Source organism: Heloderma suspectum, chromosome 1 (assembly GCF_057233095.1).
Source record: "Heloderma suspectum isolate Gila_16-S chromosome 1, 16-S_ref, whole genome shotgun sequence".
Taxonomy (NCBI): domain Eukaryota; kingdom Metazoa; phylum Chordata; class Lepidosauria; order Squamata; family Helodermatidae; genus Heloderma; species Heloderma suspectum.
In genome coordinates, this window is record NC_139458.1 from 341,466,615 (window position 1) to 341,538,703 (window position 72,089).

At 45.7% G+C, this 72,089-nt stretch overlaps 1 long non-coding RNA gene across 1 annotated transcript; it reads left to right on the top strand.

Moving 5' to 3' along the window:
* Positions 1 to 16,259: 16,259 nt before the first annotated feature.
* Positions 16,260 to 37,286, top strand: LOC146359598 (uncharacterized). The gene is made up of 3 exons (XR_014787288.1): positions 16,260 to 16,366; positions 29,955 to 30,049; positions 35,307 to 37,286. It is a non-coding gene; the product is annotated as an uncharacterized LOC146359598 (long non-coding RNA).
* The last annotated feature ends 34,803 nt before the right edge of the window (positions 37,287 to 72,089 follow it).

Here is a 72,089-nt window from a genome sequence, read left to right on the forward strand (position 1 = left end):
TGTGTGTGGGGGGAATCCTCTCGCAACCCCTTGTCTCTGCCTCTTGCGTCCCCTTGGCTCCATCCTCTGCCCCACCACCCACAGTGTCCACCAGCCACCATTGCATAGAACATTGCCTTCTGCCTCACCCAGTATAAGCCCAAAGCCTCGTCCTCCTGCAGGATCTGAATGCTCCTAATCAACTCTGCTTCTAATCCTCCCCAAAGACACCTTTTTAACACGCTAAGAAATCCCCCTCTACTGCTATATCTCCTTCAATTGCCTGAACACTCTAATATGACTGATGCAGATCTAGAATTGGATTTCTAGACCTGCATAGAAGTGGGCACCAAAGGATAACCCTGAAACCACTATTCCCTACATGCAAAATTAAAGGGACTTGAAAGTCATTTGGTGCACTTTCAGCTTTTCATGTCTCTGACCTGCTGCCTCAACATACTTGGCTTCTCCCCTGGTAATGCTGAAATCCCCACTAACTCAAAACCAGGGAATTAAGCTTAGTGACTGGGCTCTTCTTCTTGTACATCTCAGCCAACCCCTAAAGTGTGGCTAACACAGCCTGACACACTAAAATCCAGTCGTTACCAGCAATCTAAAATTGAACTAAACTGTTCAAAAGCTGAACCTGACAGACCACTCGACAAGGAAGAATCACGTCACAATAAAATGTTGCTTCTCACGCAAAGCCCACAGTCATCACAAAGCAAAATCTTTCGCAACATAGTTCCAGGTCCCCATAGCCATTCCTCACCAAGGCTGTAGCCACAACGTGCATACTTAATTCCACCACAAACAAATGGTCCTTTCAGATCAGATAGCTAATAGGTAAGTCAGTACTCACTTGTGACTACCAACTTTATCTTTCCTGATTCTTTCTCTCACTGTTCCCTTTACCATGTCAGGATTTGGGGCATCATGTAATGCTGACACCTTCATACGGGATCCTAAATCCAAAGAAAAATCCATTTGCAAATACTCAGTATCATCTGTATGATGGCCACTTTTGCATTGCCCCAAGCAAGCAAGCAAGCAAGCAAGCAAGCAAGCAAACAAACGAACAAACAACATGGCAAAAGAGGACACAGATTTTCATAAAATGTCCATGTGCTAACCTGCTGGTATAGATGCAAATTCTGAACAAATTTCTAGAATTTAAATAAAAAATACAATATATCTGATCTCACCATAGTTGTGAAGACTGTGTCCCTGCGGCTAACTGTTGATGGGCAATTTCAAGGCCCCCTGTCTCCCATCTTATGGTTTGTTTATCAGACTTAGGCTGGGCAGCCCTTCAAATAGAAACCTCCAAATAGAAGATGGCCCTCTGTAAAGTAGGACACATGGCTACCCTAATCATTCCTCATGCAATAACAGGCAAGACACTCAGTTAGAACTACCAGCTTAACCAGAATTGGTGCCCTTTTCTTCCATGCAAAAGATGCCCACCCCCTCCTTCCTGAATCTTCTGACGACCTTGCCCCTTACTACTTTTCTTACCTTGCAATTCTCTAGGTCAGAAGTGGTCAAGATCTGTGGCCCTGCAGATCTTGGATAACAATGCCCATTATTCCTGAGCGCTGTCCATGCTGGCCATGGCTGATGGGTCCAACAACATTTGGAGAGTCACAGGTTCCCCATCCCTGCTCTAGGACAAGCTGCGCTATAGTGAGCCCACCACCCCTCCCCTACTGCTGCTCCTCCTAGGCCCAAGTCAGGCTCCACCCAGTCTCCAACAACCAGTTAAATTTCACATTGTTACAGCTGCTGCAAACCGTGCCTCCATGGGAGCAAGAGCCACCTTAAAAAGGCAAACCCACCCTCTCCTCCCATTGGCAAGCTGTACGAGGCCCCCCAAATCCTCATGCTTTCTCCTTTCTAGAGTGTGGATCCATGCTCACTCCACCAATATTCAAAGATTTAGGGAATATCACTACCCTACTGATAAGAAATAGAATGAGCAACACTTGGAATGATTAGATAAAACTGATAGGATATTCTCTCCTGGTTCCAGTAGTGAATTCCGAATTCATTTCATTTTATTCATTCATTACACTTCTATACCACCCAGTAGCCAAAGCTCTCTGGGCAGTTTACAAAGATTAAAACCCTCAAATGCATAATATAAAACCAACGTAGAAAAATATAACAATTCTAAAACAATCAACAGTAAATCCCAGGACCATAAAAAACAATAAGAGATTAAATTCTAATGAGATTATATCTACCGCTGTTTTATAATTGCTGTTTTTACCCCATCATAATAGCAACCAGTTGTTTTATTCCCAGAAGTGCTGAAAAAAGTGGTGTTGATATAGTGGTTTATGGCTAAAAGGATATTATCGTGTGTTATACTGGGGAAAAAAAACACCCTCATTTTATCTACATGTATTACTTATTAAATAGTTATTAAATCTAAAGCCATTTGATTTCCATGTGAGCCTGACACTGTGCTTAAATGAGAAACTATGACTACAGAGGTAGACCGGAGCCACTATGATGATTACCCCATCTAAGATGCAGAGCAGTGATAAGGTCTTTCATGGGAACTGAAAGGAAATGAAAAGTGCCAAACTCTATATACGCACACAGTTTTGAGTTTCAGCGCTCCAAAGGTGAGATGCAATTGTTGTAAAGAAGGGCACTTTTAAATATGAATGTGTCATTGCCCTTCTGTTATTTGATGTTCAAGGCATGACTGCATTTTGAAGGATGTTTTTACAGGACATGTAAGACTTCTGGAAATATTAAGGAAAATTGTCAAAAGGGGACAGATCGGTTTTATGCCTTTATATCCTGCCTTGAAAGAACCAAAATAATGTGGGAAAGCATAGTTATTCTTTCTGGTAACGTTCCATCAGGTTCCTGACAGAGTCTTTATTGGTCTGTCCATCTTCCATTACTTGTATTGTCAAATGCTAGACACCCCATCCAGGTAAAGAATAACACAGACACGGAGGAAAACGGTTTTTGCTCCTGACAAATGGCTCAAAAGTAACATCGTGGTAACAATTGGGATAGGAAGTTCAAAGGTGTTTTCTTTTATTATGAGCAAGTAGAGACCTGTGGGGCATTTGTTTTGTGCAGAAATAATCAACACTCCCACCCTCTAAAGTTCTGGGTTAAAAAAAAACAAAAAAAAACTTTTTTAAAAAAAATCAGTACAGCAGATACATCATTTTCTTTTTAGAAGATGAGGAAAGGTGCTACATCGGAGGGAGAAAGTGACCACACCCCAGCTAATGCAATATCTGTATAAATAGGTATAATTTATATTTAAAATTAAATAACTGCATAAATACATGCCTTTTATATGCTGATCATAGGTTTGGAATTTTGCAAGGCAGAGAACCTAGGTTTCGTATTTGCCCAGCCAACCAAGAGAGAATTACTTCTGTGCATCCCTTATTCAGTCATGGTTTTCATATGCAAACCTCACTGAAATGAAAGGAGCTTGTAGATTGTACATTCAGTCTAAACTTTGGAAAGTTATGGTCTATCACTAAAATGCATGGTGAAGTGCCTTGCATAATACAGTCATTTCCAAATACCTAGTGTTCCTCTGGCCATTTTGACTAACTATGTAGGTAATTACCCAATTTTAAAATAACTTCAGTGATTCCCTTCCAGAATGGGGTGGTTGGGTGGGTAGCAGGATGGGACAGAACAATTATTAAAGGGCAAAACAAATCCACAAGGACCAATTATAGTGGTCCTAGACTGATTTTAATTAGAGGAAAATGCACTTTAGATCACTTTGTTGATCTTGTCAATATCAAAACTGGCTCTTAGAGCCTGTTTGTCTAAAATTCTTGTTAAAGCACAGTTTTTAATTGGCTTACAAAATGCTTTTCTGAAAGGCCTTCAAATGGCTCTTTGGCTTAACAGTGAATTACTGCTTCAAAATAAACAGTTCCAATTACAGTTGGCTGTTGATATAGTCGTCAGTAACCAGAAATGTTACACTGTATTAAAACTGAATGGCACAATCCTTTGTGAAGGTCCACTGTGAAAGCCCCACCGGAACGAAGGGAAGTAACGTAAGAGTCCCACAGGGTGTTTTTGCTGCTCCTGTCTTTCACATGAACTTGTGTAAGAAACTATCCCACAGGATTTTGCCATAACACTTTTGGTGAAGGCCTTCTATTAAAACGGAAGAAACAAATTATACAACGTTGAAAAGCTGTATAGCCTGAAGAGTTTGCAGATAGGATGAGTTGAGGCTGATATTTCTTATTTCTTATTACATTTATATCTTGCCTTTTGTCCTCTTTCAAGGAACACAAGGTGGCTTATATGGTCCTCCTCTTGTCCATTTTATCCTCACAACAATCCTGGGAGGTAGGTTAGGCTGAGGGTCATTGACTGGCCCAAAGACACCCAGTGAGTTTCATGGCCAAGTGGGGACTGGAACTTGGATCTCCAGAGTCCCAACCACTACACCACACTGGCTCTCCTTTCAGTAAGGCCATATGCCTAGGACCTCTCCCTACCCTCCTGTTTCAGTGCTGTACTGCAAAAGTTGGAATGTAGAAAGTTGTTCCAGGAAAATGGCAGATTTCCTATGCTGAAAGCAGAAAATCAGTCACAAACACTGCACAGCATGTGTAGATCATGTATAGGCATTCCCATCAGTCATACACATATGGGAATCTGACATGCTAGGACAACATACCTGATTTCCCTAAATAAGAGCTATGCATGTGGGCAGGTGGTGCAGGCAACATCTCACTGAAATCAATGGCAAAAGTGCTACTGACATAAGTGGATTTTGACTGCACCATAAACACAGGAAACTACTGGGCAGATTATTATTAGTCATTTTAGACACCCAGGGGAATCAGACTTCTGGACCTCAGGCCAAATCCTGCCTGCCTGGGATCCCAATCTGGCCTTCTGGGGTTCCCCAGATGGCCACACACCCTCCCCCTTGTCCCATCCCCTTTCGGTTTCGAAACTGATCCAAACCGACCATTGAAACTGACCATCAATAAACTGATTGATTGATGGTTTCTTGGCTTTTCCACTTTTTCAATTCTAAAAGTCTTTTGTGTGGTTTCCTCCTCATTCTAAAAGATCGCAGTGCCTCTCCTAAGTTATTGGCAGTGAGAGCTTTCAGCTAAAATATGCTGTTATTTTTGGTATTTTGTCTCCCCTTTTCCTTTGGCCCCACCCTGTTTTGCCTTTGGCTCCACCTAGCCCTGGAATGCCCCCCCCCCCGAAAGCTTCCCTGAAATTGAACTTAGCCCTTTGTCTGAAAGAGGTTCAACATCCCTGATTTATGCAGACTAGCTTTTCAACTGGGCATAGTTAACTTGGCCAAGCAAACAGAAGCTCTGGTTTAATTTAGGGCTATGCTTGGACACCCTGTTTTGCTTCAGATGCCACTTCAGACCCTCCAAATCAGCCCTGCTTTGACTCAGACTGATTTGGACCCCCTCTGCTTTGACTCAGTTCTGAATCCAAAGCGGGATTTGGATATCTGGATCACTCGATTTGGGCATTCTCCCATTGACTTGCATGGGAAAACACAAATGGCAATAATTTTTTCAGTTTCCATGATAAATACATGAAACTTGGGGGCTTCTCTGTCGACAGGGTGTGGATCCCACCTGCCAGATTTCAGACAGTTTGGCCCAGTATCCTTTGTGCTAGGTGCAGCTGAAATTTAATTCTTTCCACAAAAACTCTCAAAGCTAAAAGCTCTACCTCTCCACCCCACGCCACCTCCTCCTCCTGCCTGCTTGGCTGTCTATGGCTGTGTTTCCATGACATCAGAAGGCGAAACTAATGGAGGAGTACTGGAAAAATTGCTTCACAGAACATACTTCCAGGTGGGGCTGGGGGCTGGAGTGAACGTCATCTGACTGGCAGGGGCTGCTCAACCAATAAGGGAGGCTTCCCCCCTCTCCCCTGCCCTTTCTCCTTTCCCCTGAAGGTCCAGACGCACCTGCATTTCAGGAGCACGCCTCATTGAGCACAATGGGAGTTACTTCTGAGGAGACACACATTGGCTTGTGCTGGGAAAGAGAGCATTAAATACAAAAACAGAAACCAGCCCCCATTTTAACCTGCAGAATCCCTATAAGGCAGGGTCGAAGTTTCTTCCTAAGGCAATAAAGCAAACAAAGGTGGATAGGAGCCTCGAGATGATGCTGTGCCTTGTCAATTGAGGGTATTCTCTGTAAATTCTGTGGGCATTAAGAGGGCAAGCCTCATTGACCACAATGGGAGTTACTTCTGAGGCGACACTAATGGGTTTGTTGTGGGAAAGAGAGAAGTAAACACAAAGATGGAAACCAGTACCCATTTTAACCTGCAGGATCTCTATAACGAAGGGTTGAAGTTTCTTCCTAAGGCAATAAACCATACAAAGGAGAATCGGAGCCTCGAGATCACACTGTGCCTTGTCAACTGATTGGGTGAATTGCTGGTGGAAACACCCCTAAGGACAGCTAGCAGTCTCCTGCTCATGAGGGGGAAACCGCTGGCGAGTGGCAGGGGCGTGCGCAGCGCCTCCTCCTCCTCCTGCCTGGGCAATTCACAGTGCTTTTTGCACACATAGACATATACGTAAAAAGTGCTGTGAATCGCCCATATACTCAAGATTCACAGCGCTTTTTGCATATAAGCCTATGTGCACATAAACTTCCAGTTGCCATGTTTTTTAAAAACATGGTAATCATCGTGGAGGGACCAGTGAGTGAAGCAGGTGGTGTGTGTGTGTCTGTGATTGTGGGTGTATGCAGAACTCAGATGGAGTGCATTCTCACACCCCTAGGTAACACCACCAGAATGATCTCTGTCTCTCAAACACACCCATTTTTCTCCAGTTATTCAGTCTCCCCCCCCCCTCCACTACTGCCACTGATTGGAGATTGCTGGGTTACCTTCAGCCCTGATTTGGCAACTAGAGTTTCCATTCGCCAAAGCTCCCCCCCCACTTCCCTCCTCCTCAACCCTTCACTGAACTTTCTCAAGTTGATACTTTTGGCACCAGGCTGTCTGGGTTGCTCAGAACAAATCACCGAGTTGGACAAGGCACTTTGTATACAAGCTACTTCACTTCGGGGTGCTTCATTGCTCTTCTGCTCTGCCTTGTATCACACCAAGGCACCTCCAAACCAGCCCGCTTTGACTCGTTATTCTTGACTCTTGACTCTTGTCAAGCTGCTGCCCCTGCGTAGCTGGCCTGAAATGGGAAGGGGAGACTGGAACGATCTATGGACACATAGACTTATACGCAAGATTCATGGCTCTATTTTGTGTATAAGTCTATGGGCACATCCTGCTGATTGCCATTTTTTAAAGAAAAATGGCATTTGGCGCAGAGGCGAAGGGGTCCAGATAAGCCTCCCATAAGCTGGGCAGCTCTGTGGAATTCTCACGGAGTGGAGCCGCTCCGGAGGATTCGGGGGGGGAGGAATGGACCGCCCCCCCAGGTGGATTCCCCACAGGAACGGAAGGTGGGGAATCCATACATCCCTACCTCTGGGGTAGTCGCTCCCCCTCTCGGCATGAACTTTTCCATTTCAACTTCCTTGCCTCCCCTTTTCACTTCTGCTCTGATCCCTACCTCGCTTTCTTCTGAGTAAAGGTGACCACTGTGGGCAAAACAATAGGACTTCCTCCGGAGTAAGCCCGTTGAACTCAGCGAGTGAACAGGTGCTAAGACTACCCTGCAGTGTCCTGGCTATCTGGACGGAAAGCGCGTTGAATTCAATGGCATGTCCTTCCCTGCCACCATGGCACCACCTATTTGCCCAGAAACCAGACTTGACTGGATCAGTGAGGGCTGCAGCTCCCCTCCACCCCACGTGTGCAAGTCAGTATTGCCCTTGTAAAAGCAAGCAGCAGCACCACTTTCATCATCTGAGTATACAGTGGGAGAGGGGACTGAGTGGAAAGGGTTGCATGTGCTCACATTCACCTGAATCATGTAGGGGCCACTGCAACACCCCCTCCCCACTGCTGCCCAACTGCTTAGGCATCCCTGAGCTGGGGAGCTGGGGACGGTTTGGCTTCATTTCGCTCCTGCCCCTCACACACTGCCGATTTGCTCACTTGCTGCTTCCTGCCTGTCTTCCACCTCCTCAGCCCATTTGCCTGGGAACCTGGAAGCAAGAACTGCAGAGCGGAGCGAAGCACTGGCTCCAACCCCCTTGTAAAGTTCCACTGCCTCTCCCCCCGCCCCACTGGAAATTGGTGGTGGGGCTGGGCGTAGGCAAGAAGGGGAAATGGAGGAGGACAAGGCGGCCGCTGCAGCCAACGTGCCAGATGGGGGAGGAGGAGGGGTCGTGCCGCTCTACCATGCTTGCGGGCTCCCACCGTGTTGTGCTCTGCAGGCGGCCAGGAGTGGGGTGTCACTCCCACCCACAGCTTGTTGTGCCTGGCAGAAGTACACAGGCAGGCAGTGGCAGTTTGATGGTGTGAGGTGGAAAAAATATTGCATTTCCCCCCTACATAAATATCACAGAATTTCATGGTGAAAATGAAGGGAAGGCACGGGACAACCACTGGAGGACAGTGAGATTGTGTACTGCACACAGGAAATACTGTGAATGAAGGATGACAACTGCACGAAAAACGCGCAGGTGGAGAAGCCCTTGGTGACAAACAAGCCCACTCCTGTCTTACGGTGTTGTAGCCAGTGAGGGCTATCATTGCTAGCATTGCCATGTAACTGGGAAGAAGTAATATCCGTTGAGACAGAAAAAGCTTAGAAACACAACTCAATTGTCTGGAGATAGAAACTCCTGGTTCCTGCTGAGGCTTCCCCCACCAGGACCGAAGTGAGACCTGCAACTGCTCAGTAGCAAAGACAGAAGGTTGTTGTTGTTATATTTATTTGTATCCCGCTTTTTCCCCAATACTGGGACTTAAGGCAGCTTTACAACATTAAAAACTTGTACAGTTAAAACATATAAATAGAAATATACAGAAGTTAAAAATATAATTAAGGACACAATCCTAAGTAGATAGGCGGCTGCCTCCGACCTTGGAGGCAACCACCTATCCAAAGCAAGGCAGGAGAGGCACGGGGGGGGGGGGCGGGGTCGTTCCCTCTGTGCCTCTCCTGCCTTGCTATTTTTTTGCTAGGCAGCTGTTTTCAGCTGTCTAGTGGCGGGGGGGCTGACCGGGAGAGGAAGCTGCCATACGACACACTGGATGTGTCATACACACAGCTCTGCTCTCACCGTCCCGGAATGCCTCCCTGGAACGCCCCTTTTCGGTCGCTCCATGCTCATCTTCCGAGCGCAGAGGACAGGGCTTCTCTGCACTGCCTCGAAGGCAGCGCGGACAAGGGGGGAGGTCAGTTCTCTGGGACCCGACCTTGGAGCACGGGCTCCAAGGTTGGTTCCTGGAATAGACCGTATCCTCTGGCTGCTACACAGTGCCTAGTGGGCCATAGGATTGCTCTCTAAATCATCAGTAATATTAAAGTTGTATAACATTTTAGAATTTTAAAAAGCCAAAAACAATATCGACAATAGCATCAATCCATCATATTCTCACAGGTCCAGACTATCCATCCCCAAAGGCCTGCCGGAACACAAAAAAGTTTTTGCCTGCCTGTGAAAATCATTCCAAGGAGGGTGCCACTCTTGCCTCCCTGGAGAGGGAGTTCAAGAGCCTTGGGGCAGCCACCGAGAAGGACCTCTCCCACATTCCTACCAGGCGAGCCTGTGATGGTGGTGGGACCATCAAGTGCCTCCCCTGAAGATCTCAGGGCATGAGCAGGCTCATAGGGGAGAATATGGTCTTTCAGATTTAAGTCTGAAAAAAATGTTGTAAATTTTTACTTTTTAAACATATAAAAATTGCTCTGCTAATGCCAGTACAGCACCATTTGCAGGTTGGGGCAGGGCAGAGAGCACTATGCCTGAGGAAATCTTTCTTATGACATACCTGCAATATTGTGCAATGTTAATATTGCAGGTAAGAAGTGGGACTGAGGCTGGTTTGGATTTCCAGACAAAAAATTATCTTCATACCCCTCAGGTTGCGCCACAAATCTCAACCTAGCTCAATTTTCCCCTCTGACCCACTCCCAAATCCAGTGCACAATTCCATGCAAATGCCTTGCCCTCCAATGACTTGTGTGAAGACGTGTTGCATTTTAAAATGTTTAAAATCTCAATTTTTACCCAAAACACTGTTACATTTTATATAATTAGCAAATCACTTGCATGATATGCAAGTTGGGGTAACCAGATTTGAGGCAACAGTAGAAGTAGAATATAGCAACCTTACCAGTCCACACAGTCTCTGGATGGGAAGAATTAAAAACACATTTCTTTCAAGAACTGTTCGACTTGCAACAATATTTCAGACAAATAAAGATTTTGAAAAATTAAAAAGAAAGAAATAACAGACTTGGCAATGTTATTCAGGCATGAGGCCTCTTGAGCAAAATGATTTACTGGTACTACTTTAAGTGCTTTTATATTATTATCATATGTTAAGTGATTAGAACAAGTGCAGCTGCCCCATAGGTATGAGCAAACTTTTCCCCTGCTTTAATAGGTGTAATATTGCTATACTGTATAACCACCTCCACCTGTTTTCAATAGCGAGATGGGGTCAGTGGGGTTAAGCATTCCGTAACCATTTTCTTACATCCTACTTCCTGACATTCCGTGCCAACACAAGGTAAGTTTGTCATTACGTGTACAATGTTGTATCATAATTATCTTTTCTCTAAACAGATACCTTTTGAAAGCTTTTCCCGTATAGAATATATTGATCTTCGGCGTCACAGTTCCTCCCCCAGCACTGTTTTTCTGCATTGTTTTTTCGCTGTCTCTTTTTTTAGCTTGTCATGCCGCAGCTGCATTCTGTCGTGTTGATAATAGGAAATGAAACACAGTATCATAGCAGTGCCCAGTAGGGCATAATCTATCAATTGTTAATAAGATTACTTACCTAATATATGGAGGAAACATCTCTCATAATATCGTACTACATAACAAATAGGGTTATCTGAGGCAGTTTTATATTGGCTCTCTAGTGTATACTGTATGAAGACATCTGAGTGAATACAGGGAAGCAACATAATGTAAGAAAACTTGCATTTTAACATTTTGTTCACTAAAATTATTGCAGTAATAGTAATAAATAAACACTCTCCTGGTAAATATTCTTCAGGACTGTAACAACTCGTAAGTATTCACTTTTCTAAATCGAGTCTTATAAAAAATATTATTAGAGAAGTTGCACAATCTGACAGTCTCTGAGTAAATTATATAATCATTTTGATTTAAGGGCCAGTTCAGAGAAGCAGGGGAGCTGTTGTGTTGTAAAAATCCCCAAATACCAGAGACAAGTACTTGAAGCTTCTTTACTCTAGGCACTCACAAAAAATGAAAGTAGAGCTGACATAGACACTCTTTGACCACCCTGACTCCATCCTCCATTTTGTCTCAACTCCTTTTCATGTCTCCACAACTCCCAGCATGCCGTTCATCTATTACAATACCTCAGAAGCATGAAGTAAGCCATGTTTCTTTCTCCTCTTCCAGGATTGTGTTTGTGAGGTGTCAGATTTGTGGAATGCAACTGCAGGAAGAACCTTGACAATATTCCAGATCTCCTGGATCTTTTGGCAGCAGGTGAGATCTGTGAATCCCATTTTCCAAGTTACAGAAGAAATGTAGAAAGAAAATGCATGCACATGGCTCATTCCAATAACTGTTCACAAAACCATTAATATTAATAATAATAAACACAATCACAATCATCATAATAAAAAAGTTTTAAAAAGAAAAAAGTTCTACACTTCTGTTTCAAATGTATACATTCATATAAGCACACCAAATATCTAAATAAGCATCAACATGACATTGGTGACTGTAGGATATATGTTCAAATATAGAGAGAGCAGGAAGACCACTGAATGTTCGGTGGTGGTGCTTAGCTTTCCAGGCATTCCCAATCAGTAACCTCAAGATGTTGAGCATCTCTACACCACCCTAAAATCCTGCATTTAAAATGGGGCTTTCTGCTTTCATTTTAAATGCAGGATCACAACGGACTCCCTTTACACACGCTTCTTCCTCCCCCTTTCCCCTCCTTTTCCCCCTTAATCTGAGTCTTCCATATGTTTCATTATAAAGCCACTAGATGACACAGTGGTTTAGCTCCTCTTATTGCAGGTTTTCCTTTTTCACGAGGTAATTCAAGCCGATCTCCAGCGCTGTAATTTGATAGCTCATTATTTCCGATCTTTTAAAAAACGGAATAAAGGTAATTTAGTGCGGGAGACACCCTGGAGGTTAACAACGTCATCTAAAGGACCCGCAAACTTCCATGAGTAACCAGTCTCATAATAAAAGCTCCGTGTGAAGAATATTTGCAGGGATGCTGCGTTGAGCTCTTCATCAGGCAAAATGAGTTTTCAAGTAAGTTCTGCCATTTTTACTTCAGTGTGGGCTGTCTCTGGAAATAAAGGCAGGCTTAGCTACTAAGATTTCTTCTTTGCCACGAGTGGGTACTCTCAGACTACTTACTGAATTGTTGGCTTGTCTATTCCCTTGTAAAGTTACCAGATCTTTTTGAGGGCACACCCGGCATACCAGTTACAACAGAAGAAAGACACGGTGGCAATAAACTCAAACACACCGGTGTTTTGACTTAGGTTGGACTGTGTAATAATTCAATGCATGCTCATAAAGAAGTTCAAGTGAGTTCAGTTGCCTGTGATTTGCTTTTTGCCTTATGTGTAAGCCCGGAGTCAGCACCCAGTGTGATGGGGCAAATGCCGGGGCCTGCTACAGCTGATGCCAGCATACCTTTGTGTGTGAGTGTGTTTAAATTTTTTTTTTAAAAAACCTTTTCCCCCTTTACCATTCAGGACCAAGCACACTGACATGAAAAGTGCTGGGTGAAGTGTCTACAGCCACTACCATTGTAATTTCCCCAGAATGCCTCTGGACCCTGACTTGGGGCCCTGAGGCATTTTGGGAAAATTAAGATGGCAGTGGCTACTACAACAGTCACGTTACCTGGTGCTTTTCTTAGCAGTGGGCAGTGGAGCTGCTGGCTAAGTGGTGGACAGCACCCACTGCTCTCTTCCGCTAGAGGAAGAAGCGGAAGACAACTTGTCAAAGGCCCCTCAGACGTGACACTGCCCAGATCTTGCCTGCCCATCTTGTTTGTCTTGGATCTGATCCCATCCTGCTTACACTCTGGAACTGATGCCACTGGACCTGGACCTGATTCTACTGTAGATATGATCCTGTTCCATATTTTTTTTTAAGACTCCTATATGCCGTCTAAAACCTAGTCTTGCATATTCTGGATGTTGCTGCTCAGGACACAACCTCATGTGAGAGTGGGAGGTCTGAGATCAGATATCCCATGTTTGGTTTTGTATTATTGAATAGGGGTGAATCTGATTGGAATTACGGCACTAGAAAAAGAGGGTTACATTTGCCCGAGTGAAAATCATCCTTCCCAAAGCTGCTAATTGCCCCACTGGTATTTTTTTTTTTTTGTAAATTCATAGATACGCCATCTGTAATCTGATCATTCTCAAGCACTGGGGGCTATAAAACTATGTACAGACTGTAGATCGGCATTATGAATATTGGGCTTTGCGTCAACAAGGAATCATCCATACATGATGGTGGTTCATGTCTGTTCTGTGGCATGCAGGCATGTAGCCATTTATGGTAACCTATTTCATTCAAAGTTGTGCTCCTATCAGTTTGGGATATATATATATATATATATATATATATATATATATATTTAACTGACAAGTGGTATAGAAATGTTATGAAATAAAATAAATAAAATACGGCAACTCCATCCCCAGGGAGGTTAGCCTAGACTCCTCCCTAGTGTCCTTTAGACAGCCAGTGAAGATGATATTGTCTGGCCAAGCTTTTAATATTTTATTTTTATCATTAATTCCCAGTTTTAAAATACATTTTAGGATCTTTATGGGCAGTATACATTGATGTAATTCCACAAAGACAAATTACGTTGCGTTAGCACAAGGGACCTCTAGCATTAGCATTACCAACACCAATAGCATTAGCTGGTGTGACAGGATTCTCTGGAAAACCTGTTGTGCAAGTGGATGCTATTAGCATTGCTCTAGACATCACTTTCACTAGCACAATGTCATTTGTCATTTGTGCTGGTAGAATGACATTGGTGGATACTCCTGTGTATTTTAATATTTTAATATTTTAATATTAAATATATATTAATATTGGGGGTTGGACTCGATGGCCTTGTAGGCCCCTTCCAACCCTACTATTCTATGAATTTCTATTGTACATTGTCTTGAGCACTCATTGAATGGAGGGATGATCCCAAAATATTCCAAATAATAAATAGTAATAATTATTAAATAACTGTAGTGCTAAGATCCCCATGATACAGCATGACTCTGTATGGGACATTAGCAGCTTGGATACAGAATTGTTCTTCCGCCAGCAGGCGGATACTGATGGCAGAATGGGACTTACATAGAGCTTCGGCTATGGGGTGGTATAGAAATGAAATGAAATAAATAAATTTTATTTATGGAGGCGTTCAAGACGAGGCTGGGCAGCCATCTGTCAGGGATGCTCTGACTTGGATTCCTGCATTCAGCAGGGGGTTGGACTCGATGGCCTTGTAGGCCCCTTCCAACCCTACTATTCTATGATTCTATGAAAAAAAAAACAAAAAAACATTTCCTCTCCTCTCCTATGCAGCCCCCTGTGCCCCCCCCCACTTCTTCTCTGGAGGGTCCCCCAACACTCTGGAGCAGATTTGGAGGATGCGCAGAGGGCTACAGAGGGAAGGAGAGGACATGAAAGTCCCATTCTGCAAGCAGTATTCTTCTGCTGGCAGAAGGATTCTGGATCCAATCCAGAATACTGGAATTCCTGGGCCTTCTCACAGCCCGAGGTCTGTGTGATACAAGTTGGACCCTCCTTGCCAATTACCATTCCCACCTGTTAAGGCCCATCTAGCAGCAGCATGGCGTAGATGAGGAGAGGGAGACCCACACTAAGTGTGCTGAGTGCCTAGAAAGGCCTCAAGCTGTCATTCCAAGGCTTCTCATTTCGGTCCCAACTTCCCATAAGCAGCCCTTCTTGCATTTCTACCTGTCAAGAACCTGTCAAAGGCTCTTTGTGACAGATTCTGTCAGCAAAAAAGGGGTCAGGCAGCAACTGTGGACGTCAGTTATCCTTCCTGCCCCAGTTCCTTTTGGAGAATCATAACCTTTAACTTTTCTGTGAAAATATAGTTTTCGTGTCCTTGTTTTGCATTGTTATTTTAATCTCACAATCCCAATGTGTTTTTTTTCTGTACTGTTTGTCTTCTCAGGAAATATTTAACTTGCTTGGTTAAAATTAGCCTTGTGATGTAGAAAGAGTGCTAAGTTACTGGAATTTTTTCCCCATGAAGCTAACCCGATCTTTATCTTGATTGCTCTAAATGTGAGACACACAAAAATATGCTGTTTGGGGCTCAGCCCAGCCCAAAGCAGCAAGTTTCCTTCGAGAAACAGCATATATAATAACCCAGTCTTTCCTTCTTATTAACCATTTCTCTAAATTTCTTTGTATGTGACCTACTAGGTACCCCTTTCATAGTTTCAGCATTAAAGATGTAATTGTAAGAACCTGGTGTATTTTTCACCAGCATATAATTTACAGGTCTGAGGGGGACATTTTAAAAATCTAGTTGTAATTTGCATCAAGGTTCAGAAACTGGATGGCAATCTCTCTCTCTCTCTCTCTCTCTCACACACACACACACACACACACGTTTTAGAGTAAACACCCTCAAACCTGGATCAGACCTTGGATCAGCTGAAAATGGTCCTTTCTGATCCTCTCTAACCATGAAAGCCAGTGGGGTGTGGTCATTAGAGCACTGGGCTGAGATTCGGGAGACCTGGGTTCTAGTTCTTACTTGGCCATGAAGCTCACTGGGTGACTTAGGGGCAGTCACTGGCCCTGTTCAGACATCACGCTAACCCATGATGGTTAGGTGTTTTTTGCTAACCACAGTGGTTTAGTGTGTCATGTGGGGGGAGAAAACCACATTCTTCAAGATTAGTAAGCCCCCCTGGCTAACCATCCTCCTGCAACAGGGTTAAGGGCTTCCAGGGTGGCTTACTATGTCACCTGATGGGCTCCCTGGTGGTTAAAACAGGCTCCAGAGGACTTCCAGGCCATGATCATAGAGTCGGCCAGCTAGAGCATCTGTCACTGCCGGTGACACTCTAGCTGCTGTGGACTTTCTCTATGGCCATGCAGGCATTTCCGATGCTGGAGCACCCACCAGGAGCCTTTTTGTGCCATGGAGGATGACAGGATGTGTGCTAACTACGTGGGACTAACTACGTAGTTACTGCCAGGTAACTACGGAGGGGGGTGATTAGCAGAGCCACATGGTGCTGCATGGTTCCACTATCGTCTGGCGGGCTCGCATGTCATGGTTTTTCTACCCCCCCATAGTTACCCTAACCATCCTCTCCCCAAGTGCATCTGAACAAGTCCATGGACTCTCAACCTAACCTACCTCACAGGATTGTTGTGAGGATAAAATGGAGAGGAGGAAGACTATGTAAGCCATCTTTAGTTCCTTGCAAGAGGAAAAAGGTGGGATATAAATATAATAATAAATAAATGTTCAGAGGAACTAGGGCTGCAGTCCTGTGCCTACTTACCTCAGAGTAAGCCCTGTTGATCTCGATAGGGCTTACCTCTGACAAGAAGAGGATTGCAGTCTAATTGTTCTTTATGCATGGGAATAGTTGTTTGTTGTGTTGTGTTGTTGCTTTCTAAAAGTTCAGTATTTTATATCATTCTTTCCCCCAAAACCTGTTTCCTTCTTCTCCCCTCTTCCTTTATCTCCTCTCATGGTCCCATTTCTTTCATGGTTTTAATTTTTTAATTGAAAGATTAAGTAAATGAATTTATTTCATTAATGCTATGAACTACTATTAGAGCCTCGTGTGGCGCAGAGTGGTAGGCGGCAGTATTGCAACCAAAACTCTCCCCATGACCTGAGTTCAATCCCAGTGGAAGCCGGGTCCCAGGTAGCTGGCTCAGGTCGACTTAGCCTTCTATCCTTCCGAGGTCAGTAAAATGATGCTGGGGGAAAGGTAGTCACGACTGGGGAAGGCACTGGCAAACCACCCCGCTATAGTCTGCCATGAAAACATTAGCACAAGCAGCGTTCCTCTAGGGGTCAGTAATGACCTGGCGCTTGCACAGGAGGAACCTTTCCTTGAGCCTTGTGTGGTGCAGAGTGGTAGGTGGTAGTATTGCAACCGAAACTCTCCCCACGACCTGAATTCGATCCCAGCGGAAGCTGGGTCCCAGGTAGCCGGCTGAGGTCGACTCAGCCTTCCATCCTTCCGAGGTCGGTAAAATGAGTACCCAGCTTGCTGGGGGAAAGGTAGTCATGACTGGGAAAGGAGATGGCAACCCATCCCGCTATAGTCTGCTATGAAAACGCCAGCGCAAGCGGCGTAAATCTAGGGGTCAGCAATGACTCGGTGCTTGCACAGGAGGAACCTTTCCTTCTCTATGAACTACTATGATCTAGGGATGGCGGAGAATTTCTCCCCGAAACTTTGGGGGGCTGAGCGCCAACGTGTTCGGCCCCCCGAACAAGTTTCGGGGAGAAATTCTCTGCCCCCCCGCCCCCCCCGGGACGGGACTTAACTTTGCCGAATGTCCCTCCTGGCGGCGGGTCGCGCCGGCAGTTCGGCGGGTGTTCGTGCGGGGCGGGAGCGGCAGCCGGTCTTTCGAATGGCTGCCGCCGCTGCCATTCCAAGAAAAGAAAAAAAACCAAAAACGCCCCTGTGATAGGCTACGTAATGATTAACGTAGCATATCACGGCTAGATTTGCAAAGTCAGCCATGATAGGCTACGTAAATCGTCACGTAGCCTATCACGGGTGACTTAAAAAAAAAAAAAAGCGCGTACGGATAATGGCGGCCCCCAATAGGGAGCCACCATTCCCGTCCCTTATTTGGTCGCTGTAGTCTACGTAAAGATTTACGTAGACTACGGCGAAAATAAGGGCAACGCTTCGCAGGATGCAAATGGTGGCCGCTATGGCGGCCGCCATTTGTGTCCGCAGCAGTCTGTCTGCGGCCGGAACTCCGGCTGCGGACAGACCTGGCTGGCAGCTCTGTGGAGCCGCCATGGAGCAGAGCTGGCCGAGGGAGTATTCCGGGGGGAGGGATGGAGCGCCTCCCCCCCACCGCGAATCCAAGCTGCGAAAAGGTAAGTGACTTTCGTACATCTCTAGATCAAGAAGTAGGATAAAACTCAAAACTAATCACATCTTTTGCAATAGAGCGAGAGATGTAAAGCTCTCCATTGCTATTTCTCTCCTTGTTCTGGTAAGCCTACAATTCATTTCTGAGGAGGCCTAAGGTGGCCATTTTTGTTTCTAGCAGGACTCTTCTGCCTGTAACAGTGCAACCTTATGCATGCCTTCTCTGAACTTGGTCTGACTGAGTTCAGTTGGACTTACTCCCAGGTAACCAGGTATAGATTGCAGTATAACAGTTACAATTCAAGCTATGATGAGGAAAGCAACTCCTGCTGAATTCTGCAGTTGCACTGATGCATAAATCATAGACCATATATTTCTAGAACTGAATTAAGCATTCTTTCTTCATGCACAACCCAGTACTTAGGGTTTACTGTGGCTAGAAGATCAGTTCAGGCCCAGCGTTAGCACTCAGCATGTTTGGGCAAATAAAAATTAAATAAAAATTATTTTAAAATAGAAACAAAACATTGTTTTTTCCGAAGTGGCCTAATGTGGTAAAAAGAAGTACTAGGATGGGCAGCTGCAGCCGTTGTTGTTTTCCTTATTCCCATTGCCTCTAGCTCCTATCCTCGACGTACAATTAATCAGCCTCTTTATTTGTATATTACTTTATTTGTATATTGCTTTTCCCTATACAGCAGGTGTGGAGAACCTTTTTCAGTGTGAGAGCCTAATTACAATCTGGGAAAGGTCTCTGGGGCCACATTCCATCTGTGTGCAGGGCCAAAGGCAGAGTGTGTGGGGCTCAAATGTATATTGCCAATTTTAAGCCTACTCAGAAGTAAGCATCACAAGGCTTCTACAAGCCTTTGCATGTCCACTCAGAAGGAAACATGAGCAGCGTGTCTACTCCGAAGTACACAGGACAGCTTCTGCATGTGTACTCACAAGTAAGCAGGACCAGCCTCAGAAGTAGGGCTGTGCATAGACCTCCCCGCTTCGCTTCGGATGCCGCTTCGGACCCTCCTAATCAGCCCTGCTTTGACTTGGACTGATTTGGATCCCATCCGCTTTGACTCGGTTCTGGATCCGAAGTGAGATTCGGATATTTGGACCACTCAGTTTGGGCATTTTCCCATTGACTTGCATGGGAAAACACAAAGGGCCATACCTTTTCAGTTTTCATGATAAATACATGAAACTTGGGGAGCTTTCTGCTGACATGGAGGGGATCTCACCAGCCAAATTTCAGACAGTTTTGCCCAGTACTCTTTGTGCTAGGTGCAGCTGACCTTTGAGTCTGTCCACAAACACTCTCAAAGCAAAAAGCTCTACCTTTCAGCACCACCCCACCGCTGTCCCCTGCCTGCTCAGCACTCTATGGCCGTGTTTCCACAACAAGGGAAGAAGATGCTAATGGAGGAGTGCCTGATTTTAATTTAAAAGGAATCAGCTTTGCTGAAATGTGGTTCATGTAGGGCTCCGCGAGTAGGTTCTCCGCACCAGTAAAAATCGCTTCACAGAACATACTTCCTGGTGGGGGTGAGGGTTGGAGTGAATGTCATCTGACTGGCAGGGGCTGCTCAACTAAAAAGAGAGGCTTCCCCCCTCTCCCCCACTTTCCCCTTTCCCCTGAACATCCAGATGCACCTGCATTTCAGGAGCAAGCCTCATTGAGCACAATGGGAGTTACCTCTGAGTAGACAAACATGCTTGTTCTGGGAAAGAGAGCAGCCAGTAAACAGAAAGGGGACTGGGCAAAATGAAGATCCAAACATCAAAAAGGATCCTCCTGATTTCATATGATTTTTAAAGGGGAGACCCACAAAACCACCATCCAGTCACAGAGCACATCTGCCTCCATGGGCTGAAGCAGAAAGATTATGGATCTGCCACTCGTGGGTGCAGCCACAGTTGAGAAATTGGATTTGAGGCGGGGATCCTTACGGATCCTTATGATTTTTATAAGAAAGGTACCGCCAAGCACCATCATATCACAAAGCACGTAAATGCCCACAGAATGAGTGACAAAAGACAGATTTGGGGGCTTCATAGCACCATCATGTTATAAAGCCACGGATAAGATGCCCAATTCAATATGGATCCTCTGAATTTTTACATTGGGTCCCCCCTGCCCACCCACCCCATCAAAGCACAAAACTCATCTTTGTCCAAGTATGCACAGTAAGAATCCCAGAGAGCTGCTGCTTCACAGCAGATCTCAGATCATCTGCTTCAACTCAAATGGTGTGAAAAATCATATGAAATCAAGAGGATCCCTGCCTTGGATCTCTGTTTTTGCACCATGGCTGCACCCATGAGAGGCAGATCCATGATTTTTCTGCTTCAGTCCATGGAAGCAGATGTGCTCTGTGATTGGATGGTGGCTTTGGGAGTCTGTCCTTTAAAAATCATATGAAATCATGAGGATCCCTTTTGATTTCATGGATCCTTGTTTTACCTTTTTCCAACACAAAGATGGAAACCAGCCCCCATTTTAACTCTCAGGATCTTTATAATGAAGGGGCGCTGTGCCTTGTCAACTGAGGGGGTAAATCGCTGGTGGAAACACCCCCATGGACTACGGATGTACGAAAGTCACTTACCTTTTCGCAGCTTGGCTTCGTGGTGGGGGGGAGGCGCTTCGCTTCTCCCCCCGAAGTTCAGGTGAGGGGGGGGAGGCGTCCCGCCTCGCCCGGCCGAAATTCAGGCTGGGGGGGAGGCGCCCTGCCTCGACCGGCCGAAATTCAGGCCAAGGAGAAGTGCCCCGTCTCCCCGTCCACGAAACAAAAAGTGAAAAAAAACAAACAAACCCGTGATAGGCTACGTAATGATTAACGTAGCCTATCACCGCTAGATTTCCAAAGTCAGCCGTGATAGGCTACGTTAATCGTCATGTAGCCTATCACGGGTGACTTTGGGAAAAAAAAGCGCGTACACAAATGGAGGCGGCCCATGGGCGCTGCCATTTGCGTTCCTTATTTTGGCATGTCTAGTCTATGTAAAGATTTACGTAGACTACGGCGAAAATAAGGGCAACGCAAATAGCGTGCCCTTATTTTCGCCGTAGTCTACATAAATCTTTATGTAGACTAGATGTGCCAAAATAAGGAACGCAAATGGCGGCGCCCATGGGCCGCCGCCATTTGCGTACGCGCTTTTTTTCCCCAAAGTCACCCGTGACAGGCTACGTGACGATTTACGTAGCCTATCATGGCTGACTTTGGAAATCTAGCCGTGATAGGCTACGTAAACCGTCACGTAGCCTATCACGGGTGTTTTTTTGTTTTTTGTTTACTTACTTTTTTATTTTGTATTGGCGGTGGCGGCAGACGGTTGGGAGACCGGCCGCCGCCCCCGCCCCCCACAAAATGCCTCCGAACCGCCGCCGGGACCCACCGCCGAGAGGGACATTTGCTGAAGGTAAGTCCCACCCCGGGGGGGGGGGAGGGGGGCGGGCGGAGAATTTCCCCAACACTTCCGGGGGGCCGAATGCCTCGGCGCTCGGCCTCCCGAAGATTCGGGGAGAAATTCTCCGCCATTCCTACCATGGACTACTAGCTGTCTCTTGCTCATGAGGAGGAGACAGCTAGCGAGTGGCAGAGATGTGTGCTTCACCTCTTCCTCCTGCCTGGGCAATTCACAGTGCTTTTTGCGTATAAGTCTATGTGTACGTAGACTTCCAATCGCCATGTTCTTTAATTGCAGCAGAGGCAATGGCGGCAGAGGCGGCGGAACCAGTGAGCAGAGCGGGGGGGGGGGGGCTTTCACACTTCTCATATCCCTAAGTAACACCACCAGAATGATCTCTGTCCCTGAAATGCATAGGGATGTACGAAAGTCACTTACCTTTTCGCAGGGGTGCTTCGTGGTGGGCGGGAGGCGCTTCTCCCCCTGAACTTCAGGCGAGGGGTGGGAGGCGTCCCGCCTCGCCCGGCCGAAATTCAGGCCGGGGAGAAGCGCCCCGTCTCCCTGGCTGCAAAACAAAAAGTAAAAAAAACAAAAACAACCCCCCCCCCCGTGATAGGCTAAATAACGATTAACGTAGCCTATCATGGCTAGATTTCCAAAGTCAGCCGTGATAGGCTACGTTAATCGTTACGTAGCCTATCACAGGTGACTTTGAAAAAAAAAAAGTGCGTACACAAATTGCGGCGCCCTATGGGCGCCGCCATTTGTGTTCCTTATTTGGTCCCGGTAGTCTACGTAAAGATTTTACGTAGACTACCGGGACCAAATAAGGAAGGCAAATGGCGCCCATAGGGCGCCGCCATTTGCGTACGTGCTTTTTTTTTTTCAAAGTCACCCGTGATAGGCTATGTAACGATTTACGTAGCCTATCACGGGTGACTTTGGAAATCTAGCCATGATAGGCTACGTTAATCGTTACGTAGCCTATCACGGGGGTTTTTTTTTTTTTTTACACTTCACTTTGTAATGGCGGCGGCGGCAGCCGGTTGGGAGAACGGCTGCCGCCCCCGCCCCTGACGAAAGGCCGACGAACTACCGCTGGGACTCGCTGCCGGGAGGGACATTTGCCAAAGGTAAGTCCCATCCCGGGGGGGGCGGGGGGACGGAGAATTTCACTGCCGATTTCGGGGGGCCGAATGCGTTGGCGCTTGGCCCCCCGAAGATTCGGGGAGAAATTCTCCGCCATCCCTAGAAATGCAGCCGTTGTTCTCCAGTTATTCAAACTTCCCCCTTCTCCACCATTGTCTCTGATTGGAGATTGGTGGGTTACGTTCAGCCCCGATTTAGCAACTAGAATTTCCATTTGCCAAAGCTCCCTCCCTCCTCCTCCCCCTCCTCCCTTTGCTGAACTTTCTGGAGTTGATACTTTTGGCACCAGGCAGGCTGTCTGGGTTGCTCAGAACAAATCACCCACTTGGCGGACTCAGAACGAATCACCCACGAGGTGCTTCTTATACAAGCTGCTTTGCTCCGTGGTGCTTCGTTGCTCTTCTGCTCTGCCTTGTATCATGCCAAGGCACCTCCAAAGCAGCCCACTTTGACTTGTTATTCTTGACTCTTGGCAAGCTGCTGCCCCCGCGTAGCTGGCCTGGAATGGGAAGGGGAGATTGGAATGATCTGTGGACACATAGACTTATACGCAATATTCACGGCTCCATTTTGCATATAAGCCTATGACCACACAGAGGCACCTCCAAAACAGCCTGCTTCGACTCATTATTTGGACTTCAGACCAAAGTGGTGCACAGCCCTACTCAGAAGCAAGTAGGACTGAATCACTGAGCAGCACTTTCACCATGCCAAGTACCAAGCCTCAATGTATGTCCACTCAAAAGAAAGCATGAGCAGCATGTCTGCTGAGAAGTACACAGGACAGCTTCTGCATGTCTACTCACAAGTAAGCAGGACAAGCCTCAGAAGTAAGTGGGACTGAATTACTCAGCAGCTTCTTTCCCATGCCACCCCCCCCCCCCGCTTGCAGGGAAAAGCTCCTATCTCCAATCGGCAGCTGAACAGAGATAAGTAACTTTTCCTGCTGGGGAGATGGCAGGGCCTGAGGAAGATGCTAGAGGGGAAATCTGTTGCACATACCAGAGGTTCCCCCATTCCTAATATACAACATGTTTAAAGTGGTTCACAACAAAGCACAACAAAAAGCAACATGTTCCTATCCATATTAAAGAAAAATCAGAATGATTTCATAACAAATATGTAATAAAACATCCATATTCAAACAACTCCTAATTTAGTGACTAGCAAAACCAAAGTAAAACATTCTCTGATCCTGCCAATTAGCAGCAACAGTAGAGTGTGGCCTTTTAAAGAGTTTCAGGGGGGTAGGAGTAGGGATGTATGAAACCACTTACCTGTTTCGTAAGTGGCATTTGCGGGGGGCGGGGGGGGAGGTGCTCCGTCCCTCCCCCTGGAATCCTTCCCGGCTGGATCTGCTCCACGACTCCACGGACCTGCCGGCCAGGTGCATCCGCAGCCGGACATCTGGCTATGGCAGGTCTGTGGATGCAAATGGCAGCCGGCTTAGCAGTTGCCATTTGCGTCCCTTTGCTGAGCCGTGATAGGCTACGTAAATATTTACGTAGCCTATCATGGCAAAGAGCAGGGACGCAAATGGCGTCCGCTGCACCATTTGTGTCCCCGCTCTGTGCTGTGATAGGCTACGTAAATATTTATGTAGCCTATCACGGCTCAGCGAAGGGACGCAAATAGCGGCTGGTGTAGCGGCCGCAGCCCGCCAGTGGCCACAGCTGCTGCCGAAGCCACTGCCAGAGCTGCCGCCGGAGCCGCCGCCAGAGCCGCCGCCAGGTAGGCTCCGTTCCAGGGGGCTTCCGCGGGGTGGTGGGGCGGGTTGCTCCATTCCGCCACGGATTCCAGGGGGCCGAATTCACTGGAATTTGGCCTCCCTGGGATCCATGGTGGAATTCTCTGACATCCCTAGGTAGGAGCAGTTGGCAATCCCAGGTGTTAACAGGAACACGGTGAAGCACTGTCTTACCTAGACGGTAAGCAGATGTTAGCAGAGCTTATGATGTCTTTTAAACAATATGTTTGTGTGTAAGCATAGCAATTGAGGAGTTATTACTGGGGTGCAGAAGCAAGCACACGTTAGGACTAGGAATATCAGTATACATGTCAATACCCCCAAATATTTTATTTTTATTTATTTACAATATTTGTGTACCACCCCATATCGAAAACAGATTTTGGAGCAGTGAACACAAAAGATAAAACAGCAAAAGAATAAAAAGATTTAAACACCACTTTAAAATCATGCTTTTTAAAAAACAGTGCCAATAAAAACCTTGACTGGTCAATTAAGGAATGCCTCCTAGAACAGTGCTGTTTTCATGAGGTGCTGGAAACAACACAGTGTGGGTGCCTGCCTGACCTCCAGGGGCAGGGAGTTCCAAAGAAAGGGGGCCACCACCACACTGAAGGTTCTTCTCCTGGTGGACTCCAATCAGGCCATAGGTCCATGTAGAACCTCCAGGAGCAAGCCCTCTGATGACCTCAGTGACTGGGCAGGTTGGTAAGGGAGACAGCGCTCTCTCAGGTATCCTGGTCCAAAGTTGTTCAGGGCTTTGTAAACTAGTACTAAAACCTTAAACCTGGCCCAGTAGCAGATATGCATCCAGTGCAGTTCCCTCAGCAGAGGAGGAAAGGGGCAGCTGTTTGACATTATTCAGCTTATGTTACAATCCTATACATGCTTATCTGAGTGTAAGTCCCATTGAATTCAGTGGGCTTATTTCTGAGTAGACCTATATTGGATGACAATGGTTTATTTATACTTATTTAAGCATAATGCATTGCCAAATACCTCTCTTAAATATGAAGGCTCTGGGGCCCATTCCTAAACCAGACTAGTCTAAATTAGGAAACATTACAGTAAGATACAGTGGCTTCCTGTGACTACACAAAGCTGGTGTAACTGAAGTCAGGATAATCATTTCTGCTCGTTAACATCCTTGGCCAATATCCTTATATCACATTTAAGAAGTCTTAGGGGAAATCTCAACAACTCAGGGTTTTGCTTTTGTTTGCACCATGGAAGTTTATGTATGAAGCACCTGTCACTGTCAAAGTATGGTTCTAATCATACTTGGCAAGTCTACCTTGACTAGTTGCTTTCCAGACTCACTATGGGCTTCAGCAAAAGAGAACTTTCTCACTGAAATGTTACCGATATTGCTGAACATCTGGTGACATTTTTTTTAAAAAACAAAACATTGCTGTCTTAAAGTTGGCTGGTGTAGGTTGGTGGGTCTTTTAAATAACTTAAAACTCGCCTTCCCTCAGCCAAAAGCCAAACACAAGAATTATTCAGTCAATAGTTTGATTGTGAGGCTTTTAAAAATTGCATTTCTAAAAAAATGGCTTCTGCCATTTATGTTGACAGGCGGGTCTTTTTGAATTACTTTCTCAGTGCTATCCTTGCTGACAGGAGCTGATATTAAAAAGAACCTTAAGAGTTTAAAGACTCACACGCCTCAACAATTTAAACCTAGCCTGCTGAATTTTCAAGTGAGTAAGTTAAGAAGGTAAACAATTTGTTCACCCTTTCAAAAAATAAAATACAATTGGATGGAAAAACTGGCTTTAGAATGGAGCCCAAATAATTTATTTTGTTGTGCAGTGCAAGCCTATGCTTGTTTACTCAAAAGTCCCACTGTCTTCACTGGGGGCTTACCTTTTGGAAAGCATGTCTAGGTTTGCAGCCTCAGTCAAATTATTAAAATATTATATCATAAAAATCCTCAATTTGGGGGTGCTTTGAAGTGCCCTTTTGAAATTCTGGATGAAAAGCAGAGAAAAAAAGAGATTTTGATGTCACTTGCTGAGATGTTTTCATCATTGGATAAAGTGCATTTTTGGACATTAAAATGGATAATTCAGTGTGAATATTCAGTGGAATTCTGCTCTATTTGGCTTTGCTCAGACTTAAACATAGAAGCCTGAACTCATGATCAAGGTATACTTGTATCCAAGTAGGAAGAGAGTAACAGACCCCCGCCCCCAGGTTCACAAAAATAGAGTGAATGAGTTAATAGAAGTTAGGAATATCAATGGCTTTTAATGAAGGCTGCAGGCTGTTTGGAAAATTCTGACCACAGCTAGTCACTTGACTGAATAGGCAAGGCATTTTAAAATGCCTTGCCTGTCCTTCCAGATGATCAGCTGCCGCATTCAAAATGTTCTATACTATTCTGTCATCATCCATACTTCTGCCAGTATGGTGTGGTTGTTAAGAGTGCTGGACTAGGATTGGGGAGACCCAAGTTCAACACAGCTGTTCTGAAGATAAAGTGGGGGAGGGGGGAGGGCAGGACTGCCTCATGTTTAAGGGGGACTTGGGCAAAGTGTCCTCTGCTGCCCCCCTCCTCTGTCACTATGCCTGGCTGTGGAGGCAACATCTCAACAGTGCAGGTTTGGGTCTAGCCCTTTAAACTTCCCATAATTCCTTAAAGCAATACTAGGTTGGAGGAATTATGGGAAATTAAAGGGTGGCTAGATTCAGCTGTCTGGCACTGCTCCTAGTGCCGGGCCAGAAAAAAAAAAAAAAATAAAGGGGAGGGAGTAGGGTAGGCTTAAGCTGTGGGCCCTGCCAGGGCAATGAGGTCGACTCTTGACAACTGTCCAAGGATGCTTGATGTTGATGCTGGCCCTGATGCGGAGGGGACTCAGTGCACTGTTTTGAGCTCCATGTAGGAAGGGTAGTGTTGTGCCTAGGGGTGTGCAAACCCACCCCCATTTGGATCGGCGGATGCCCGCTGCAGCACTGCCCCTGCTCGAGCCCCCGAGACCCACACTTGAGCCCCCACAAGCTTGGCAAGCCACTCGTTGTCACCTTGGGTCCCGTCTGTGAGCGCCCACCATTTTGCTGAGTTTTTTGTAATGAAACAGGGAGCTAGTTAAAAATGTGCATATTTAAATATGCATATTTTTAATTAGCTCCCTTTTTCATAAAAAAAATCTCGGCAAAATGGAGGGCACTTGTGGATGGGTTTGGATGAGAGTGGAGAGCATCCAGAAGGGTGCAAGCAGGGGCAAGTGAGGCCAAGGTCTCGGCAGGCACAGTCTGGGTGTGCAGGTGGGAGGGAGCCCAATGGACACCCTGACTCAGTTAGGCATCTGCAACATCCCTAGTTGGGATGGAGGAGGACACAGAACACCTCAGCCTGAGAGTGTTTGAGGAGGACTCCAGCACATGGGCAGGTGGAAGACATCTGCATCTCGAACCAGTTGACTTCACTTATTAATCAGCCTCTGCATAAAAGATATGCCTCAAACCCAGTTCAGGTGCTGGAAGTAATTGTTAATGCTTGTCCATAGTAGAAAACATTCCTGTCAGCTCTTGGACCTGGCTCTGATATTCTCAAATCCAGAATGACTCTAACTATTCTTCAGCATGTCCCTATATCTGGTTTTATTTTCCTTGGCTTTGGACTGATACTCTTGGCTTCTTGGCCTTGGATTGTTTAATGGCTAGCTCTAGCTGCTGCTTATTGCTCAGCTCAAGTAATTTATGACAGGTAGGATAAAACTGTAACTAAGGGTGCAATCCCATGCTGGCTGGGGAGTCCTGGGAGCTGTAGGACTTTTTTCTGTCTAAATGTGCATAGGCTTGCACCCTCATGAATAAGAATGGCTATCTTTGCAAAAAAAAAAGATTTGCAAAGTCAGCCGTGATAGGCTACGTAAATCGTCACGTAGCCTATCACGGGTGACTTAAAAAAAAAAAAAAAGCACGTACGGATAATGGCGGCCCCCATAGGGAGCCGCCATTCCCATTCCTTATTTGGTCGCTGTAGTCTACGTAAATCTTTATGTAGACTACGGCGAAAATAAGGGCAACGCTATTTGCATTGCCCTTATTTTCGCCGTAGTCTACGTAAAGATTTAAGTAGACTACAGCGACCAAATAAGGAACGCGAATGGCAGCTCCCTATGGGGGCCGCCATTTTCATACACGTTTTTTTTTTTTTTAAAGTCACCCGTGATAGGCTACGTGACGATTTATGTAGCCTATCACGGCTGACTTTGCAGATCTAGCCATGATAGGCTACGTTAATCGTCACGTAGCCTATCACGGGGGCGTTTTTTTTTTAACTTTTTAGTTCGCAGCCGGGCGAGGTGAGGCGCCTCCTCCCCGGCCTGAATTTTGGCCGGGCGAGGTGGGAAGCCTCCCCCCCGGCCTGAATTTCGGCCGGGCGACGTGGGAAGCCTCCCCCCCTGGCCTGAACGTCACGGGGGGAGCAGCAAAGCGCCTCCCCCCCACCGCAAAAAGCTTCAAGGACAGGTAAGGGACTTTCGTGCACCCCTAGGCGGTGGCAGCCGGTCGAAAGACCGGCTGCCGCCCCTGCCACTGACGAAGACCTGCCGAACCGCCACCGGGACCCGCCGCCGGGACGGACATTCATGAAAGGTAAGTCCCATCCCGGGGGGGGGGGCGGGGGGCGGGGGGGCATGGAGAATTTCTCCCCGAACAACCTTCGGAGGACCGAATGCATTGGCACTCGGCCCCCCGAAGTTTCGGGGAGAAATTCTCCCCCATCCCTAGTCAGAGCATCCCTGACAAGTGGCTGTCCAGCTTCATCTTGAATGCCTCCAGTGTGGGAGAGCCCACTACCTCCCTAGGTAATTGGTTCCATTGTCGTATTGCTCTTACAGTCAGGAAGTTTTTCCTGATGTTCAGCTGGAATCTGGCTTCCTGTAACTTGAGCCCATTATTCCATGTCCTGCATTCTGGGATGATCGAGAAGAGATGCTGGCCTTCCTTTCTGTGGCAACCTTTCAAGTACTTGAAGAGTGCTATCATATCTCCCCTCAGTCTTCTTTTCTCAAGGCTAAACATGCCAGGTTCTTTCAGTCTCTTCTCATAGGGCTTTGTTTCCAGTCCCCTGATCATCTTCATTGCCCTCCTCTGAACCTTCTCCAGTTTGTCTGCATCCTTCTTCAAGTGTGGTGCCCAGAACTGGACACAGTACTCCAGATGAGGCCTAACCAGTGCTGAGTAGAGGGGAACTAGTACTTCATGTGATTTGGAAGCTATACATTTTGGAATGCAGCCCAAAATGCCATTTGTCTCTTTTGCAGCCACATCACATCACAAGCTCATATTCAGCTTGTGATCGACAACAATTCCAAGATCCTTCTCGCTTGTAGTGTTGTTGAGCCAAGTATCCCCCATCTTGTAACTGTGCATTTGGTTTCTTTTTCCTAGGTGCATGTGGGGCTGTCAGAGGACTGTCCTTTCTTTGAAGCCAGCCTCTGTTTCAAGGGTTGTCCAGTCCAAGTCCAGTTTATAGATAAAGAATGGTAAGAACTGTTGCCTGTCAATGGTTAGCACCTGGACAGCAGACTGCACAGCAGGCACACAGGTCACCTGGTCACAGTCATCTGCACTATGGGGAGATGAATTATATTTCTTTTTAAATTAGAACAATGATTTATAAATTTGCATCTATACATAAAATTAGCATGCAAGTTTGTGTCCTCTTTTGGGTGATACATTTTCTCTTTTTTTGTTGATTTATAAGTGGTTTCCCAAGTCAGGAAGCTCCCTGTATTCCAGTCCTGTGTACCTATGTTCTGTGTTTTCTAACCGGAGCAGGAAGCTGATTTGGGGAGCGGGGGCCATCCTGGATGCTTTTACAAAACAAAATATTATCAGGAATTCCAATCTCAAAATAAGCATGATCAGTATCCACACATGGTTGTTTCAGTTCACTAAAGCAAGACCATTGACAGTAGGATATCTTCAAGAATAAACCTGGAACTTCTTCACAGTCACGTTTAGGTTACAATGTTATGCATGTTTTGTAGGACTTGTTTTTCTGTCTAAACATGAGCAGGTTTTCACCTTTAAGCTCTGAATCAAATCTGTGCAACTCCAGAAAACGCCTTACCATCATGCCAGTATATACTTGCTATTAGCATATAGGATTAAATAATGTGTCCTGGTTCACATGTAATGACAAACCATGGCTTGTTGAATCCTAGGTTGTTGTCACGTGTGATCCTGGAACTATGGGTGGTTACCCACAAACAACCCATGAGAACCCATGGTTTGTTGTTGGGTTGTGAGCTCTGGGTTTTTTAAACCATGGGTTGTCATTACATGTGACTCCAGAATTAGGGGTTGTTTCAGCAGGCTACAGACGTAGCAGGCAATAGCAGTAAAAAAAACCCCAGCCTCTTTACATACCAGTCCTGCAGTGCCACAAAAGCAGTTGGGATACAAGGAGGCAAGGGAGGAGAGAAACAAACAACCTAAGGCCTGAGAAAACAAAACATGGTTTGTCCAATAGTTTGCCAGACAAAACCCGGGTAGGGCAAAGAACCCATGGCTTAAATGAACCATGGTTAGCATGACATGCGAACCAGGCGTATGTGTGCATGCGTGTATACCTGCTAAATTCCAGAGTAAAATGATACTGCTTATTTCAGGCTAGGAAGACCATTGTGATCATAGTCCTAAAGCTATTTCCAAGGAGCCTAGATGAGACTGGCTGCATTGTTTATGACTTAAAGACATTAGGATTTTACCTAAAGAAGCTATTCATTGGCCATCGTTCTGCCCCTTTTGAAATCAGAGGGATTACGACAGTGTAAATGGTCTTCAAGCAACCCCCTCTAAGCAATAAATCACTTGACAAATACGTTATTAAACATAAGCTGCTGTTGTAGAACTTAAGCCAATCTTAATAGCTTTATTATGTGAGGCTGAGAGCAAGAGCAACGTTGGCTTTTTATTTTAAACATTATCTTGAGTAATTACTTCAAATGTTTGCTTAACAAAAACAATAATGCTGGATAATACAGATAAAACATCAACATATTCTACTGAAAAGAATCAGGCACCTTCAACTGCAAAATAAATAGTATCTGACTTCTATAAGACAAACGATTTCTGTCAGTAGTTTAATTGTCAGAGGAAAGGCAAATACTGCTGAATATTTTCCTCTGCTTATTCACTTGAATTCATTTCATGTCTCACTTTCTGCCAACATATGAGCAAACAAGGTTTACTTAACAAGTATTTCTGGATGGGAAATTCATCTTTGTGCAAAAAGTTGGTGCAAGATCTAGGGGTGAGCAAATCTGTCAATTCTGGTTTTTCTTAGTTTCTCATTTTCCATTCTTAAGGCACAATCCTATAGGCATGGGCGGCTGCCTCTGAACTCGGAGACAACCGCCTATCCAATGCAGGGCAGGAGAAGCACGAAGGGGATCACCCCTCCGCGCTTCAGCCACCCTGCATTTGTGGCTAGACAGCCAATTTTGGCTGTCTAGCTGCAGGAAGGCGGCGCGGGAGGAGCGGCTGCCAGACAACACATAGGAAGTGTCGTACTGGCATTTCCACCTTCCCTGCCCTGGAATACCCCCAGAATGCCCCATTTCTGCCGCTTTGTGATCCTCTTCTGAGCGGGAGTGCAGGGCCATTCTGTACTGCCTGCGAGGCAGCGTGAGGGGGAGGTCAGTTTTCTGGGAACCGACATATCCTATGGCTCTCTAGCCGCTGACTAGTGGCTGTAGGATTTCTCCCTTAGGGTAGTATCCAAAGCTAGTCCTACTTAGAGTGGACCTATTGAAATGAATGGGATTTGAGTTAGTCATGCCTAACTTAAATCCTATTCATTTCAATGGGTGTACTTTAAGTAGGACTAACTTTGGATACTACCCTTAAATTCAGTTCATCTCGAACTCTGAGAATTTTTCCAGTCTTACTTGAACTTTGATTTTTTTAAACTTTGCATGAAAATTCATAAGCATTTTGGTGCACATTTCACTAGGACATGCATTTTTGTATGCATTTTTGCCTAATATACACATTTTTGCAAGTAGTTTTCTAATATAATGCATATTTGGACATTATTTTCGCTAATGATTGCACTTTGGTATCCATCACATTAGAGAACTCCACTGCAACATTCAGAAAAGTGTGAATTTTGAAGGATAACTGGATTTCAGCTCACATAGTGGTTCAAAAGTGAGAAGCTAGGTACGTTTACATTTAAATGTGAACTGAACAAGTTTCTCCATCACCAGTAAGATCTGAATCTCACTTCAGTTTGTTATGTATTTATTTCATTTCTATACCGCCCAATAGCTGAAGCTCTCTGGGCGGTTCACAAAAATTAAAACCAAAGAGCACAATAAAACAATACAAAATATATAAAACATAAAAACCACAGTAAACAATACAACCAGAATAAAACCAGAATAAAACCTAGCAGCAGTGCAGGGATTTAAAATACAGATTTAAAACACCAAAGCCCAAAGTCTAAAGAGCTAAAATGCCTGGGAAAATAAAAAGGTCTTCACCTGGTGCTGGAAAGAATACAATCTAAGTGCCAGGCGAACCTCACTAGGGTGCTCATTCCAGAGCCGGGGTGCCACAGCAGAAAAAGCCCTCCCCCTAGTAGCCACCCACCTCACTTCCTTTGGCAGGGGCTCACAGAGAAGGGCCTCTGAAGATGATCTTAAGGTCCAGGCAGGCACGTATGGGAGGAGGCGATCCTTCAGATAACCCGGCCCCAAGCCATTAAGGGCTTTAAATGTTAATACCAGCACTTTGGTATTAATACCAGAACCAGGCCTGGAAATGGACTATATATAAAGTGTGGTGCTTTGGCTTTAGTTTTTATTTTTATTTTGTATTGTCATTTTAAACTTTTAGATTGCATTTTATCATGAGATATTTTATGGTTTTAATTGCTGTGAACTTTGAGTATTGGGTGGTGCAGAGAGCTTTGGCTGTTGGGCAGTAAAGAAATATGATAAAATAAATAAATACATAAATAAATACATAAATACATAAATACATAAATCTGAACCTCCCATTGCAGAGGGAATTTTACTTCAAAGGCGATTGTACTAAAGAAAGATGTAATATGGCTTCTCTCTCTCCCCCACCCCCAGTTACAACCGCCTACATGCAATTACTTTTTGTCAATGACTTGCCATGACAGAAATTTGCTGACCAATAAATCGAATATAGTAGACATATTTTTATATAGATGGTACAGCTTTAATAGGTCCAGGGCAATTAAATGAGACAGATAAGGATCGGCCTGTACCCTTCTCAAATCTTTAAGGGTCTTGCATACACATGCGGTGACTTTGTGGAAATGTGTCAAGAAGATATGATAGATATCAATCTTACACTCAGCTTCGAGCTTCAAGGAATGATACCTTGGACAAGATCTATTTTATTAAAAAGGAGAAATGAGATACAATTTTTAAAAGTCATATTCATTTGTCAGTGATCACAACCTGAATGAAAATCCCATTAGATGGTCAGATGAAGAGAGTCCAGAGCATTCCTGATTATTTATTTATGGATATGCTGATGTAGAGTTCAGTGTTTAACTAGCTGAATGTACACTTTCAGTAAAATCAACCCATGGGTGATACCTAGAGTAGAAAGCTATGTCTGCCTTCAGTTTCCTATGGGATAGCCAATGGAATACCTAGTTTCTATATGAGAAGTGAACAACCTTGCTCAGACCAAAATAGTTGCCTCTTGGAATGCCTGGATATTTAGGGTACAAACCACTGATTAGTGGAAGTGACTAAATTAACTGAGAGGCTACTTGACTTGCTCAAGGATAATGTGAATCTGTTTTGAACAGCTATTTAAAAACCAATTAATCAATCAATGACTCAAAATCATAAAACTAGAAGAGGAAGTTAATGGCTAGGAAGGATCCGGCTGTATTTCATGATAGAAAGAGGCATGTCAGGTATATTCTGGTGTTCTCTGGACTTGCTGGGCACTGGGACTCTATTGATTCTGCCTTTGGAGGGACATTGAATGTGTTGGTTAGCTGTCTCTTCCCACCACAATATATAATGTAGATAGATATAAAGATTGTTACTAGTGATTCCAGCTTTGTGTCACAGTATATTTACCATCAACAGTATACAAAACACTGATACTGGATTTCAATCTCAGAAGTGGATGCTGTGTAGACTATCTGTATAATAATTCTACCTGATTTGCATTTAACACTGAGCCTTTGTGGAAGAAAGCTTCTGGCTTCCCCATGAGCTACAAGGGCAGGTGGAGAAAAAACCAAGTATGTATAGAAATGCTCAGGCTGTTCATGTTGGACAAGGTGATGACACCATTCCTTTGCCCCAAGGTTCTGAAGCTTCCTGGCTCAATGAAGCTTTAAAAGGTCCTTTTGGGGACATTGGCGTAACTTTTCCTGACTTGCAGTTAGTGTCCAAAACTTTAAGGCAATGTTATATTGTACAGCCAGCGGTATAAGACATAAGAATTCCACAAAAAGGTTTTTTTTCCAGGTGTTTTTCAATGAATCATATAACAGCTGACCCAGTTCTGAATCGAACTGAAGGGAAGTTGCCCACTGCTATTTTTAATACAATTTTTAACATATCAGGTATGAGCTCTGCAATGAACAGACATCTTGTAACAATAGATACAATATATGTTGAGACCAATGAGCAAAGCTAGTGTACTTGCAGTCACTGATCTTACAAGAGATGTAGCTCTTCCTCTCTCTCAACAGTAAGTTTAATGTATCTTGCCTTTCTCTTCCTGTAGAGCATATGATGATGGTCCATTTTGTGGCTAAATGATGCCTTGGCGAATACTGTTAATTGCATTCCTAAATGAACATTTCAATAAACTGAGATTAGCTGCTGAATGAAAGTGACAAAAGGCAAGAGATATAGCGTGACAACCCTACAGAAGCAAATAATTCTGAACAGAAGAGGCAACGGGGTATGGAATGACTGTGGAAGGAAAACACAATTGCATGTTTACTTGGCAGGAAGACATACTGAATTCAATGGGACACACTCCCAAGGAAATGTGTCCGGGAATGCTCTTCCATTGAAATCAACAGGGTACAGTCAGCTCTGCACAGATGGCCTCCTGAAATTATCCACCTATTTGTGGACAGAGAAATTGCGGGGGACAATTTCTAGGGATGGGCGGATTCCCTACCTGTTCTTCCGCTTGGGAATCCACCCGTGGGGGGAGGTGATCTGTCCCTCTCCCCGGAATCCTCCTTCCTATCGTGTGAAAAACCAGAGCGGCAAATGGAGCCCACTACACCATTTGTGGCTGTAAAGCCTTTATTTTAAGTCAAATGCAGCCAATTACATCTGCATTTAGCTTAATCTAATTGCTTTCTGGCTGCAAATGGCATCTGCTACGCCATATGCATCTGGAGTCAGTCAGCCCAGCCAGCGATACGGCAATGGTGGCTGTATTGCTGGTGCTCCAGAGCTGGCCAGTGGGGAGGATCCGGCCAGGCAGGATTCCTCAGGGAAGCGGAGGTAAGCAATCCGTTCCTCCATGGACTCTGGAGGCCAGATTCTTTTGAATCCAGCCTCACTGGGGTCCGTGGAGGGATTCTCTGCCATCCCTAACAAATTTCACCAAATTTCTACAAGGGGAGGAGAAATTCTCAACAGTTTCTCACTGGTAGGGCTCATCATTGGCAAGGCTTGTAACACAACTTCTTTCTTTTTTTGTAAGGGGTTTTTGGGGGTTTTTGCAACAGCATCAGCTGTGTTGGCAGGCTGGCCCCTGTTGTGCATCCACCACAATGCAGGTGTGAAGGGGCAGCATTGTGTCCAGCTCCAGGGAAGAGGTGGAGCTAGTGGTGAGCCAAAATCTGTTCCCCTATTTCCTGAAAGTTTTCTTCCCCCATGAAAGAGGCTTCCATTGTTTGGCCTCATTCTCAGGGTGTTGTATCCTTTATTTTTGTGGTGTTTTGAGTTTACATAATCACTGCAAGGCAGTCGAAGGTGTTGTGTGTGTTTTCTTTCTATTACACATCTCTCCATTGCTCTGCAGCCATCCAGGCTGCCTGCACTTCCTGATCTGAAAAAGCCCTGTGGGAGGAATTACCTCATGATGTCTTCCCCTGGGATTTAATTGAAGTGCAGGAAGCTGAGGAGGCTACAGGCTGCTTGAGAGATAATTGCACAATGAAAGACAGGACAGTCATGCACACTTCTTGGGCACCTCCTAAGGAAGGTAAGCACAAGAAACCCCAAACAAGCCATGAAAATTTCTCTGGAAAAATCTTTACCATTGGATTTCTTTTCAAAAGCAATTTCTTTTCTAACAAATTGAATCAGAATGGTTAAAAAATGTGGGAGAAATTTTTAACATAGCACTACTAAAAAAAAGGCTTAATTAGGATGGATTATGCCTGAAGAGTGTAACATAGAAAGAAAGAGAAGAGTGTTGTCTGAGAGCTGAAGGGAGGTGAGGTGATGGAACTGTAGCCTTTCACCTCGTAGAGTATTCCTCCCTCTACAAACTGCACAGGGGAATAGCACTACTTCCCCTAATAGAGGGCATAGGTGCCTTTGTGACACCAGCAGGTCTAGTCTAGTCCAGGAATGGAGAATATGTTTGTTTCACTTTCTATAACGTTCACATTTTTTCAAGCACAAGTTTGTTCCATCCTGTTTTCAAATCAGTTTGTATTTTTTTAAGTCCACATGAAAAATCTGTATACACATTTTATATGCATTTCACCCTAATATAAACATTTTTGCAAGCAATTTTTCCTAATTATGCCCCCCCCAATTATGGAATGATCTCCCCGATGAGACACACCTGGGGCAACATTGTTACCTTTTCGGTGCCAGGTTAAGACCTTACTCTTCTCCCAGGCATTTGGCAGCATATGAGTTTTAATCAGCTCTGGATTGTCTTATTGTTATGGTTGTTTGCTTGAGACTGCTTGCTTGAAGTTGTTTTAGATATATGTTCTCTTGTGTATATTGTCTGTTCGTGTGTGCGTGTGTTTTAATGTAAATAGCTCTGTATACTGTATTTTTAATGTTTTTAACCTTTGTAAACCACCCAGAGATCTTTGGCTATTGGGTGGTATAGAAATGTAATTGATGATGATGATGATATATCATAGAATAGTAGTAGGGTTGGAAGGGGCCTACAAGGCCATCGAGTCCAACCCCCTGCTCAATGCAGGAATCCAAGTCAGAGCATCCCTGACAAATGGCTGTCCAGCCTCGTCTTAAAGGCCTCCAGTGTGGGAGAGCCCACCACCTCCCCAGGTAATTGGTTCCATTGCCGTATTGCTCTGACACTCAGGAAGTTTTTCCTGATGTTCAGCCGGAATCTGGCTTCCTGTAACTTGAGCCCATTATTCCGTGTCCTGCACTCTGGGATGATCAAGAAGAGATCCTGGCCTTCTTCTCTGTGACAACCTTTCAAGTACTTGAAGAGTGCTATCATATCTCCCCTCAGTCTTCTCTTCTCAAGGCTAAACATGCCCAGTTCTTTCAGTCTCTCTTCATAGGGCTTTGTTTCCAGTCCCCTGATCATCTTTGTTGCCCTCCTTTGAACCCTCTCCAGCTTGTCTGCATCCTTCTTAAAGTGTGGTGCCCAGAACTGGACACAGTACTCCAGATGAGGCCTAACCAGTGCTGAGTAGAGGGGAACTAGTACTTCCCGGGATTTGGAAGCGATGCTTCTATTAATGCAGCCCAAAATAGCATTTGCCTTTTTTGCAGCCACATCACATTGTTGTGATGTGGCTTTGTGAACCACATCACAAAGGCATCACATATGCCTTTTGGTATGCTATTTTCCCTAATGTATGTATGTTTTACACATTTTTTTGATCAGAGAACTTCACTGCAAAATTCAGAGAAGTGGGAACACTGAAGGATAATTGCATTCCAAATTCCATATTTAGGAAGTGGGATTGGGTTGGTTTGCATTTAAATGTGAACCAAATGAACTTCTCCCCCATCCATAGTCTAGTCCCAATTCTAATCTCAGACCTATTTTCATACCTGGCAACCAACCTTGCATGAAAGAAGGGTAAAAACTGCTGTGCTTCAGGTCTGCAAGCCAAGGGTTAAAAATGAATTTGGGCATATATTAGTGAGCAGGTACCAGTACATCTACCTGAGACTCTATACCAGGGGTCTTGAAAGGTGAGATCTTTTAAAGATCATTAAAAGGTGAGGCACGATAGAGCTATAGAAAGTTTTGTGTATTGTTAGTGTGCGTGTGTATGTATATATTTCTGTCTCCTGTAATATGAGAATGTGCAGTTGCCCTATGATGGATGAAAGAAAGTTAACTCAGCCTGCAGTCCTATGAAAACTTTCTTGGGAGTAAGCCCAATTGAAGACAGAGGGCTTTACTTTTGAGTAAAAATGGATAGGACTGCTTTCTTAATTAATTCACAGTTAATTAATAGGACAATGATTAAATTAATTAATCATTAATTGTGATAGGACAATGGGTATGAGAGCTTTTAAAAAGTAGATAAATTCAATGAAGACAGACATATCAACAACTGCTAGCCATGATATATCCATGGCTCCATGTGCAGAAGCAGGAGAGGCTTTCAGACCACCCCCACAATAAGGGGCCATGTGGGCTAGTCCTGCCCCTGGTGCTGACGCATGCAGCGGCCATGCCCTAGCCACGTGTGTGTTCACCTGGCATGTGAAGGACTCCACGCAGAAGCATTTGGCTGGTCACTGTTAGTAACAGAATGCTGGACTAGAAGGGCCTTTGGTCTGTCCTAGAGGACTCTTATGTTCTTACAAGGGCCCATGTTGAAATAGGGAGCTGGCCAAGGAAATTCACAGAGGACCTTCCAAATATCCAATTCTGTGAAAAAGCATAGAACAGGACAAGAATTTAAATCTCATGCTTATGTCACTTGCCTCTCAGTTTATGGTCTCTCTGGAAAGTACTGGTTTAAAAATATGTATACATCACCTGGAAGACTGAATAAACTTGGACTTTTTCCAGTTTGTTGGTTAAATCTCTGTCTCTCTGTCTCTGTCTGTCTGTCTGTCTGTCTCTCTCTCTCTCTCTCTGTGTGTGTGTGTGTGTGTGTGTATTTAAACATTAGACTGGAGATGGTTCTGATTTATTATGCAATTATACATCCAGGAGAAGTGTGACAGACTTGCTAGCAAAATTCTTCTAGCAACTGTGCCAGTATTATTTACTGCACATGTGTAGAAACTGGATATTAAGTTGTGATATCTTTGGCTGCATAATGATATTTAATAATGAAACATCCAAAGCAAATGGCGCATATTATGAATGAATTGCTTGCTAAGTTTCATTTTCTGCATAAAAGTGCCTTTCCAACTAAAGGAATACAAAACAAATATTGCAAATCTGTTCTTAAAGCACACGAGTGAAGGTGACACATAGATTTTCCTTCTGAATCTTGTAACAAAGACTGTGATCTTGGATTTGAACCCTAAATACCAGGATGTTGCCTAGAGGCTAGAGCACATCCTTTTGAGTATATAATAAACCTCTGAAGATGGAGGTTTATGTGGGAAATAAATGTTTATATGCTGATGGGCACTTAATGAGGCATGAAAAACACTGCGGTAAAGTGGGAGCCAGCCTCCTCCAGCTGGTTTCCACATGTGGCTCTCAATGCTGTTTGCAGGGATTTGATGGCTTCAGATGTCAAGAATGTCGGGGACTGTGGGAATAGTGCCAGAGTTAGAGCCAGAACACATGTTAGAACATCAGAAAAGCCATGATGACTCAGACCAAAAGTCCATCTAGTCTAACATTCTGTTTCCACCAGTGGCCAGCCCAATACTTCTGAGAGAAGTCAACAAGCAAATCCTGAAGGCAATATCCCTCCTCTGTTTATCCTCCAGAAACTATTATGTAGATGTAGACTGCCTCTGAACATGGATGCTCTATTTAGCTATTATGGCTAATACACCCATTCTTCATGGCTTTGGTTAATCCCCTTTTAAAGTGGCAGAGAATTCCCTAAGTTAATTCATACATTGTATGAAGTTCTTTCTTTTGTCTGTCTTGAATCTACAGCAAATCAATATTATTGGATCATGGCATATGATTTGTCTGACATATTGGCCACCAAGCAGAACATACAGATGTTTATGTGAAAGATCCACCACCTCGTGGGCTTCCTTAATGAACAAAGATTTGAACCTGCATCTCATGCAGCCACCCCCAGTTCCCTTGTCTTCTCCACCACGCTTGCTGGCCCCTTTATCTTCAAATGTTTCTCTGGAATCCTGAGGACTAGAAACTATGGATGTGTGAACACACCCCAGGTCGGGTTCTCCAGGTGCCCCCTGAAGTGCCGTCCCCGCTCACCCCCTCTGGACCCATGCTTGAGCCCCCATGAGCTCGGGGAGTTACCCGCACTCACCCCAGGCCTGTCTGGTGAGTGCCTGCCATTTTGAGAGAACTCTTTGACTCTTCATCAAAGCAAAAAACAAAACAAAACAAAACATGGAGAAGGTGGACAAAAAAGTGTCTGATATTGAAGCCAGGGTGTCTCAATCTAGTTGCAAGAATATTGGGAGGAGTGGTGGTTGCAGAACTCAAAGTAGGCTCTTCAGGTGCTTTGATGGTTCCAGGTTGCATCTAGGATTATTCCTAGGACTGCTGGGATAAAGAAACAAACAATGGTTGATCCTCTATTTTTGAAAATATAAAATCCAGTTGTTACTCGGAAGTAGGGATGTACGAAAGTGACTTAACTTTTCGTGGATTATGTTGATGGTGGGGGGGGGGGAGGCGTTCCGTCCTTCCCCCCGGAATCCTCGACGGGCGGGGAGGTGATCCGTTCCTCCCCCCCGGAATCCTCCACGGCCGGCTGTGTTCCGCCGCAGCTCCGTGGAGCAGCCGGCCAGGCCCAGCCCAGCCCAGAGCCGTCCGCAGCTGGATTTCCGGCCGCAGAGGGGTCTGGGGGAAAAAAACAAAACAAATGTGTACGCAAATGGTGGCAGCTACGGCCGCTGCCATTTGCGTTCCTTATTTTTCGCCGTCTGAATCTACGTAAATATTTACGTAGACTATGACGGCGAAAATAAAGGGGAACGCAAATAGCGTAGCGTGCGCTATTTGCGTCCCTTTTTGATTCACCGTTTTAGCCTACGTAAATCTAAGACGGCAAAAAATAAGGAACGCAAATGGCAGCGGCCCTAGCCGCCGCCATTTGCATACGCGTTTTTTTTTTAACCCACCCAGCCATGATAGGCTATGTAAAGATTTGCGTAACCTATCACGTTGTGTTTTTTTTTTAACCTAGCCATGATAGGCTACGTAAATCTTCACGTAGCCTATCACGTCTTTTTTTTTTTTAAACAAGAGTGGAAATGGTGGTGGCGGCAGCCGGTCGGAAGACCAGCTGCCGCCGCCGCCGCCAGAGCCGCCGCCACTGCCAGGAAGATCCGCCCCAGGTAAGTCTCATCCAGGGGGGATCCGCAGGGGGGCAGGGTTTGGCAGACCGTTCCGTCATGGAGTTCGGGGGGCTGAATGCACTGGCTTTTGGCCTCACTGAGATCCGTGGCGGAATTCTCTGACATCCCTACTCGGAAGTAGGGGTGGACGAAAGTCACTTACCTTTTCTCGCACCTTGTTCGCGGTGGGGGGGAGCGCTTCGCTGCTCCCCCCGTGAAGTTCAGGCCGGGGGGGGAGGCTTCCCGCCTCGCCCGGCCGAAATTCAGGCCAGGGGGGAGGCTTCCCGCCTCGCCCGGCTGAAATTCAGGCTGGGGAGGAGGCGCCTCACCTCCCCCAGCCGCGAACGCGAAAGTAAAAAAAAACAAAAACGCCCCCTGATAGGCTACGTGACGATTCACGTAGCCTATCACGGCTAGATCTGCAAAGTCAGCCGTGATAGGCTACGTGAATCGTCACGTAGCCTATCACGGATGACTTAAAAAAAAAAAGCGCGTACGCGAATGGCAGCCCCCATAGGGAGCTGCCATTCGCGTTTTTTTATTTAGTTGCTGTAGTCTACATAAATGTTTACGTAGACTACAGCGACCAAATAAGGAACGGGAATGGCAGCTCCCTATGGGGGCCGCCATTATCCGTACACACTTTTTTTTTTTTAAGTCACCCGTGATAGGCTACGTGATGATTCACGTAGCCTATCACGGCTGACTTTGCAAATCTAGCCATGATAGGCTACGTGAATCGTCACGTAGCCTATTAGGGGACTTTTTTTTTTTTCCTTTTATTGCAATGGCGGCGGCGGCAGCCGGTCGAAAGACCGGCTGCCGCTCCCGCCCCGCTCGAACACCCGACGAACCGCCAGCCGGACCCGCCGCCAGGAGGGACATTCAGGGAAGGTAAGTCCCGTCCCAGGGGGGGTGCGGGGGGTGTGCAGAGGATTTCTCCCCGAAACTTGTTCGGGGGGCCGAACACGTTGGCGCTCGGCCCCCCGAAGTTTCGGGGAGAAATTCTCCGCCATCCCTACTCGGAAGTGATACTGCTATTGTGGGGTTGGGTATCATCACTTTTAAAAAAAGGGTAAACATTCCTACACTTGAATAGTTGAAACATTCAACTTCAAATTGAGTAGTCATGGAAAGCAGAAAGCTGTGTTGTGTTTCAGTTTGTCACCATTAACATCACCATAGGTGGCGGTAACAGTTGTGGGCCTGCTTTGTACATGGACATCACACTATCAGTCAGAGCTGTTTCTGGGAGAGGGGCAATCTTCATTATCTAGGGAAGAACCACACATTTCAAGGAATATTGTTCTTTGACTGCTGAGATGATGCAACACTGTGACTACAAAACCAGAGCGCTGCCTTGCCTTCAGAGGACAAGTCTGAATCTCAACTAGTAAATGCATGGAAAAAACAAGCAAAGATTGCACTGAACAGTTTCTGGGTCCTTGATTTCATTTTGTAGTGCGTATTCTAGCAGAAAACTTGACTTATTTCAACGTATTCTCCACTTGTTGACAGGTATTCTCCACTTGTTGACAGTATGAATTGCTTGCATTACAAAGCATTGGAAGGATCATAGCTCAGGTCCAAGATTTAATCTTCAGCATTTCCAGATGAAAAGACCTTAATGCAACAAGGGTAATAGATAATTCTGCCCAAGACTTTGGAGTGATCTTTTCAATCAGAGTAGAGGACAAGATGGACCACTAATCTCAGTATAAGGCAGATTATTATTTATGTTTCCCCTCAAAGGCAGCTTATAAATCTTTTCAATAAATAAGGGCGCAATCCTATGGCCACTAGGCAGTGGCTAGATGGCCATAGGATTGTTTGGTTTCCAGGAACCGACCTTGGAGCCTGCACCTGGTTCCTGGAAAACTGCCTCCCCACTGCCTCCCCCACCACACTGTAGGCAGCATGAATCATCTCTGAGCTCTGCACTCAGATGAGCAGCACAGAGTGGGGCAAAAGGGGGAGTTCCCGGGGTGGGGAGTGCGGAAGTGCTGGTACAATGCTTCCTATGCATTGTTCAGCCTTCCCTCCCAGTGCTCTGATGTTCTGTGGCTAATTCAGCCATCTAGCTGTGAATGCAGGGTGGCTGGAGCATGGAGGAGAAGATCTCATTCATGATCTGCCCACCCTGCATTGGATAGGCAGTCACCTCTGAGTTCAGAAGCTGCTTATCCCAATAGGATTGTGCCCTAAGTATATTTATTGGAAAGATTCATATGCTGCCTTTGAGGGGAAACCAAAGGCACTGCATAAATCTTAAAAGCAAAACACACACGAAAACAATGATTAAAAAATAATTAAATCAAAATTAACCATTAAAACCAGATAACACCATATACGCAAGAGCATCCAATAAAGTCCTGACTCAATTATAGACCAACGTATTTGGCCCACTTGAAGTCCTGTAATAATGAGGCCTGATGGACATCAATTGGAACAGAATTTCACAAGCTATGACCAAGAAGGCCTTATCCCTCACGCTCGCCAGCCTAATTGTTTGACAGGTAGGCACACCAATCAGGGCAATTTAAGAACATCAGAAGAGCCCTGCTATATCAGACCAAGGGTCCATCTAGTCCAGCATTCTGTTCACATAGTGCCCAACCAGCTGCCCACAGGAAACCCACAAGCAGGACATGAGCACAACATAACCCACCCACCCATGTTCTCCAGCAACTGCCTCTGATACTGGAGGTAGCATATAGCCATCAGGACTAGTAGCCATTGACAGTCTTATCCTCCATTAATTTGTTTAATCCCCCTTTGTTGTTGTTCAGTCGTTCAGTCGTGTCCGACTCTTCGTGACCCCATGGACCATAACACGCCAGGCCTTCCTGTCCTGCGCTCTCTCCCGGAGCGTGCTCAAGTTCATATTCATTGCATCCGTGATGCTATCTAGCCATCTCATCCTCTGCCGTCCCCTTCTCCTTTTGCCTTCAGTCTTTCCCAGCATCAGGGTCTTTTCCAGGGAGTTTTCTCTTCGCATTAGGTGGCCAAAATATTGGAGCTTCAGCTTCATTATCTGTCCTTCCAATGAGCACTCAGGGTTGATTTCCTTTAGGATGGATTGATTTGACCTCCTTGCAGTCCAGGGGACTCGTAAGAGTCTTCTCCAGCACCACAGTTCGAAAGCATCGATTCTTCGGCGCTCAGCCTTCCTTATAGTCCAGCTCTCACAGCCATACATTACTACTGGGAAAACCATAGCTTTGATTAGACGGAACTTTGTCGGCAAGGTGATGTCTCTGCTTCTTACTATGCTGTCTAGGTTGGCCATAGCTTTCCTCCCAAGGAGCAAGCGTCTTTTAATTTCATGGCTACAGTCACCGTCTGCAGTGATCTTGGAGCCCAAGAAAGTAAAATCTGTCACTGCTTCCATTTCTTCCCCTTCTATATGCCAGGAAGTGATGGGGCCAGATGCCATGATCTTCGTTTTTTTAATGTTGAGTTTCAAACCAGCTTTTGCACTCTCCTCTTTCACCCTCAACAAGAGGCTCTTGAGATCCTCTTCGCTTTCTGCCATTAGGGTGGTATCGTCTGCATATCGGAGGTTATTGATAATTCTCCCAGCAATCTTAATTCCGACCTCTGATTCATCCAACCCGGCATTTCTCATGATGTACTCTGCATATAAGTTAAATAAGCAGGGTGACAATATGCAGCCTTGTCGTACTCCTTTCCCAATTTTGAACCACTCGGTTGTTCCATGTCTGGTTCTTACTGTTGCTTCTTGACCCTCATACAGGTTTCTCAGGAGACAGGTAAGGTGGTCTGGTACTCCCATCACTTTAAGAATTTGCCACAGTTTGTTGTGATCCACACAATCAAAGGCTTTAGCGTAGTCAATGAAGCAGAAATAGACGTTTTTCTGGAATTCTCTTGCTTTCTCCATGATCCAGCGAATGTTGGCGATTTGATCTCTAGTTCCTCTGCCTCTTCGAAACCCAGCTTGTACTTCCGGTAGTTCTCGGTTCGCATACTGCTGAAGCCTAGCTTGTAGGATTTTGAGCATCACCTTGCTGGCATGGGAAATGAGCGCAATTGTGCGGTAGTTTGAACACTCTTTGGCGTTGCCCTTCTTTGGAATTGGAATGTAAACTGACCTTTTCCAGTCTTGTGGCCACTGTTGAGTGTTCCAGATTTGTTGGCATATTGAATGCAGCACTTTAACAGCATCATCTTTTAGGATTTTAAATAGCTCGGCTGGAATACTGTCATCTCCGCTAGCTTTGTTGTTACTAATGCTTCCTAAGGCCCACTTGACTTCACTCTGTAGGATGTCCGGCTCAAGTTCAGTGACCGCACTATCATGGCTATCAGGGACATTCAGATCTTTCCTGTAGAGTTCTTCTGTGTATTCTTCCCACCTCTTCTTAATCTCATCTGCTTCTGTTAGGTCCCTGCCTTCTTTGTCCTTTATCATGCCCGTCTTTGCACAAAACGTTCCCTTGAGATCTCCAATTTTCTTGAAGAGATCTCTAGTCTTTCCCATTCTGTTGTTTTCCTCGATTTCTTTGCATTGTTCATTTAAGAAGGCCTTCTTGTCTCTCCTTGCTATTCTCTGAAACTCTGCATTCAGTTGGGTATATCTTCCCCTTTCTCCCTTGCTTTTCGCTTCCCTTCTTTCCTCAGCTACTTGTAAAGCCTCATCAGACAGCCACTTGGCTTTCTTGCATTTCTTTTTCTTTGGGATGGATTGAGTTGCTGCCTCCTGAACAATGTTACGGACCTCCGTCCATAGTTCCTCAGGCACTCTATCAGGTCTAATCCCTGAAATCTATTCCTCACCTCCACTGTATATTCATCAGGGATATGATTTAGGTCATACCTGAATGGTTTAGTGGTTTTCCCTACGTTCTTCAATTTAAGCCAAAATTTTGCAACAAGAAGCTCATGATCTGAGCCACAGTCAGCTCCAGGTCTTGTTTTTACTGACTGTATAGAGCTTCTCCATCTTTGGCTGCAAAGGACATAATCAATCTGATTTCGATATTGACCATCTGGTGACGTCCATGTGTAGAGTCGCCTCTTGTGCTGTTGGAAAAGAGTGTTTGCTATGATCAGCATGTTCTCTTGGCAAAACTCTATTAGCTTTTGTCCTGCTTCATTTTGTACACCAAGGCCATGCCTGCCTGTTATCCCGGTGATTTCTTGACTTCCTACTTTAGCATTCCAATCCCCTATGATGAAGAGGACATCTTTTTTGGGTGTTAGTTCTAGAAGGTGTTGTAGGTCTTCATAGAACCGATCAACCTCAGCTTCTTCGGCCTCAGTGGTTGGGGCATAGACTTGAATTACTGTGATGTTGAATGGTTTGCCTTGGATTCGTACTGAGATCATTCTATCATTTTTAAGATTGTACCCCAGTACTGCTTTTCCCACCCTTTTGTTGACTATGAGTGCTACTCCATTTCTTCTAAGGGATTCTGGCCCACAATAGTAGATATGATGGTCACCTGAATTAAATTCGCCCATGCCTGTCCATTTTAGTTTGCTGATTCCCAAGATGTCAATGTTCAATCTTGCCATCTCATGTTTGGCCACCTCCAGCTTACCTTGATTCATTGATCTCACATTCCAGGTTCCTAAACAATATTGTTCTTTACAGCATCGGATTTTCTTTTCACCACCAGACACATCCACAGCTGAGTGTCCTTTTGGGTTTGGCCCAGCCGCTTCACTCTTTCTGGCGCTACTTGGAAATACCCTCTGCTCTTCCCCAGTAGCATATTGGACACCTTCCGACCTGAGGGGCTCATCTTCCGGCGTCATATCTTTTAGCCTTGTGATACGTTCCATGGGGTTTTCTTGGCAAGAATACTGGAGTGGGTTGCCATTTCCTTCTCCAGTGGACTACATTTTGTCAGAACTCTCTGCCATGACCTGTCCATCTTGGGTGGCCCTGCACGGCATAGCTTATGGCTTCACTGAGTTACGCAAGCCCCTTTGCCACAACAAGGCAGTGATCCATGAAGGGGAATCCCCCTTTAAAGCCATCCAAATTGGCTTCAAACTAGGGATGTACGAATTGTGCTCATACCATCCCACTTGACTTCCGCAGTTTGCGTCCTCTGTCCTGTTCCGCTGTCTGCAAGCCCCCGAAATCCTCTGTTTTTTTCCCCACCTTGGAAGTTACGTAAATAAATCCGCAGCAAATGTCAAAAAATCCTCCACGCCCAACAGCTGCCTGTCCCGTTCCGCCATTCCGCGAAAGACTATTCTTCGCAAATATTTATGTAGTTTCCGTCAGCCGGAATTGACCCTATGTAACTTCCGCCGCACTCGCCATTGTTTGTTGTGATTGCTTACGTATTTTCTCCCTGGGGGGAATTCCCCCGTAACTTCCGCCGCACTCGCCATTGTTGTAATTGCCTTGGCTGGAACTTTCCCGTTATTTTTGTAATTGTTTACGTATTTTTTTCATTGCCGCCCAGAATGTTTCCCGCCCTCTGTGCACTCCCCCGCTGTCTCGTTTTCTCGGACAGGGACAGGGACTGTGATTTTATTAATTTCTGTGTATTTGTGCTTGATGTTCCTTGCGTTTACTGGTCTTGTTAACCTAACCGCCTCCCAAATAAAAAAAAAACCAGGGCTGCAGCTCTGCTTCCGCAAAATCTGTCATCAACTTCCTGCTAACTTCCTGAATGTCGTCTGCATCTGCGTTTGCGTCTGCGTGGTGATTTGTGGGTGGAGTTCTGTTGTGTGGTGGTGGTTGTGTGTTAGTGGTGGTGCTTATTGGATTTGCTTGTGTCAGTGTTGTTTGTGCATTGTGGTGGTTTTGTCTGGTCTGTATGTGTATGTGTGTGTAGTTGTGCATTGTGGTGTTTTTGTCTGGTTTGGTCTGTGTGTGTGTAGTTAAGTGGTGGTTGTGCGTGGCTGTCTGGTTTGTGTGTGTGTTTGTGTGTAGTAGTGTGGCTGCTCTAAAATGGCTGCACCAGTGCTTGGCAGGAGGTGGGACCATGAGGAGACCAAGGCCCTCCTCATTAACATTAGGAGCAGCGAGGCAGTGGCAGCGCTGTTTGGCAGCTTCTCCTGCCACAATGAAGTTTATTGGGGCTGGATAAAGAGGAGGCTGGAGCGAGCGGGCCACCATCGGACGACAGGACAATTGCAGTCCAAATGGAAGGCATTGAAGCAGTCCTTCATCAGGGAGGGGATAGCTGCTGCTGAGAGGAGGGCACTGCTGTCCAATTCCCCCGCCTACTACTGGTGCATCCACAAAGTGTGGGTCAAGGCAGGCCAGCCCCATTTTCGCAGAGGCAGATGCCTGGTAAGTTATATTTATCCCATCCCATCATCAAGCTTAACTAAATATGAAAACAAGGATGTGTACTGAAAATGAAGCTATCTCTTTGTGGTCTCATGTGGAAACAAACAAATCCTGACATTTAGCTTGCAATCCTATGCTTGTTGAACTTGGACAGAAAAAGGTCCCATCATCTTCCGGCCACTTTGGCTGGTTGAAGAAGGGATACTGGGAACTGCTTTGCTTTTTCCTGTACAACCACATGCATAGGATTATGTGGGCCTGGCTACAACTCATATTACACACTGACACGCGGTCCATTTCCTGGGAAATGCTGCTGCCGGTCTCTGCACAGTGCACACAGGGGGACTGGCACCAGCCCAGCAGCAACAGGACCAGCCTCTCGGTGTGTGCACGTCATCCTTCTTCATGTAGTGATTGCTGAATTTTTGCACCCCACCCACCCCACCTTTCTACCAAGACATTGGCACTCAAGTCAACTCATGAGCAAGTGTTGATCTTAGAGCTTGGAGATCTGGGTATAGTCCACTCAGCCATGGAAGCTCGCTGGGTGACTTTGGCCCAGTCAGAAAGCCCCAGCCTACCTCAGTGTTGTTGTTGTTGTGAGCATTAAATGGAGAAGAAGAGGATAATGTGAGCTGCCTTGGGTTCCTTGTGCTAGGAAAAAAGGTGGCATTTATGCAATGGATCAATAGAATAAATAAATACCATGGCATTGCAAATGTAGAAATGGGGTGACTAGAAGTGCAATCCTGTGCATGTTTACAGAAGTCCAACAGTCCCCATCATGCCAAAACTGTCAGTACTGTATAATCTGCCTCCCTAATTATCACCTCATCATTAGACCTTGTGGTGGGAGGACAGAATCAGTGGTTCTTATGGTAGTGGGGATGGTGATAGACAGATCAATCAATGACTGTGGTTTTGTTCACTCACCGCATATATAAATGCATTCATTCTGTTACTGTGACATCCCACATCTGCGCATTGTGCCTTGCTGGCGGAGGATGCACTGAGGGCCACAGAGAGGGAGAGGAAGAGGAAGAAGAGCAGGAGGAAGAGGAGGAGGAGGAGATCCAAGAGCCCCAACTGCAGCCAGAGCCAGCAGCAAGAGGAGCAGCATCTGTGGAAGAAGGCCACCCTTCTTCCACAGATGAAGCCCCTCCTCTTGTGCTCCTGAAGCATCTCTTGACAGATGTCCAGAGGCTAAGCAGGACCTGTAAGTAGTACTACAGAATGGCACCTGAGCTAACAACTCTGCCTGCAAAATGCATATTACCATTGTGCTTTATTCTTCTCTTTCTACACACAGGTGATGACCTTCAAAGAAGGGTGGAGGCCATAGAGCGGGAACTGCATCCTCCTCCGAACTGAGGCCTGCAGCCAGCCAGTGCCCAGCCCAACGTTACAATTGTTTCTGTGTTTTGTTTTGATCTGTTCTGTTTGTATATAACATTCTTTCTAAAAAAAAGTTAACAATTCCTTGCTTCAAGTCCACAGATATAATTTTTTAAATCTAGATCATTTTACACAATGATCTCTGTGTTTGCTTACTGTTAACTGCAACAAGAATGCTTTCCCAGCCAAACAAGCCCAGCTGCTGTAAGCTTCCCTCACAGGGAGATGGTCAGTCAGCATCCCTGATGTTATGAAGTATGCTTTATTTTACGTGGAGGTGCATATCACATACATGTAAACTAAACACATACCCCCTTCATGGATCACTGCCTTGCTGTAACGAAGGGGCTTGCGTAACTCAGTGAAGCCAAAAGCTATGCTGTGCAGGGCCACCCAAGACAGACAGGTCATGGCAGAGAGTTCTGACAAAATGTGGTCCACTGGAGAAGGAAATGGCAACCCACTCCAGTATTCTTGCCAAGAAAACCCCATGGAACGTATCACAAGGCTAAAAGATATGACGCCGGAAGATCAGCCCCTCAGGTCGGAAGGTGTCCAATATACTACTGAGGAAGAGCAGAGGGAAGCTCCAAGTAATGCCAGAAAGAGTGAAGTGGCTGGGCCAAAGCTGAAAGGACACTCAGCTGTGGATGTGTCTGGTGGTGAAAAGAAAATCCGATGCTGTAAAGAACAATATTGTTTAGGAACCTGGAATGTAAGATCAAGTGAATCAAGGCAAGCTGGAAGTGGTCAAACATGAGATGGCAGGATTGAACATCGACATCTTGGGAATCAGCGAACTAAAATGGACAAGCATGGGTGAATTTAATTCAGGTGACTCTCATATCTACTACTGTGGGCAAGAATCCCTTAGAAGAAATGGAGTAGCACTCATAGTCAACAAAAGGGTGGGAAAAGCAGTACTGGGGTACAATCTTAAAAATGATAGAATGATCTCAGTACGAATCCAAGGCAAACCATTCAACATCACAGTAATTCAAGTCTATGCCCCAACCACTAATGCCGAAGAAGCTGAGGTTGATCGGTTCTATGAAGACCTACAACACCTTCTAGAACTAACACCAAAAAAAGATGTCCTCTTCATCATAGGGGATTGGAATGCTAAAGTAGGAAGTCAAGAAATCACCGGGATAACAGGCAGGCATGGCCTTGGTGTACAAAATGAAGCAGGACAAAAGCTAATAAGAGTTTTGCCAAGAGAACACGCTGATCATAGCAAACACTTTTTTCCAACAGCACAAGAGACGACTCTACACATGGACATCACCAGATGGTCAATATCGAAATCAGATTGATTATGTCCTTTGCAGCCAAAGATGGAGAAGCTCTATACAGTCAGTAAAAACAAGACCTGGAGCTGACTGTGGCTCAGATCATGAGCTTCTTGTTGCAAAATTTTGGCTTAAATTGAAGAACGTAGGGAAAACCACTAAACCATTCAGGTATGACCTAAATCATATCCCTGATGAATATACAGTGGAGGTGAGGAATAGATTTCAGGGATTAGACCTGATAGAGTGCCTGAGGAACTATGGACGGAGGTCCGTAACATTGTTCAGGAGGCAGCAACTCAATCCATCCCAAAGAAAAAGAAATGCAAGAAAGCCAAGTGGCTGTCTGATGAGGCTTTACAAGTAGCTGAGGAAAGAAGGGAAGCGAAAAGCAAGGGAGAAAGGGGAAGATATATCCAACGGAATGCAGAGTTCCAGAGAATAGCAAGGAGAGACAAGAAGGCCTTCTTAAATGAACAATGCAAAGAAAGTGAGGAAAACAACAGAATGGGAAAGACTAGAGATCTCTTCAAGAAAATCGGAGATCTCAAGGGAACGTTTTGTGCAAAGACGGGCATGATAAAGGACAAAGAAGGCAGGGACCTAACAGAAGCAGATGAGATTAAGAAGAGGTGGGAAGAATACACAGAAGAACTCTACAGGAAAGATCTGAATGTCCCTGATAGCCATGATAGTGCGGTCACTGAACTTGAGCCGGACATCCTAGAGAGTGAAGTCAAGTGGGCTTTAGGAAGCATTACTAACAACAAAGTTAGTGGAGATGACAGTATTCCAGCCGAGCTATTTAAAATCCTAAAAGATGATGCTGTTAAAGTGCTGCACTCAATATACCAACAAATCTGGAACACTCAACAGTGGCCGCAAGACTGGAAAAGGTCAGTTTACATTCCAATTCCAAAGAAGGGCAACGCCAAAGAGTGTTCAAACTACCACACAATTGCGCTCATGTCACATTCCAGCAAGGTGACGCTCAAAATCCTACAAGCTAGGCTTCAGCAGTATGCGAACCGAGAACTACCGGAAGTACAAGCTGGGTTTTGAAGTGGCAGAGGAACTAGAGATCAAATCGCCAACATTCGCTGGATCATGGAGAAAGCAAGAGAATTCCAGAAAAACGTCTATTTCTGCTTCATTGTCTACGCTAAAGCCTTTGATTGTGTGGATCACAACAAACTGTGGCAAATTCTTAAAGTGATGGGAGTACCAGACCACTTTACCTGTTTCCTGAGAAACCTGTACAAGGGTCAAGAAGCAACAGTAAGAACCAGACATGGAACAACCGATTGGTTCAAAATTGGGAAAGGAGTACAGCAAGGCTGCATACTGTCACCCTGCTTATTTAACTTATATGCAGAGTACATCATGAGAAACACCGGGTTGGATGAATCACAGGTTGGAATTAAGATTGCTGGGAGAATTATCAACAACCTCCGATATGCAGACGATACCACCCTAATGGCAGAAAGCGAAGAGGATCTCAAGAGCCTCTTGTTGAGGGTGAAAGAGGAGAGTGCAAAAGCTGGTTTGAAACTCAACATTAAAAAAACTAAAATCATGGCATCTGGCCCCATCACTTCCTGGCATATAGAAGGGGAAGAAATGGAAGCTGTGACAGATTTTATTTTCTTGTGCTCCAAGATCACCGCAGACGGTGACTGTAGCCATGAAATTAAAAGACGCTTGCTCCTTGGGAGGAAAGCTATGGCCAACCTAGACAGCATAGTAAGAAGCAGAGACATCACCTTGCCGACAAAGTTCCGTCTAATCAAAGCTATGGTTGTCCCAGTAGTAATGTATGGCTGTGAGAGCTGGATTATAAGGAAGGCTGAGAACCAAAGAATTGATGCTTTCGAACTGTGGTGCTGGAGAAGACTCTTACGAGTCCCCTGGACTGCAAGGAGGTCAAATCAGTCAATCCTGAAGGAAATCAACCCCGAGTGCTCATTGGAAGGACAGATACTGAAGCTGAAGCTCCAATATTTTGGCCACCTAATGCGAAGAGAAAACTCTCTGGAAAAGACCCTGATGCTGGGAAAGACTGAAGGCAAAAGGAGAAGGGGACGGCAGAGGATGAGATGGCTAGATAGCATCACCGACGTAATGAATATGAACTTGAGCAAGCTCTGGGAGAGAGTGGCGGACAGGAAGGCCTGGCGTCCTATGGTCCAAGGGGTCACGAAGAGTCGGACACGACTGAACAACTGAACAACAACAACAACAATAAACACATACCAGAGGGATCTTTTCACATAGAACTCTCAGTGCTTAGGAAAACCCAAAAGCTGAGGGAGTCCAGAGAGAGACCATAACAAGGTCTTTGAAAGCAATTCCTTGATTTATGAAAGAAGAATTTAAAATGAATTAAAGGCACACATCAAGAGAATTAGAACTATACATACATTTGGGGAATCAGAATCATACTAACATTCAGAGGGGTAAAGATACACATATACAGTCAATAGCGAAGTACACTGGGATGCATAGAAAATTGTGTGTGTGTGTAGTAGGGATGTACGCTGTTTCATAGTCTGCCACACACAGTTGGGCAGCGCAACTGGACTCTGCATGTGAGTTATTATAAAGCTCTGCCACATATCGCCAGTGCTTTGGGCTCTGCCCAGGCCAGTCAGGGACTACTTGTTTGGACAAAGTTCTGAGGGACACCTCAGTGTGACCACACTCACAATTATATGATTCTGCCTCATTGTCCCTCAGAACTCTGGCTCACATTAGCAGCAGTATCATCATCCAAGAGGTCCTCCTCGTCACTTGATGACTGCTCTACTCTGCTGACAGCTGGTGGTGGTGGAGGGAGGTGCTGCTCAGGAATCCATTCCCTGTTGGAGTGTATGAAGGCAAGGATGGAGACATGTTCCGGTGTGAGTCTGCTTCGGTGGGTGGTGACAATGTTGCCAGTGGTGGAGAAAAGCCTTTCAGAGGACTCACTCGAGGGAGGGCAAGATAGATGCCAAATAGCGACTTTGACTCAGATTTGGCCAAACGCCACATTTTGTCTCCCAGTATAGGAGAGGATCACTCTCTGGGCTGCTCTGCATTCCCAAGAAACTCTCTGTGGCATAAACTTCCAGTTCCTGACTAGCCACATCATAAGCTGATCCTTTCCTGGCTGCTTTGGCACATTCCCCCTGCTTGCTCCCACTTACACCGAGCTCCACTGCCATTGAGGAGTACAGGTAGAGCTTTCCACAAGATGCCCCTGTATCTGTATGTCCTGTTGGTGGTGCAGCTGCTGTGATGTCATCATCGCCCCTCCTGTTGGTGATGGTGCTACTGCTGCAGATATTATCTTCAGCGGAGGTAGTAGTACTACTAGCCTCACTCTACCCCAACTCCTTCTCATTCACAACATCTCTCTGGCAGCACTCCATGACTTTCTCTGTCAAATAGGTTTTTAGACTTCGGAAGTCAGGGTTCTGGTTTGGCAGCACTGCCCTTGTTGTGCTATCCCGGAACCGTGGTTCAAGGAATGTGGCAGCAATGTATTTCATGTCCCCCCTCATTGAAGTGATGTGTTTGTTGGTGCCCAGCTCCTGCGGAAGGAATTCAGCAAGCCTAACTGCAGGATTGGGGACTTGACTGCCTACAGCACTGGTGCACTCACAAAGCTCAGAATGGCGTTTTCTCAGCACCACCTCTATAATCTTCAGCACAGGTAGAACTTGGCCCAGTGTGGCATAGTTTGCACTCAGTAGCGTTGTGCATTCATCAAATATGTTTAAAATGTCCACCAGGTCTTGCATCCAGAGCCGCTGATGTGCTGTGACAAAAAATTTAGAGTGGTGTTGTTTCTCAGTAATGTGGTCATTTATAGCTGATCTCTGCTCACAGAGTCTCTGAAGCATATGCAATGTGCTGTTCCAGCGTGTGCACACATCCAAAATGAATTTGTGTTTTGGAAGGCCACGGCTATGTTGGATGGTGCTGATTGCCTCCATTGCTGAGCAGGACTGCCTGAAGTGGGTGCAAATGGATCGGGCCACCTTAAGTAGCTTGCCTATTTTAGGAGATGTGTTGCTCAATCTGGAATGCACCACAAGGTTCAAACAGTGCGCAACGCACTGCACGTGGTTTAGCCGTGCGATGTGGGCTGCTTTTAGGTAGTTGGAGGCATTGCTTGTTGCTACACAGCCCACTGTTAGTTTTAAGGGGGCCAACCAGGACTGAACAACACCACTGATGCTACTGCTGATGTTTTCTGCTGTGTGTCCCCTTGAGAGCATTGTGAGGGCCATAGAGCATTAGCTGAATCTTACTTGAACAGTGACAATGGGAGAGCTTCTTCCACCACAGCAGAGGACAAGCTGGCTGAGGAGGTACAAGGCAGTCTGAGGAGCACCCACAGTTCTGTGCCCCAACACTTCGCTGCTACCTAATGATAGGGCTGGTCCTGAGCACATACTTGGCAAATCCCACTGCCTTTTTCCGGGGTGCATTTGTGGTCCCCCGGGAGCAGTGCCTGATTAGTCAGGCCCTGTTTTAAAAACCATCCTCAGAAATGTAATTGCTTAATCAATTCACATTGCAGCTCTAGTTAAAAGAGATCAAGGTCAAACAAGACAGCAAACTATGATGAACGGCTTTGGAAACAAAGCAAGAACAAAACACTGAAGTGTTTTCCCACTGAAAAGGTGTATCGTTTGAGAAATTATTGCAGTTCTTTTAAAGAGTTGGGGTTTTCTTTAGTACTGGAGTACCATATAACATTTTAATAATATGAAATACGTTCACAGCAATATATATGAATGAATGTAAAACAGTGGTGTATGTTTTGTGGTATTGAAGAAGAAGATCCCGCGGGGTCCTCTTCCCCAAATGGTTCCCTCCAACGGTTTTGGACTTCAACTCCCATCAGCCCCAGCTGACATGACCAATGGTCAAAAATGCTGGGAGTTGTAGCCCAAAACATCTGGAAGGCTGCAGGTTGCAGAAGGCTAATGTAGGGACTATTCAAATATTCGAAGATATTTATTTGTATCCAGATATTTACAAGCACCTGTGATGACAGAGTCTTACCAGATTCATCCTTTGGAATGACGTAGACATCTTGACTTTCATTCCTCCGCTGTAGAGTCTCCCTGGGAACATTTTCATCCACTTTGGAGACACTGCCCTTCTGCTCACCATCCATGAACTTTCTTCCTCTTCCTCTGGAGAGGAATTCTGAGAGTCTGAATTCAATCCCATTTAACCTTTGGACGGATTTCTCTGACATCCCTACTTCAATCAGGTTGCTATTGATGAATGTTCAAGTAACATTGGCCCAAACCATTTCAGGCTTTAAAGACCAATACCAGGACTTTAAATTTGGCTCGGAAATACACTGAAAGCCACGCAGCTGGTACAATGTAGGTGTCACATGATTTGACTGCCTAGCACCTACCACTGCCTACATGGCCACATTTTGAACCAGTTGACATTAGGGATGGCGGAGAAATCTGCCATGGACTCTAATGAGGCTGGATACTTTAGAATCCGGCCAGTCAGAGTCTGTGGTGGAATGGACTACTTGCCCTCCCAAAATTCTCCCCAGACGGATCCTACCTGCTGCCGGCCGGGCCAGGTCCATCCACTGCCATCCGTCCACTGTCCCAGACTGCGGATACAAATATAGCCATAAATATTTACATAGCCCATCACCAAAAAGAGCAGGGACACAAATGGTGTAGCAGACACCATTTGCGTCGCTACTCTTTTCGTGATAGGCTACGTAGCCTATCACGAAAAGAGCAGGGACACAAATGACATTTGCTACGCCATTTGTGTCCCTTCTCTTTGCTGTGATAGGCTACATAAATATTTACGTAGTCTGTCACTGAAAAGATCAGGGATGCAAATGGCATTGGCTACGCCAGACGCCATTTGCATCTGCAGCCTGGCAGCAGACGGAGGTCTGACTGTGGACGGGCCCGGCCAGTGGCTCTGCGGACTCACTGCGGAATGGAGCTGGACGGGGAGTATTCCGGGGGGAGGGACAGATCACCTCCCCCCACCCCGCAGACACCCGAACTGGAATGGGGTGAGTATTTCCTACACCCCTAGTTGATGTTTCCACCAATACTAGCATATCCTGAGTTAGGGATGTCCAGATTTTGTGAAATCCATCCCATGTGTGTGTCGTGGATTGTGCAGTGTCATTCGTTCCAGCGTCTATTCACAGACGGATTTCACCCTCCTCCCATTATGCAGAGAAATACACAAATAATTCCATAAGAGAGTTCACTACAATTTATGCAATTTATGTTATTATGTAACATTTAGCGTATTGTCCCTGTTCCATTCAGCATTTTCCTGCCTATATTTTCCGGGATGGCTTATGTCTCAGCAGAAACGTTTGTATTTTCCTATGAATAAATTTGTGTCCATTTCAGGAAAGTAAAGAAAAATATCAGAAAATCCACGGAGCCGTGGTAGGGATGGCAGAGAATTCTGCCATGGATTTCAGTGAGGCCGAATGCACTGGCCGAATGCACCCTGAAACCCGTGGCGGAATGGCCTGCTCCCCCACCCCCCCGCGGATTCCTCCCCGGGACGAAGCTTACCTGGGGCTATGGATGTACGAAAATTCCGCCATGGATCTTGGGGAGGCCGAATGCCAGCGCATTCGGCCCCCCGAAATTGGTGGCGGAATGGCCTGCCACCCCCCCCGCCTCCCCGGGACGAGACTTACCTCGGGCGGATCTTCCTGGCGGCGGTTCGACGGCGGCTGCGGTGGCGGCGGTCGGTCTTCTGACTGGCTCCGCCGCCGCCATTTCCAGCATAAAAAAAAAACAAAAACGTGATAGACTACGTAAAGATTTACGTAGCCTATCAGGGCTAGGTTTAAAAAAAAAACCGTGATAGGCTACATAAATGTTTACATAGCCTAACACGGCTGACTTAAAAAAAAAACAAAACGCGCGCGTACGCAAATGGCGGCAGCCATGGCTGCCACCATTTGTGTTCCTTATTTTGGCACGTCTTAGTCTACATAAACATTTACGTAGACTAAGATGGCGAAAATAAGGGGAACGCAAATAGCGTAGCGTCCGCTTTTTTTTTTTTTTAAAGTCAGCCATGATAGGCTACGTAACCATTTACGTAGCCTATCACGGCTGACTGCAGGGACACAAACGACTGCAGCTATGGCCGCCGCCATTTGCGTCCCTGCTAGCCAGCGGCCGGATGTCCGGCTGCTGGCGGAGCCGGCTGGCGGCTCCGCAGAATCCCTGCAGAGCATAGCCGGCCAGCCAGGATTCCGGAGGGGGGAGGAACGGAGCGCCTCCCCCCCCAGCGAGGATTCCGGAGGGAGGGATGGAACGCTTCCCCCCCAACCATAAAAATAATCCACGAAAGGTAAGTAGGTACATCCCTACCTGGGGCAGATGTTCCGACGGTGGTGGCTCTGGTGGTGGCTCTGGTGGCGGCTGGTCTTTCAATCGGCTGCCGCGGCCGCCATTTGCATCTGCTGTTTGCCATGATAGACTACGTAAGTATTTACGTAGCCTATCACGTCAAGCAAAAAAAAAAAAAGCGTACACAAATGGCGGCGGCTATGGCAGCCGCCATTTGCATTCCCTTTTTTTTTTGCTGTTTTAGCCTACGTAAATATTTACGTAAGCTATTACGGCAAAAAAAAGGGGAACGCAAATAGCGTAGTGGGCGCTATTTGCGTTCTTTTTTTTCGCCGTAATAGCTTACGTAAATATTTACATAGGCTAAAACGGCGGAAAAAAAAGGAATGCAAATGGTGCTCACTACTTTATTTGCGTTCCCTTTTTTTTCGCCGTAATAGCCTACGTAAATATTTATGTAGGATAAAATGGCGAAAAATAGGGAACTCAAATGGCGACCACCGTAGCCGCCACCATTTCCGTATGCGGGTATTTTTTGTTTTGCCTGACGTGATAAGCTACGTAAATACTTATGTAGCCTATCACAGCAGCCTGGCTGGATGCAAATGGCAGCCACTACAGCGGCCGCCATTTGTATCCGCAGCAGCCCTTCCGTGGCCGGACCTCCGGCTGCAGATGGCCCTGGCCGGCTGCTCTGCGGAGCCACAGCGGAGCAGAGCCAGCCGGGCAGGATTCCGGGGGGGAGCCCCCCCGCGAATCACATACGCAAAAAGGTAAGTGACTTTCCTACATCCCTAGTCCATGGTGGATTCTGCAGTCGGATTCATAGAAATCCGAACTCATTTTAGTCTGTCTCAGATTTCTCCAGCATGTCAACGCTGAGTGGAGATCCACTCAGAATGCCAATGGAAAGGAAGAGAGGTGATGTTTGCCGATTTCCCACTCCCCCTGCAGCCCCCAGTGCCACATCTTCTACTGTTCTGGAGGGTCTACCAGGCCTCTGGAGCAGTTTTTGGTGGGGCTGTAGCAGGAGGGGGAATTATTGGAAATGGCCTCTTCCCAAATTCTGTCAGCAGAAATGCTCCACTGGATCCAAAAACAGTGGACAGAAGGAGCCCTTCCGTCCACAGGAGTTAAATTCTGAATCCAACCCCATGAAGTCTATCTGTGTTATTAGATCTGTGAAAACTTATTCACATCACGTGATGTGATCAAAAGATGCACATGTCTTTATGAGCCAGCCCAATGACACCAGAATTCAGACTATTTTACAAGCTCTCTTCTGGCTATGATGCCCCCGCACTGAAGACAGGCTTCTTGACGTCTAGCAGTTTTTGATTTTATTGTTTTTCCTTTCCTTTCCAAGAATGAGAGCTTGCTTAGTTCGAAACACTCTTTTGTCAGTCTGGAACAATTAGCTCTCAGAGCACTCATCATGCTTTCTTTGGCTTCCTCATCTGAATTTGAATTGCATATTTCCCCTCTCAGCTCTTCTGATATTATTGCATTAAACATATGGTCTGACTCAGTTTGTCAGGATCACACATTAGAAAACGTTTTGATTAGCGCAGCTGTGCTTGCTTGTGGTGGCTTGCTAACCTTGCTAGTCCCCCCGCCCTTCTTTTTCACAAGGAGATATTGACTATATTGTGTACTGATTAACACAATGACTGAGAGGTACGTATGTACGTGATTCAGGGGGGAATGTTCTCTTTTGTTCTATTAATAAATGGCCACATGGCCAAAATGGATTTTGTAATGCTTAGTAAATACTCCTAAACATGAGATGATAATAATACAAACCCTTGGAAAGAAAATGCTTAAATGAGGAGGTATCCACATATACCTTTTATGCATTATTCACCTTTCACACTTTAGCACAGGGTAAATTAAGAGGCGAATCCTGCAATTCTACCCATATGAGTAATCATTCAGTGACTCCTCTCCATCCAATCAATAGTGCTGAAGCTGATTCTTAAGATGTAAGAGTGTAAGCTAGTTATTTTGGGCCAGAGATTGCAACCCCTTTTCAAATTCCGTGATGTGAGTGTTAATTGCCTGACAATAAGAACCTAAGAAGAGCTGTGCTGGATCAGACCAAGGATCTGTCCAGCATTCTAATCACACAGTGGCTGCCCAGCTGCCCACAGGAAACCCACAAGCAAGACATGAATGCAACAGCATCCTCCTGTCCACATTCCCCAGCAACTGGTGTACATAGGCATACTGCCTCTGCTTCGGGATGTTGCGGGCGTCTGTTTGGGATTTGAGGCTTGGTGATTTTTCTCTGGCTTGGGCCCTGGGACACTGGTCCATGGACACCCATGCTTGCCTGACTCGTTCTGTGCAAAATGACAACTTGGCCTTTTCCAGAAAGGCTGATTTTACATAAATGGTGGCCGTAAAGATGCCCATTTACACATTACAGGCATAAATGGTCTAAATAGACCATTTACGCCTGTAATGTTGTGTAAATGGGCCTCTTTATGGCCACCATTTATGTAAAATCAGCCTTTACAGAAAAGACAGAGCTGCCATTTTCCACCAAATGGCAGCTCGGTGGAGGAGTGGGAGACCATGCGCTGTTCACTGGGTGCCCATGAACCACCCAGCAGGTCGCCACACACAGCAAGCAGGGTGGGCAGGCAGCGAGGGCCCGGCAAGTGGTGTGCAAGGCGGGCTGAGGTGAGTTTGCCCATCCCTACCTGTGATTCTGCCCGAGGTAGCATATAGCCACCAAGACAAGTAGCCATGGAAAGCCTTAGCCTTCATGAATTTGTCCAATCCCCTTTTAAAGCCATCCAAATTGGTAGCCAAGTGCATTCCGTAGTTTAACGATGCACTGTGTGAAGAATGCCATAGTGATTTCTTTAACACTGGGCTGCACATGGCAAGATTTTTGGGACATAGCAAGGTGTGGCCTTGACATGTGGAAGATGTTTTCATATTCTAAATCAGCCTTCCCCAACCAGGTGCCCCCCACCTGTACTGGACTGCTACTCCCAGAATTCCTAGCCCACAGGACCAATGGCTGTGCTGGCTAGGAATTGTGGGCATTGCAGTCCAATGCATCTGGAGGGCATGAGGTTGGGGAAACGCCAGATCAAAATGGCTGCGTAATTTAGCCTTCTGCATACACCTTTAAGAAATATTGGTTGTTCCCACACCAGCCATTTAATGCTGCACAATTAGCTCTAAGGGGGATTAAAACTCCACACAGCATGCCATATAGTGCAATATTATCCAATGGCATGGCAAATATTCTCCTACAACATTTACCCACTATTAAGTCCTCTACAAGAAAGTTTCCAAACAATGTTAATTAAAAGTTTCCTCATTTTAAGTTGATCCATTTTTTGTTCCCATGTGGGCGGGAGGGTGGGCATGCTTTAATCACTGGTTCCTCCTCTTCCTTTTACTGTTATGTAGAAAAAATACTGCTATTTCACTGTTAAAAATGAGAAATAACAATAACAACTAGTCATTAGAACTAGCATTTCTAGAACAGAAATGATTGTTGGGACATTTAAGAGAGGGCATTCAAGGCGAAATTAGCAGGCTAATCTGCCATCCCTATGTTCCAGAGTAAGCAATGAAAAGTGAAGAACATGAAAACAGGATGTGTTTAATTAAAGGCACAGGTCTGAAAAACATGGAAAGATGATACACATTGTCTGGATGCTCTGTAAGAAGTGAGCGAAGAAAGAAAAGCGCTGTGAGTCGCCCGGGCAGGAAAAAGAGGTGTGGTGCATGTCCCCACCGCTCGCTAGCTGTCTCCTCCTCATGAGCAGGAGATGGCTAGCAGTCCTTGGGGGTGTTTGCACCAGTGATTTACCCCCTCAATTGACAAGGCACAGCATGATATCGAGGCTCCAGTTCTCCTTTGTTCGGTTTATTGCCTTAGGAAGAAACTTCGAGCCTTTGTTATAGAGATCCTGCAGGTTAAAATGGTTTCTGTCTTTGTGTTTACTGCTCTCTTTCCCACAACAAACCCATTAATGTCTCTTCTGAAGTAACTCCCATTGTGCTCAATGAAGCTTGCTCCTGAAATGCAGGTGCATCTGGACTTTCAGGCAAAAGGAGACGGGGGAAGCCTCTGTAATTGGTTGAGCAGCCCCTGCCAGTCAGATGCCGTTCACTCCTGCCCCCCCCCCCCGGAAGTATGTTCTGTGAAGCAATTTTTACTGGTCTGGAGAATCTGCTTGTGTAGCCCTGCTCACAGCCAAGCAGATTCCTTTTAAAAAATCCAGGACTCCTACATTAGCTTTGCCTTCTGTTGTCATGGAAACATGGCCATAGACAAGTAGGGATGGCAGAGAATTCCACCACGGACTCCAATGAGGCCGGATTCTTTAGAATCTAAAGAATCTGCCCCCCTGGAGTCTGTGGTGGAACAGACCACTCACCTCCACCACCCTGTGAAGTTCGCGCCAGCTTGATCCTACCTGCCGCCGACTGGGTCCGGGTCACTCTGCTCACTCCGCTGCCGTCCGCTATCGGTCTGTGGATGCAAATGGCGTCCGGCATAGCGGACGCCATTTGCATCCCTGCTCTTTGCCATGATAGGCTATGGAAAGATTTACATAGCCTATGACGGCAAAGAGCAGGGACGCAAATGGCATCCGCTACGCCATTTGTGTCCCTGCTCTTTGCCATGATAGGCTTAGGGATGTACGAAAGGTACTTACCTTTCGCGAATTATGTTTATGGTTGGGGGGAGGCATTCCGTCCCTCCCCCCAGAATCCTTGCCGGGGGGGGAGGCGCTCCGTTCCTCCCCCCCCCCAGAATCCTGGCTGGCCGGCTGTGCTCTGCAGCGATTCTGCGGAGCCCCCGGCCAGCTCCACCAGCAGCCGGACATCCGGCCGCTGGCTAGCAGGGACGCAAATGGCGGCAGCCATAGCCGCCGCCGTTTGCGTCCCTGCAGTCAGCCGTGATAGGCAACGTAAATGTTTATGTAGCCTATCACGGCTGACTTAAAAAAAACAAAAACAAAAACGCGCGTACGCAAATGGTGGCGGCCACGGCCGCCACCATTTGCATTCCTTATTTTGGCACGTTGTAGTCTACGTAAACATTTATGTAGACTAAGACGGTGAAAATAAGGGGAATGCAAATAGCGTAGACGCAAATAGCATAGACCGTACGCGCGATTTTTTTTTTTTTTAAGTCAGCCGTGATAGGTACGTAAACATTTACGTAGCCTATCATGGTTTTTTTTTTTAAAACCTAGCCGTGATAGGCTACATACATCTTTACGTAGCCTATCACATTTTTTTTTTTTTAAACTGGAAATGGCGGCTGCGGCAGCTGGTCGGAAGACCGGCCGCTGCAGCCGCTGCCGCCAAACCGCCACCGGAGCCACCGCCGCCAGGAAGATCTGCCCAAGTTAAGTCTCGTCCCGGGGGAGTGGTGGCGGGGGGGGGGGTGTCAGGCCATTCCGCCACCGATTTCGGGGGGCCGAATGCGCTGGCATTTGGCCTCCCCGAGATCCGTGGTGGAACTTTCGTACATCCCTACATAGGCTACATAAATCTTTACGCAGCCAATCGCACAAAGGGACAGGGATGCAAATGGTGTCTGCTATGCCATTTGCATCCCTGCTCTTTGCTGTGATAGGCTACATAAAGATTTATGTAGCCTATCATGGCAAAGAGCAGGGACGCAAATGGCATTCGCTATGCTGGATGCCATTTGCATCCGCAGACCAGCAGCAGATGGAAGTCTGGCAGCAGATGAACCTGGCTGGCGGCACTGCAGACTTGCTGCAGAGCGGAGCCGGCCTGGGAGGATTCCGGGGGGGAGGAATGGATCGCCTCCCCGCCCCACGGACCCCCCAGCGGATGTGGGTGAGTGGAGTTTGTACACCCCTATTAAGACAGCTGAGCAGGCAGGAGGCGGCGGCAGTGGCGCAGGGCTGAGAGGTAGAGCTCTGCTTTGAGAGTTTTTGTGGGGGAAAAAAATCAAATTTCAGCTGCACCTAGCACATACTGGGCCAAATTGTCTGAAATTTGGCAGGTGGGATCCCCTCCATGTTGACAGAGAGGCCCCCAGGTTTCCCGTATTTCTCATGAAAACTGAAAATGTTATGGACATTTGTGTTTTCCCATGCAAGTCAATGGGAAAATGCCCAAACTGAGTGATCTGGATATCCGAATCTCACTTCGGATCCGGAACCAAGTCAAAGCAGAAGGGGTACAAATCAGAGTCACTTGAAGCAGGGCTGATTTGGAGGGTCTGAAGCAGCATCTGAAGGGAAACAGGGGGACCATGCACAGCCGTAATAGAAATGGAAGAAATAAATACATAAATAAAAATATGGGTAAGTTGAACAAGACAATACAAGGGGGTGGGAGAACTGGGTAGGGAGAACTGTTATTTTCAGGGAGCAGGCATAGATCAGTCAGTCCATTTCTGGTCCAGGCCCTACTCTATACATTCATGAAAAAGTCCTGTTCATGCATTCTGTAGCTGTGTAGAGTAAATGCATGAGAGGGAGTGCTCTAATCACTCCCCCTCCTTGTGCCCTTCTACAGCTCTCTACTTGTGGAGGATGGTTTCCTGAAGAGGAGAGCCTCCTGTATCTATGGAGGCCTTCCACACAATTGAGAACCTTGGAAAACCAGGATTCTCAGTCATGTGGAGAGTCTCCGTGGACTCAGGAAACTCTCCTCTTCAGGAATTAGCTGTCCATGAGTAGAGCGCTATGGAAATGTGTGAAGACGAGGGGAGGCTACAGCACTCCCTCTCCTCACGTGTTTATTCTACACAGCTACGGAATGTCCGAGTACAGCTATTGACAGGCTTAGATCCACCACCTTCTCTCACTTGGGTTAGCTGCCTCCTCTCAACTGACAAGTCCCAACTGTCAGCAAGGCTGTGCTTTCTCTCCCTTTGCCTCCCCCTTGACAGACAGCTCCTCAGGCCTGGCTGCCAAGCCTGTCCGATCACTTTGTTACAATGTGTGTGCAAAACTCTTCCCAAACATTGTACATGACTCTACTTAGTTATTACTTCAACTTTCATATGCCCAGAAACTTTTGTGTAACTTAATAATGAAATCCCTGTCTAAACTGAATAGGGAACCTTAGAACAATATGGAGTACATTATATTCAGTGATGTGTGGGAGGTCTGCATACAAATTCTGTTAACAAATAACAGAAGAAAACAATTTAACATTGAAGATTAAATCCACAACAATTGAAATAAAATGGAATCCAGTTTCCTGGTAGAACAGAGCATGTACATATTCACTGTATTAGATTGCATTCTGTGTGTGTGTGTGTGTGTGTGTGTGTGTTAATTGCCTGTTCCAACCCACAAGGCCCATCAATTATGAGTCTTTCACATGTTTAAAAAGAGCACTTATTATAGGCACTTAGCAATGTTCAGCCAATCAGCTCACTCAAGTGACTAAGCAGACCGAACCCTGCAATTTTGTTTCCCGAGTGTATATCACAATGGCAACCGTTTGGTGGACTTTTGCATACGTGATTTCCAAAACTAAGGTAATATCGAGGCAAACGACTTTTGAGGCAACCAGCAGTAGGGCATAACCCCACAGTGGATACGGATCTATTTGCAATTACACATTCACAAAAAAGAGAGATGGTTGGTAGTGGAAAGGACAGAGGAGATACGGATGGATTAATTTCTAATGCCATGTCCCTTTTCCCTAATGGCAAGGAGATATGTTTTATCAGGGAGTGGGGTGGGGGGGATGATTATAAATCATTTATTTGAATGAAAACTGGTGTGCATTACAAAGGCTTAGTCTTCCCACTAATGATCTGAGTAATATCAATTTTACATAGCACTGAAGCACTGCCAGTAATATTTCCTAGTATAGTCTCAAGCACATTTTCCAGTAATATGCTATGTAGACATTGGTTAGCAGAATGGAAAGTGCTATAGGTTTGGATCTTAACTTTCCACCCCTGAATGGAATGGAGTTCACAGAATAGGGCTTTCCTGCCTCCCCCTTCCTGTTGCAGCTCTCCTAGAACTCCTGAAAATGTGTTTTTGTGGGTTGCAGGACCCTTGGGAATGGAGTGTGAGATGGTGCAGGAAGCTGCAGACTAAGGGGGAGTTGGCAGAAATCCCCACCTCCTCATATAAACAACGGATTCAAGCCACAGTTATTAACAACAACAACAACAACACAAAGATTGCCATGCTGGTGGTCCATGAAAAAAACAAAAACAAAATCCAGAGTTGGGCAATAACTTTATCAGGACTAACCAAAATTCCACAAAAATGTGCAAGCTTTTGAGTTCTCCAGAACTCTTCATCAGGCAGTGCTGGCTCCAGGTTTTGAGGGCCCCTGGGCAAAGCACCCTCAGCGGATCCCCTCCCCCAGCAAGTCTCCCTTCTCACCACCATTGTCACCAGCTAATGCTCCTCATCCTCTTTCTCATCATTGCTACCACCTGCTTGCTTAACAAGTAGGGAGCCAGTGAGTAAATAGGCAGTGCCATCTACTGCCCTTCTTTCTGATCACAACCACTGCTTGGGTCAGAGCGAGAGGCAGGTGAACAAGCAGGTTGCAATGGTGAAGAGGAGGAGCGGGTCCAGGGGGCTTTTGTCTGGCCCTGTAGAGAGGGAAAAGGGATAGGAGAGACCTGCAGTTCTCTGCGTGGTTAGCTAAGAAGGAGAGGGGGAGAGAAGTGGGTACCATTTCTTAAAACATCTCTCTCAGCAGAGCTTCTTTTACCGTAGTGGGGTTGCCATGTTGCATTTCCCGAAACTTCATATTCTAGTGCATATTTTGAATGGGACAGACAATGTCAAAGACACTGAAATGGGACATGTTAGGAGTAGGTATTTGTGAAATCCGTCCCATGGGTGTTTGTAGATTGTGCAGTATCATTCATCCATTCACAGATGGATTCGAATCTTTTCACTATGTGGAAAAATACACAAATAATTCTGTAAGAGGGTTCACAACAATTTATGTAATTGACGTTACTACATAACATTTAGCGTATTGTCCCCCATTCCATTACACTTTTCCCTGTGTATATTTTCCAGTCTCAGCAAAAATTTGTGTATTTTCCTATGAATACAATTGTGTGACTTTCAGAAAAGAAAAGAAAAGAAAAAGATCCGAAAGTCCACTGATTCTGCGCAGCCTGAGGAGGCTGGCCTGCAGTGGATTCTGCAGGTCACATTCTAAGAAATCTGAACTCATTTCAGTCCGTCTGGAATTTCTCCAGCATCCCTAGTTAGGAGTAACGACTTTGTTGTTGTTGTGGTTCAGTCGTTCAGTCGTGTCCGACTCTTCATGACCCCATGGACCATAGCATGCCAGGCCTTCCTGTCCTCCGCTCTCTCCCAGAGCGTGCGCAAGTCCATATTCATTGCATAGTAATGACTTTAGTAATGGCATTATGATGGACTCTTCATATTTGCTCCAATGCCTTTGTGCAATGCCACTGTGATTTCATAGTGCTGGTGGCGTTGCACTGGTGCAGTGCTCAGTCGTAGCAAGCAAATTTTAGGATTGATTTTAAGTCTTCCCTCTCATGCCGAGGACTGGTTAACATGTCCTATATGAAAACAGGGCCTCTGTTTGGTTTCAGGAATCACATAAAATGAGACAGGTAAAATTTTGCTGCAATGCTTGCATGTAAATCATTTGTGCGACTCTTTAAAATGTTGGAAATGGGAAACAGCCCAAAGAAGAAAGCCAGATTGCAGCAATGTAAGACTTCTGGTTCATCATGAAAAGTATATGAAGCCACTTTAATAGTCATGTTGCTGTGCTGTTGTAGATTCACTATACTCAGAAGCACCCAAATTGTTTGTTACAGTCAGCCCAGGATCACTGAAGTATTTGCAGACCTAACCACAGTTCTGAGTATTATTAAAATGATAAAGAACCTTAGCTCTTTTTCATGGTACCTAGCTTTTCTTCTTAAAAGATGAATGATTAGTGACTGAAAAGCTTGGTACTGAAAATGTTGTACATGATATTTAAAGTCACACAGTACTCTATTTTTCATGTGTATGATGTTACTACATTAACAGAGCAATCCTATTGCCCCTAAACAGCGCCTGGGACCAGTGGAGACTGGTGGATCCAATTTTGCTGGGGCTGTATATGCATTCTGGGTTTCAGCCAGAGCCAGCCAGAACTCTAAAAGAGCTATCCAAGGTGCTGAACCCAAAGGATCAGCACCCTGGATAGCTCCTTTAGAGTTCTGTCTGGCTCTGACTGAAACCCAGAATAGATTCATAGCCCCACCAAAATCAGAGCCACCAGCCTCCATGGGCTGGGACTAAAGGCACATCTCCTCCTCCAAGGCCAGAGACAGAGCTCCATCCTTAGAGGTGGAGATCCAATCATGGATTTCCCCACTCCCTCCACCGCCTCTCCCAAATGCTGCAGAAAGCTCAGCGGCAGCTACTCACCTGAGGTCGGAACTCTGGCATTGTGAGGAGGAGGGAGAGGGATGGAGAGGCCGTGTTGGTGGTCTGGATGGGTAGAGAAGGAGGGAGAGGGTAGAGGAAAGGCTGAGAATCCACTGGGTCCAAAGGTACAATTCCACTAGATAGGTTCAGAGGCCCGTTTGGTGAAAAACACAGTAAAGGAGGAGGGAGTGGTGAAAATGGCCTCTGTCTCATAGGATTCTCGGAAGCCTCCAAGATCAGGGGTTTCTATATAGTGGGCAGCAATACACTAGGATTGTGCCCAAAGGCTGTAATGCTAAACACACTTACTAGGATGTAAACCTCATTGAACACAGTGGGACTTACTTCTCAGTAAACATGTATGGTATTGCACTGTATGCTGATATATAAGGCTGCAATCCTTTATCCATTTTTGGGAGTAGCTCCATTGGACTCAATGGGACTTTTACTGGTGTTACTGGCTGCATCTCTAAGGCTGCAATCCTATACACACTTACCTGGGAGGAAGCCCCATTTAAAACAATGGAACTTACTTCTGAGTAGACATATCTAGGATTGTACTGTAAGGTGCCTAGGGATGTCAGAGAATTCCGTGATGGATCTCGGTGAGGCCGAATGCCAGTGCATTTGGCCCCCTGAAATCCATCGCGGAACGGCCTGCCATCCCCCCACCCCCCACGGATCCCCCCCGGGACGAGACTTACCTGGGGCGGATGTTTTGGACGGTGGCTGCTCCAGCGGCGGCTGGTCTTCCGACTGGCTGCCGCCACCGCCATTTGCAGCCTGTGTTTTTTTTCTCCCCCCCCCCATAGATGTGATAGGCTACGTAAAGACTTACGTAGCCTATCACGTCTGGGTAAAAAAAAAAAAAAAATGTGTACGCAAATGGTGGTGGCTACGGCCGCTGCCATTTGCGTTCCTTATTTTTCACCATCTTAGTCTACGTCAATATTTACGTAGACGAAGACGAAGACAAGAAAGGGGAATGCAAATCGCACCCAGTACTCTATTTGCGTTCCCCTTTCTTTGCTTCGTCTTAGTCTACGTCAGTATTTACACAGATGAAGACGAAGACAAGAAAGGGGAACGCAAATAGCGCCCAGAACGCTATTTGCGTTCCCCTTTCTTTTCTTCGTCTTAGTCTATGTAAATATTTACGTAGACTAAGGCGGCGAAAAATAAGGAACCATAGCTGCCGCCATTTGCGTATGCGTTTTTTTTTTTTTTTTTTACCCAGAGCCCTCTGTGGCCGGAAATCCAGCTGCAGACGGCCCTGGCGTGGGCCTGGCCGGCTGCTCCGTGGAGCCGCCGTGGAGCACAGCTGGCCATCGAGGATTCCGGGGGAAGGGATGGAACGCCTCCCCCCATGAACAGAATCCGCGAAAAGGTAAGTGACTTTTGTACATCCCTAAAGGTGCCCCTGAGAAGACCAACTTTATATATTTTTTCAGTCACTTGCCTTCATAGTATACAGCACTTTTTCTTTAATCAAAGTTCAGTTTCTACTCCCTTCCCAAATTAATAATCTTTTATTGCATGTTTAATATTCCAATTTACATACTTAGTGCTGGGATTGTAATTTATGCTGACTACAATAACCCTATTGTTCATCCATTAATCTTGTGTCATACCTGCTTTCTTGAATTCTGTGGAATTGACAATGTACTTTATGCTTGGAATACTGGAGGTACATCATTAATTGTCACTTTAGACATGAGTGACAGAGCATTTCAACTCTTGTAAAGTAGTGAAACAACAACACCCAAACTTTGAAGGGCATTTTTAAGTCTATGTGTGTACCAGATAATTTTTGCTTGAACTGTTACTCACATTGGCACATTCTGCTGGACTAGTTCCATTTCCTAGCAATAACTGATCTTGATTGGGTTTATTCCATTTCTTGTTTTGATTTGCATGATAGCTTCTCATTCAAAAGATACTCGCCTTCCTGCACTTAGCTTTGACAAATGATTTTCATCCTAGCCATTGCCTTATTGATTTCATTTTTATTTAAGAAATGTATATATCACTTCCCTGGGTCATTCAAGGCAGCATACAAGGAGCTACATAAAAACATGAAACACATAGAAGAATAGATAGAGCAAAATCAACACACATTAAAACTCAAAGCCTAAACAGCATCAAAGCAGAAGCAGATAAAAACTAGTCTAAGATGGTTAAAAAATAATTGGACAAACATTAAAGTCTCAAATTGTCAGCAACATTAAAACAAAATATACTGTTTAAAATGCCTGACTGAATTAAACTCTTTTTACCTGGTGCTGAATGGTCATCGAAGTGGTCACCAGGTGTACAGAACTGAAGTGGGGGTGCCACCACTGAGAAGGCCTTTCTCCCAATCACTACCCA